At 41.6% G+C, this 68513-nt stretch overlaps 9 protein-coding genes across 14 annotated transcripts in view; 5 read left to right on the forward strand and 4 right to left on the reverse strand.

Moving 5' to 3' along the window:
• The first annotated feature begins 453 nt into the window (after nt 1–453).
• LOC127753756 (uncharacterized) lies at nt 454–4010 on the forward strand. The gene is made up of 7 exons (XM_052279180.1): nt 454–576; nt 1537–1654; nt 1970–2118; nt 2229–2336; nt 2450–2569; nt 3346–3519; nt 3619–4010. The coding sequence occupies exons 1-7, from the start codon at nt 487–489 to the stop codon at nt 3718–3720; spliced, it is 861 nt and encodes a 286-aa protein (XP_052135140.1). The 5' UTR covers nt 454–486; the 3' UTR covers nt 3721–4010.
• A 6580-nt stretch (nt 4011–10590) lies between these two features.
• Nucleotides 10591–15950, forward strand: LOC127754492 (ETO1-like protein 1). Its single transcript, XM_052280045.1, has 5 exons — nt 10591–11410; nt 11634–13343; nt 13627–13918; nt 14710–15019; nt 15388–15950. Exons 1-5 carry the CDS (start codon nt 11283–11285, stop codon nt 15606–15608), a joined length of 2661 nt encoding a protein of 886 aa, XP_052136005.1. The 5' UTR covers nt 10591–11282; the 3' UTR covers nt 15609–15950.
• Nucleotides 15951–20018: 4068 nt separating this feature from the next.
• LOC127755608 (uncharacterized) lies at nt 20019–33075 on the forward strand. The gene is made up of 20 exons (XM_052281293.1): nt 20019–20428; nt 21053–21302; nt 22084–22193; nt 22273–22407; nt 23378–23609; nt 24775–25145; nt 25974–26047; nt 26289–26442; nt 26817–27000; nt 27631–27856; nt 28275–28706; nt 28971–29028; nt 29159–29246; nt 29917–29988; nt 30763–30846; nt 30930–31073; nt 31634–31712; nt 32015–32097; nt 32191–32245; nt 32754–33075. The coding sequence occupies exons 1-20, from the start codon at nt 20068–20070 to the stop codon at nt 32811–32813; spliced, it is 3252 nt and encodes a 1083-aa protein (XP_052137253.1). The 5' UTR covers nt 20019–20067; the 3' UTR covers nt 32814–33075.
• A 125-nt stretch (nt 33076–33200) lies between these two features.
• LOC127755616 (putative calmodulin-like protein 6) lies at nt 33201–34609 on the reverse strand. The gene is made up of 4 exons (XM_052281307.1): nt 34386–34609; nt 33877–34034; nt 33678–33767; nt 33201–33601 (listed from the first exon to the last, which is right to left on the reverse strand). Exons 1-4 carry the CDS (start codon nt 34459–34461, stop codon nt 33467–33469), a joined length of 459 nt encoding a protein of 152 aa, XP_052137267.1. The 5' UTR covers nt 34462–34609; the 3' UTR covers nt 33201–33466.
• Nucleotides 34610–35151: 542 nt separating this feature from the next.
• LOC127755611 (uncharacterized) lies at nt 35152–38940 on the reverse strand. 2 transcript variants are annotated; one of them, XM_052281302.1, is made up of 4 exons: nt 38279–38940; nt 36565–37214; nt 36055–36251; nt 35152–35811 (listed from the first exon to the last, which is right to left on the reverse strand). In XM_052281302.1, exons 1-4 carry the CDS (start codon nt 38901–38903, stop codon nt 35418–35420), a joined length of 1866 nt encoding a protein of 621 aa, XP_052137262.1. In that variant the 5' UTR covers nt 38904–38940; the 3' UTR covers nt 35152–35417. The 2 variants fall into 2 exon arrangements, with proteins under 2 accessions (XP_052137262.1, XP_052137261.1); XM_052281301.1 differs by having other exon boundaries at nt 36565–37220.
• A 4100-nt stretch (nt 38941–43040) lies between these two features.
• LOC127755615 (uncharacterized) lies at nt 43041–46315 on the forward strand. Its single transcript, XM_052281306.1, has 2 exons — nt 43041–43432; nt 45683–46315. Exons 1-2 carry the CDS (start codon nt 43241–43243, stop codon nt 46043–46045), a joined length of 555 nt encoding a protein of 184 aa, XP_052137266.1. The 5' UTR covers nt 43041–43240; the 3' UTR covers nt 46046–46315.
• A 2143-nt stretch (nt 46316–48458) lies between these two features.
• Nucleotides 48459–55926, forward strand: LOC127755614 (beta-carotene isomerase D27, chloroplastic). Its single transcript, XM_052281305.1, has 7 exons — nt 48459–48872; nt 51053–51192; nt 51441–51533; nt 51895–51956; nt 52516–52622; nt 53958–54047; nt 54128–55926. Exons 1-7 carry the CDS (start codon nt 48578–48580, stop codon nt 54166–54168), a joined length of 828 nt encoding a protein of 275 aa, XP_052137265.1. The 5' UTR covers nt 48459–48577; the 3' UTR covers nt 54169–55926.
• Nucleotides 51284–59207, reverse strand: LOC127755610 (pentatricopeptide repeat-containing protein At4g33990-like). Of its 4 annotated transcripts, none has more exons than XM_052281299.1 (5): nt 56979–59207; nt 53934–54169; nt 52556–52638; nt 51779–51878; nt 51284–51657 (listed from the first exon to the last, which is right to left on the reverse strand). In XM_052281299.1, exon 1 carries the CDS (start codon nt 59049–59051, stop codon nt 57015–57017), a length of 2037 nt encoding a protein of 678 aa, XP_052137259.1. In that variant the 5' UTR covers nt 59052–59207; the 3' UTR covers nt 51284–51657; nt 51779–51878; nt 52556–52638; nt 53934–54169; nt 56979–57014. The 4 variants fall into 4 exon arrangements, with proteins under 4 accessions (XP_052137259.1, XP_052137257.1, XP_052137260.1 ...); XM_052281297.1 differs by having other exon boundaries at nt 52556–52656; XM_052281300.1 differs by lacking the exon at nt 51779–51878.
• Nucleotides 59208–66835: 7628 nt separating this feature from the next.
• The window catches only part of LOC127755609 (uncharacterized), a 2633-nt gene continuing 955 nt past the window's right edge, over nt 66836–68513 (reverse strand). The window contains exons 2-3 of one of the 2 annotated variants that reach the window (XM_052281296.1): nt 67909–68513; nt 66836–67833 (exon numbers count right to left, since the gene is read on the reverse strand). The exon at nt 67909–68513 is cut by the window's right edge and continues 589 nt beyond it. In XM_052281296.1, the coding sequence (XP_052137256.1) occupies nt 67036–67833; nt 67909–68513 (1403 nt within the window). In that variant the 3' untranslated portion in view covers nt 66836–67035. Of the gene's footprint in view, nt 67837–67908 lie in introns of both variants that reach the window. The other variant, XM_052281294.1, reaches the window with a different exon arrangement.

Raw genomic sequence — 68513 nt, forward strand, 5'->3', positions numbered from 1 at the left:
TAAGCGCCACGTCAATGCCACGTCAGATGAAGACCGAGTCAAACTAGCCACGTAGGCGCCACGTCAGCCAAAACCGCCATCTAAACCACCGAGGGACCTTGAGTGCACCGGCTTTGATAGTTGAGGGACCTCTTGTATCTGGTTTTCCGGTTGAAGGACGCAAATCGGATTCGTTGACAAGTTAAGGGACCTCAGATGAACTCATTCCTCTTCCTGTCCACACAAACCTGCCGCTTCCGACCCATTCCAAGAGGCTCATCCAGCCCACGCACGAGCTCTCTCCTCTCTGGGCCGACCCAAAACTGCCGCTTCCAGCCCACTCCAACCGGCCCATCCAGCCCACGGCCCCCGCGTGGCGCCGCCACTACCACGGCCGCATTGGAGGAGGAGAGGAGAAAAACATATTCAGCACATCGCCGCCTCGCCTCTCCGCCGCCGCCGCCGCCGCCGCCGTCGCCGCCGCCTGCCTCTCCTCGCCGCCGTCCGATGCGGGCCCTCCTGCGCGCCGCGTCGGTGCTCCGCCGTGCGGCGGCTCCGGCCCTCGGCGGCGGCCGCGCCGCGCCGCTTCCCCCCAAGGTTTCTACTCGGGGCTCCTCCTCCCCCCCTCCCTTACATCTCGTTCTCCTCCCTCGCCTCGGTTCCCGTCGCCCGTCCGGTCGTCGGTGCGGCGGCGGGTGTGATATAGCGCGTCCGAATACGACGCCTCCTCCGGCTGCTTCGTTTCTCGTCGGTCGCTGTGTTCGGGGTAGGGTTTAGGGGCTAGGAGGGATTTAGGAGATACTGCTCCCTTGTGGCCGCTGTGCCAATTACTTGGTTGTTTTCATGACGAGAATTTGTGGTTGGGTTTGATGCCGTGGAGTGCGGAATGATTGGGAGTGTAAGAAATGGGGGGCACTGGATCGCGGTGGGGTTTTGGAGCAGGTTTGCACGACCACTTAGATCCAAGTTATGTGCAGTTTGAGCTTGGGTGATTTGGTCAGGAGACATATCATGAACTAGCATTGCAGGATTCTAGGCTAGGCTAGCTAACATGTTAAAGTCTTGAAGAACTGTTACAATCTATCTTCCATAGTGTAGAAAATGTTCCAGCTACACATGAACTAGTATGAATAATTCTCCATTGTAGAAAAAGGTTTAAGTGGCAATAAAAGACTGTGTAAGACTGTTCCAGAGGTTGCGCATAATCCAACTAGTAGAACAAGAGTGGAGAATGGATATTGGTTGTTTTCACTTTTGGATTGAGATATTTTCATCTGCACTCGTATTCTGTCCTGTGTGAATTTCGATTCAGTTGGGACTTATTCCAGTTGCCTTCCACCTACATTCTTGGCTTGTCAAAATTCTAATCATTCAAATTTGTGTTATGCTTTGTGCTGTTGATGGCCAAATTTTGGTGTCTCCTTAGTCCATGGTTTTGAATGCTATTTGGGTTGAAAACTCGGCTTTTTGTGTTTTTTTGCTCAAATAATGCTCCTTAGGTATGTATCATGGAAGTTTGATCCTGCATTGTAATTCAGGCACTTGTTTTATTTGCAGAACTTGCCTGCTGTCTGTTTGAATGGGTATTCTACTCTTTTGGCTCCAGCAAATGAAGTGCTGATTCCACAAGAACTTCTATCCAGCAAGACTGTTTGGACTCCAGATCGTGAGCTTGGTATCTTTCTACTACTATATCCTTTTTGCATGTTTACGTTTTGCATGCTTCCTTCTTAAAATGCTATTTTCTCAAGATTTACCTGCTCATGTTTCTTTCTAGCTAGCATGAATTTGTTACATGATACTTTTGCATTGTTAAATTGACAAATCTGACTTTTATCTAATCGAACAGAATTGTACATAATTCAAAATTCGAAATTCGACTTCACTTTTAATAGTATGATTGTATTGCAATTGGCTGATGCCTGAGTGGAGGATATATGTTTCCTGAACTTGGCTGAGTTATAAAGTAATCTGAAATTCTGTATTGCAGGGCAGTATGAAGACCTAGTAGCCCGAGTAACAAACTTCCACAATGAGGATAAGGGCTTCATGGTTTTAGATGGTGATGTTTTTGATGTTCCAATCAGGAAGGATATTGTTCATAGAGTAGTAAGGTGGCAACTCGCTAAAAGACAGCAGGTGCAACCTGATATCTCATTTTCTTTGCTTGGCTCCAATTCTCGTCTCCCACACTATTGCGATTACTTTACGAGATTTTCTGAACTATTGTGGACCTTCCTGCTTCACAGGGAACACACTCAACTAAAACTATCAGTGAAGTGAGCGGCACAGGAAGAAAACCTTACAATCAAAAAGGAACTGGCAGAGCACGACATGGTACACTGCGCGGCCCTCAGGTTATGTTACTATTTCGAATATTGTCTGGCATAAAAGTTGTTTATGGCCTGTAGAGGTATCCACATCTGGTTTGGATTTCATTTTATCTAAAGTTAGACCAAAACTGAAACAGTTTCGTGGTGGTGCAACCATGCATGGGCCTAAACCACGAAGTCATGCGATTAAGTTGCAGAAGAAAGTACGGCGTCTGGGACTTAAGATAGCATTATCTGCTCGAACCGCTGAGGGAAAGGTAACTGCAGCTTTACTGAAATTACTGCATTCCTTCTTTGATGTTCTCAATTGTAGTTAGCGTCTGCCTCATGCCTACAAAACAATTGTGCTCTAGATGAATTGTTTGTATTGAATCTTCGCTCTGTATTATGTTCAAGGTATTTGCTAACTGCATGCATGACTGTCTGCTTTAGTTCACAAAATTTTTTGACATGACAGTTTGTCACCTGAAAGACTTCCTTCTCTTTTTTTTTATGTTTATGATGGAGTGTTCTGTGCGATCTCAGTTGTAGTTAGCTTCCCCCTCATGCCCACAAAACATTTGTGCTCTAAATGAATTGTTTGTACTGAATCCTAGTTCAGTATTATTGTCCAGAAATAATTTGCTGATAGTATGCAAGACTGGCTGCTTCAGTTCACAAAAATTGGTGGCACGGCATTTTGTCACCTGAAAGACTTCCTTTTTTTTTTGTTTGTAATGGAGTGTTTTTTGGGGGGAGTGGTGTTTGCCTGTGTGGGATCCTTTGCTGTGAAGTTTAGGAAGATGGTCTGATCACTTACATTTCTATCAATCCTCAGTTGCATCCTGTTCCTCTATGTTTATATTCAACCAATGTTATCTGCACGCCTTACTGAAGATAACTGTATTTATGGGATTACTCGCTCCTATAAGCTCTCCTGCATATAAGCTATCTTGACATTTTCTGGCCTTCTTACAAATGCCTATTTGACAAATATTTGGACTCATGAGTTCATTCTTCACCATTAAAGTTTGCTTCTGTCATTTTTTGGTAGCTCTTGGTCTTTGATGACCTCGAAGTTCCTAGCCACAAGACAAAAAACATTGTGCAGTACATTGGCCAGATGGAAGGCACAAAGAAGGTTTTGTTGGTAGATGGAGGTGACATTGATAAGAAGTTAAAGCTGGCTACCCAGAATCTTCACTATGTGAATGTTCTTCCATCCATTGTGAGTGTCTCTGAATCTCATCACTTGATTGGAGTAATGAAGATGGCATAGTTTTCCAGGCAGATTATTTCACTGATGCTTAAATATCATCAAATGCAGGGCCTAAATGTATACAGCATCCTTCAACATGACACTCTGGTAATGACGCGGAATGCTATCAATAGAATTGTTGAGCGTATGCACACCCCCATCAGCCGCTAGCATGTTGAGATTCGACGTGAACACCACTGTTTTGTAGCAGATGTACTTCGACCCCCTAAAGCTTCATGCATGCCAGTTTTCACTTTGCTGGTGTAAGGCATTAGCAACAACACAATTTTCCTTTTCCTTTTTGAAAATGATCTATTTGCTTCTGCTAGTGATTTCAGTGAACCATGTTGCGTCAGATCCAATACATCAAAGTAGGAAGTGAATTGGTCATCATGGTGTGCGCTCATGACTCCAGATTTCTAATAAAGACAGTTCTGATAAACTTGACATGTTATTCCTAAGATTTGCTATTCATTACGAATTTGTCTGTCAATCATCATTTTGCCCTAGTTCTTTTTTTTGTTCTGCAAGTATGCAGTTTCGCGTTTGATTGTGGAACACACTTTGGAGACATGAACAAAATGTAGAATCAACATATGCAAGCAAGCAACTTTCTGTACTTCAAATCATGGTCAAGCAATTCCATTGTTTATGTCTGTGTGTTAGGTGGCATATAAAACCTGGGTTTTAGTGTGCCATTTCTTAAGTTCATATTCCCTTTTGTTTTGTCCCAGTTCATAAAATGTAAGACATCAGAGTTTAAACTATATGTTGTGTCATTTACAAGTCACAAGTTGCCCCAGATAAGCTTTCGGATCTTGTCATGATTTAAATTCCGCATTGACAAAGCCATATTATATGGATGTAAGAAAGATATCAATAAAAACGATTAAACTCCACGGTGTTGTTGTACTTGCTTCATTAAATTTCATCACAAATTTTCAGCAGTTGAGGCTGCTCCACTCCAACATGGACGTGACAGCAGGAGTGAGTGAGCAAGAACAGCTTTGTACGGTAGCCTTTCCCATCACAGGTACGCAACGCAAGAATCCCTAATCATGTCGTGAGCTGCTTAATCACGCCATGCGTGTACGTGATCCTAGGGGATTAAGTGAATTGAAAGCAGGTTACCAAGGGCAATATACTCTAACCACACCCTCTGTCCATGCCCATCTCATTGGTGCCAATTGTAATTAACAGAGTGCTTAGGAGATATTAGGATGAGATAAACAAACATAATTATGTTAGCTAAGCTAAACCATGTTATTTTTTTGTGCCAACTGTAATGAAGAGAGAAACTTGGGAGGATTTATGTTAGCTTAGCTAAGCACATGTTTTTTAGGGTGCCAATTGTAATTAAGGGAGAATTTATGAGAGATTGGGATGAGATAAATTAACACTATTATGTTAGCTAATTAAGCTAAGCACATGCTTTTGTGAGGGTTAGGTTGGTCAAATGGTACGAGCGTGCTTGCTTTGGGGGACAAGAACATCCTTCGTGTACTCAGAAGGCACAAGACAAAGAAAGGGGTTTTTGTACGAAAAGGTGAAGCTTTTGTGCCTGCTTAAGGGAGTAAGTAGGAGGAGCACTTCACACCCGTGCCAATGCATGTACACTAACACTACAGTGTTAATTAATCCCCTTTCTAGGCAGGTGGTGATGATGATGCACATTGCACTACGTGTCCTTTTTTATTTGTCACGTACATTGATCTCTTTAAAAAAAAATTGTCGATTTCTCCTGGTGTGAATTGGAGACCTGCTACGGTGCTAGATAGGGCCTAGGGACAAGGTTGCTCAACATCTCCACCTCCACTCACCAAGGTTTATGATCTCGATTGATTTTTCTTTGCTAATTTCAAAGGAAAATTGGCACATTTAGAATGAGTTTTGATAATTTTTCCGTTGAGATGCATAGTTCGAGCCTTGAGACGATTGGAATCGTAAAAGTTGATAGAAATTAGTCGAGATTGTGAAGCCTGCTACTTACTTGGAATCAAATCATGGGGTTGATAATCTTTATGTAGCGGATGTAGGATTTATGATATTTTTTTTATTTTTCAATGAGCCATATTTTGTAAGATGAGTTTACGAAAATTCATTGGTGAGATCAGGCATGAAAGACTATTAGTTTAGCCATTTGTTAATATTCTCCTCTTTTTGGCTACGGGATTGGCTCAAATGTCCAAAAATCTCGTCAAACTAGACCACTCATGAAAAAACCTATAATGAGAAAATGATGGATGAAAGTATTAAAATTTGGCAGCAACAAAGGCATATGCCCTTTCAAATTATTATTCCCCGTTATTTTGTCAACTCTGTAAAATCCTCAAAATTTATCAATCAAATGACCCTATCTCTCACACAGAGACACGCTAGATGACGTCGTGAACCGATGGCACCGCGTAAAAAAAATATAGTTTAAGTTGTCATCATCCTAACATACCATGATTTAGGTCCATCTTTGATCACCTGATAACAACTTAGTAATATATTCAAACGCCAAAAATTCAATTAGGATCACATGATCTATAAAGATTAGTTGGTCAATCCATCAGAAGAAGTCAAAGCTGGAAGCAGCCCCCATCCATCCTTTTTTTTTCCTCCTCACGGTTCAGACTTGAGACACGCCACACCAGTCCTCTCGTAGACCAGGTCTACAGACAGAGCAGCACGGTTGCCAGCTGGCCCCGTGGGCCCCACCGGCCCATAGCCGTTGTTGGCTCGGGTTTGGTTAAGCGCGCGGCCGCCTCTCTCACCCAATTAACCCGCGTCCACCATGGGCCAGGTCCACGGTGCACCGCCGCGGCGGCCCACCCGCACGCGGCTCGGCCGACCACATCGATCCAGCGATGGCCGGGTCGGGTCGGGTCGGTTGGGCGTGCGACGCAACACGAGCCGTTATCCGCGCCCGGTTTCCCTCCTCACGGCTCCACCGCCACTCCTGCTGCTGCTGGGTTGTCTGCTGAATTGGGTACTTAGTAGTAGTAGTATTTTTCTTTATACATGGTTTATTTGGTGTTTGGTTTCTCGGCTAAAAATATTACCATGATTGAAAAGTACTAAGGGGATGTTGGTTGCTATCTTCAATGTACCACATGCCTATCTTAGTTATGCCATAATCTTTTTTTGCAATCATTTAGTTCATTACCACAAATATGGCTCGCCGCACTTTTCAGTCATATTGTCTCACGTGTCATTGACCTATTTTTTTTTTAACTAAGCTTGTCTAAGGTTTGGCTGAGGATTTATGAGCCACAACTAATTGCCTCAATTGTGGTTTGGCAGTGTTAGCTACTAGCCAAACAATCCTAAGTCTAATGTGGTTTTGGTGTGTAAAAGGATGAAGTTATTTAGGTTCGTTTTGGGTCCTCGAGACGCGGTACGTTACGTCTAATTTAGTACGATTACGATAAAAAAAAATAGACGTAGGTAATAAAATACGAGTAAAAGCTCGACGCGGTGAAATAAACATAGGGAAATAAAATAGGAGAATAAGCAAATGAACTCTTGGCTCAGGGGCAGCGCTTGGCAGTGGCCACGCTGGCACGCTACCTATCTGCATCGGACCGGGGGATTTTTCCCATATGGCCTCTAGGTTAAGTCCCAAATGGATAGGGTACCCATGCGCGTGCGCTTTCAGTGGTATGTCATGTTCCCCGTGCACTGGAAGCTTTAGGTTCTCCAAGTCTCTAGCTTAAAGTATTTGTTGGACACGCACACGTGTGCGTGCATGTGAAGTTGCATGGGTGGTGTGATGTGTGTACGTCCTTTGTATCCTCTCAAAAGAAATATGAGAAGAAAGTCTTTGTGTAAAACTAACTCAGCAATGGAATTAAATTTGTTAGATGGTTGTTATGCCTATATGCCATGATATGAGAATAGTCTAAACTGAGACTTAGGTCATGTTTGGTGGGCTTGGATTTTGAAAAAAAAAAACTTTCAATTTCTAATTTATTTTCTGTATTTTATAACTATGGATTTTTAGAATCTGAGTGATATTCTATATTGTTTGGACGAGTGGAAAATTATGAAAAAAATGAATCTGTCAAAAACTCTTCCAAACAAACAGCTAATTTGATAGGATTTTTTCTATATAAAGTAATACTTAGTATTACATCATTTTTAGTATTTTATACAGTACCTACGTATTCTTAGTGTTACACCTTTTGTAAATTAACTTAATGATTCATGGCTAGCATGGGTTTATAAATTAATGTTTCTCTAAATGAAACGAGGGGGACAATGCCGTACATTTTAAGGGGGAGGAAAGAGATAGAAATTCACCAGGGTTTTAAAAGAGAATTTTGTTAGGGTGGCGTTTTGCTTGTGAAAAAAAGGGTCATTTTCTCGAAATCCAAACAAAATCAATGTCAACAATGTATCATTGTAACATCCGACGGCAACGTATCAGTTACTCATTCTCATTGTATAGTCCTGTAACATGGAATTGCAATTTCCTTCTCTTTTTTTTTGTTGTTTTCTACTTTTTCTACCTAGAAGTGTACTAAAAGTAGATAGATGTATAGTGACGTATGCGGCTGGTCTCCAGCTGCATTCAGGTCCTTTAATTCTGACTTTGTGAGGCAGGTTGGTGGGACCAAGTTTGACTTCCCCCAAAAAAAGAGATGATTAGAGCAAATGCAGTAAAGATCATCAAAGAGTAAAGTTAAAAAGTTAAGGCGAATGTGCCTCACTTAACAAAGCTGTTACCACCAAGAGAAACTTAACAAAGCTGTTAATTAATTAATTACTCCTACCCCTGGTACGTAATTGCCATTAACTTAATGTAGCATTACCTTCCTGATTTTTTTTCTACCATTTCTATGGATAAGTTTTCAGCATAATTTAACACATAAAATTTTAATTGCATGGACATGGAAGAATCGTATAAGTAAATTAATAACCATGACGAAATGAATTTATTTGCATGGACATATATAGAAGAATCTTGCAAATAAACAAACAAGTCGGATGAAATGGCACAGCGAGTGTGACCTGTTGCATGTTGGCAACCATGCAACGTACGCGCAACTCCTAGTTTATTGCTTGGGGAAAGAAGATTAGTGCACATGCATGATGATGCAATAGAACACCAAGAAAAATAAATATGGCCAAGACATAAGACAGGTTTAGACCAGGGGAGCAAGGCACAGATTACTTAATTAATCGGCGTTGGCAATACTTAAATCATTTGGATAGCTAGATTCTTGGATTTTGCCTAGCTTAGCTAGTGCATGAATATTAGAAAATCAGGACAGCTTGAACAACCGATTTAGGGAAAAGAAAACACCAAGGTCTATTTTGTATAGGATCCTTGAGGTTGAAACCATTTATACAATGAAAAATCTGTATGGATAAACATGACCACAATTTGCCATAGATTTAGGCTTAGTTTAAAATAGTCTAAACAGATGAATGGATGATAGATTATTTAATTTTTATGATATTCAATAGTACAAACAGATAAAATAAACAAAGCTGAAAATTTGTTTTAAAAATATTCTAAGCAATTTATATATATATAAAGCTTTTGAAAAAAGAAATCAGACCATTTAGGGGAGCTTAAAAAGCGTGCCCGTAAAGAGGGGAAAAAAATAAGCCTTAGTCTTTGTCCATCGTTAAAATCTACAGTACATGACATCCAGCTTATTTTATCACTGTTTCAAAATAAAAAGGAGAGCTTATTTTAATTTATCACACAAAGATATGACCAAACATAGCTTCTCTTCTAAAGGAAGATAGTTACAACCAGTGGAATTTCACCACTTTAGGGAATTATACTGCAAACACAAACTGTTAATAATAGAAAAAAATAACACCATAGTTTATTTTCTTGTCACTATCTGAGTGATGATTGATATTGATTGTATATAAAACCAAACAAGGCTGTAAATATGGGTAAATCAAGCCGTTGGGAGCATTGATATACCCCCGGGGAAGACGATGATCCGATCGAGAGTAGCTGAGCCGACTCTCTCTCTCACTCTCGTCTCTTGGCAGATCAGATCAAGATCACCATTTAATTCCTACATACTCACCGTGACCAAATACGTACGTTGACCATAAATGGCCATCCATCCACAATCCATCCATCTGCATATGCTTCTCTCCCAACCCCAAACCGCGTCTTCTTCTACCTCCCGCTAAGTACACGCACAGTACCACACATTAGTAGTCGTAGTCCTCCTCCTCGTCACCGCCGCCGCTTCTCCTCCTCCTCTTCCTCCTCGTCACCATCGCCATATTCCGACCAATGCCATTGCCGCTGTCGCACGAATATAACGTATCCAAAAAGACACACAGCAGCGACGATGTCCTGTATGTGTAGTCGAGCACGTCCGGACGATGTACAAAATTTTAAATTTAAAGCTTAAGTTTAAAACTTAAATTTAAACCCGTGAAATTTTATTTCTTTTCATCGTAATTTATTTCTTGATATTGACTTTAAACTCGTTAAAAATATATATTTAAATATTTTTTAAAAATATATTATTTCTTCTTTAATAAGTGTTATGGAAATATATATCTAAATATGTTTTTAAAAATATTATTTTTTTGTTAATAAGCATTAAATAAATATATACTCCCTCCGTTCTATTTTAAGTGCAACCATGATTTTTTATGCACAACTTTGATCGTCCGACTTATTTAATGTTTTTCTAAAAAAGATTAAAAACATAAGTCATGTATAAAGTACTATTTATGTTTTATCATCTCATAACAATAAAAAAATATAAATTATAAAAAAAATTAAATAAGACGGACGATCAAAGTTGAGCACGAAAAATTATGGTTGTATTTAAAATGGGATGGATGGAGTATTTAAAGATTTTTAAAGAGAAAATCAGTGGTAGCCAAAAAACCATGGGAGCCACAGCGCTGACGCGCAGCACAGTGGCCAGGTGGACACGATGGGGTTAGGCTTGTCCTCGATGGATGGCCGACTTAACCCCCGCAATTAACGCGGATTAATCTCGCCGCGACCACAACAACTTCCTCTCTGTTTCACTACCCACCCCCCCTCTCTCTCTCTCTCTCTCTCTCTCTCTGTCTCTACACGCTTTGCAATTTTGCATCGTGCCATCGTCCTGTCTCTCTCTCTTCCTCGAGAAAGAAAGGAGGAGAGGGGATAAAGCGCACAAAGAGCAGCCGCTTTGTGCCAATCTCTCTCTCTCTCTCTCTCTCATCTTCTCCTCCCCAAAAAGAAGAGATCACCAATTCTGTGGCTGCTTGTTTCAGCTGCTTAGGATTCCCAAGAATTCCATTCCAAAGCAGCAGCTGCTCCTCCTCCTTGAATCTTGGGATTCAGTGCACGCCTCCCTGCTTCTTCCTTCCTCCTCCTGCCTTGCAAATCTTGGAGCTTTTCTTTTTTTTTTCCGCTCTTCTCTTGTAGGAGTAGGAGAGTAGGAGGGGTTGGAGTGGAGGAGATTGGATTTGGTGGTGGTGTTTTGTGCGGCGGTTGGGGGTAGAGGAAAGGGGAGTTTGTGGGGGGAGTGGTTAGTTCTTGGCTTCTTCTTCTTCTTCAGCGAGAGCTACTACAGCTACAGCTCGTGCTCGTGCGCCATTAAAGTCCTCGCCTTTGCGTCTCCCCCCTCTTTCTACCAGCCCACCTCCTCCTCTTCTTCTTTGGATTAGGGCTTCGAAGGCGGCTGCTTTCTCTGCGGAGGGGGTTGAATTCTTGCGATTCTTGGAGGGGGGATTTGTCCTGAGTGATTTGGTATGTGGGCAGCATGAGGAAGCTCTTCTTCTCCGAGTTGACCTCCTGCAAGGAGACCAAGCTCCACTCCGCGCCCCACTCATGGCTTCCCCTCGAGAAAGGGAAGCTCTCCAAGTTCGCCGGCCACTCCACCTCCTCCATGTAAGTTCTCTCTCTCTCTTGCTGTTACATGATGCGTTTGGCTTGTTCTGAATCCTGCTACTTTAGTTAGTTACCTGGTCTTTGTTAGTAGTACTTTGTGTAGAGAGAGATTCACAAAATTCAGATTTTACTGGTATAGTTCTGAAGAGCTTTGCTGGCTGGTTGGTTGGTTGGTTGTGATGTTCATCAATTTGATTCTTGGTGGGTTGTGGTTGTGGTGCAGAGAATCGCTGATGAAAATGCCGGAGCCGGCAGTTCTTCCCCACTTCAAGCCTGCGGATTATGTGGACATATTGGCCCAGATTCATGAGGAGCTGGAGTCTTGCCCTCCTGATGAGAAGTCGTGCCTGTACCTGCTCCAGTTCCAGGTTTTCCGCGGCCTCGGCGAGGCGAAGCTGTCGCGGAGGAGCCTCCAGTCCGCGTGGGAGAAGGCGAGCACGATACACGAGAAGCTGATATTCGGGGCATGGCTCAAGTATGAGAAGAAAGGGGAGGAGCCGATATCCGACCTCCTCAGCTCGTGCGGCAAGTGCTCTCAGGAGTTCAAGCTGCTGGATTTCGTGTCGCAGATCTCCACCGGGTCGCATGAGATAAGCTATGATGATGAGTCGGATGTGTTTTGGGGCTCTCCGGTGGTACATTTCCGGATAAGAGATGATATGATTGCATGCGATCGGCGAAAGCTTGCTGCTTTGTCGACTCCGCTGTATGCAATGCTTAACGGTGGCTTTCGGGAATCACATCTTGAGGTTATTGATATGTCTCGGAATGGCATCTCCTCGATTGGTATGCGAGCAATCAGTAAATTCAGCTTGACAGGAAGGTTACCGTATTTATCAGCAGATGCTATTTTGGAAATGCTTGATTTTGCTAATAAGTTTTGCTGCAATGGCCTCAAGGATGCTTGTGAGCGAAAGCTTGCTTCTTTCATTTGCTCGAGGCAGGATGCTATAGACTTCATGGAGTGTGCTCTTGAGCTGGGTTGTTCCATCCTTGCTGCTGCATGCTTGCAGGTGCTCCTGAATGAGCTTCCAGAGTGCTTGAATGATGAACAAGTGGTTAGGATATTCTCCTGTGCAAGTAAGCAGCAGCGATCCACAATGGCTGGAAATGCTTCTTTCTCCCTATATTGCCTTCTTAGTGAAGTCTCCATGAGCATCAACGCGACATCGGATGTCACAGTGACCTTCTTGGAAAAATTGGTGGATTCAGCATCAGATTCTAGACAGAAGCAGTTGGCCTTGCATCAGCTGGCGTGCACAAGACTTCTAAGGAAAGATTATGCTGAAGCCGAGCGCCTGTTCAATGCTGCCTTTACCGCTGGACATCTCTATTCAGTAGTGGGTTTGGCTAGACTGGCCTCTATGAGGGGTAATAAGCATTTTTCTCTCAAGTTGCTTGATTCTGTCATGTCATCTCGCTGGCCACTTGGATGGATGTACCAAGAGAGAGCACTATATTTGGAGGGTGATAACAAGTTGGAAAATCTTAACAAGGCCACTGAGTTGGATCCTACCCTTACATACCCCTACATGTTTCGAGCTGCATCTTTGATGAAAAGACAAAGCGTTGAAGCTGCCCTTATGGAGATTAACCGGATCCTGGGATTTAAGCTTGTTCTGGAATGCTTAGAGCTAAGGTTCTGTTGCTATCTTGCACTTGAGGACCATAGAGCTGCTTTATGTGATGTCCAGGCAATCCTCACTCTTGCTCCAGATTATCGTATGATTGGTGGTCGGGTGTCTGCAAAGCAGCTGCGTATGCTTGTGATGGAGAATGTTGAGCAGTGGACAACTGCTGACTGTTGGATGCAGCTTTATGATCGTTGGTCATCTGTGGATGATATAGGATCCCTCTCGGTCATATATCAAATGCTGGAGTCAGATGCTGCTAAAGGAGTTCTCTACTTTAGGCAATCTTTGCTTCTTCTCAGGTAACTTAATTAACTTATTTTATTGCACAGAATAAGAGTTAGCATGATTAAAAAATGATACAGCACATCAATGATTAGCATTGTAGATGTATAGCACATGGTTTGCATTGCCTGGCATGTCTTACACCTTCTAGTGTGTGGATTCATTTGGAATGCCAAACTACCAGATGGTTGATCAGCATAGTTGCACATGCCTCCTGACCAACTTACATCATGGTCTAATTCTTGTGCTAGAATCTCAGGGATGTTGTGATTAATACTATTTTAACCTTTTTTTTTTCAGATTAAATTGTCCTGAGGCTGCAATGCGCAGTTTGCAGCTAGCTCGTGAACATGCTGCAAGCCAACATGAACAGCTTGTTTATGAGGGATGGATATTGTATGATACCGGCCACTGTGAGGAGGGACTACAGAAAGCAGAAGCATCCATCGCAATACAAAGATCATTTGAAGCATTCTTTCTGAAAGCTTATGCTTTGGCTGATTCGAGTCTTGACCCTTCAACTTCAGCAACAGTTGTATCACTTCTTGAAGATGCATTACGCTGCCCCTCTGATAGACTACGGAAGGGTCAGGTATGGCTTTATGACTTCATTTTCTTCCACATCCTTTCATCAATTCTACTTAGCTAAACAGACCATGCATGATAACAAGTTGCTGTCCTGTTTCTGCTGTGACATAATGCAAATTCTGAGATCATATTTCTCATAACAAAAATAGGAATACTTTATACCCTTGTAGCACATTCTGAAGTAGTCAAACAAAGGTTTCAACTTGGGTTCTTGGTACATGAAGTGTAATTTTACCTTGTTGAGTTATCTTTTAATACCTTCGTACTTGAGGCATAATGGCATAATATGCATTTGTTCATTTTCCAAATTCGTTGGTTGTTATTTAGATCAGGTGTTGTTGCTCCACCTATGTTAGGAAGTTAAGATGTCCTATTCATTATTGAATTATTAATGCAAATGGCGCTCTCACTATTAAAATTGGCTGTCCTGGTGCTCATAACATGCCAACCATCAATTCTTCTCATAGGTGCACTGCAAGCGTGATTTGATTTCCTATCAAGTATCTAACATGTTTCTAAGTTATGAGTTATGACATCTGATACCATTGATGCTACTGATAATTGCCAACCATATGGATGAGTGGACTGACTTAAATGAAACTTTGCTCTCTTTTTTTTCATCAGTTTAGCTAAATGGACCGACCAGCCACAATCAGTACTTTTTTCTATCAGCTTAAGCTGACAGTGTACATTTTATTTCTGTAACATTGGTTGACCCAATCTGCAGCATTGTATTTGATTTGAGATGTTCGCGAATGGTACATCTTATTCATCGTAATGTGTGACATCTTGTAGGCTCTGAACAACCTTGGGAGTGTTTATGTGGATTGCGGGAAGCTTGACCTGGCAGCTGAATGCTACATCAATGCCCTAAAGATTGGTCATACCAGAGCTCATCAAGGCCTTGCCAGGGTCCATTTCCTCAGAAACAGCAGAACTGGTGCATATGAGGAAATGACCAAGCTAATAGAGAAGGCCAGGAGCAACGCATCAGCTTATGAGAAGAGGTCGGAGTACTGTGATCGTGAGCTAACAAAATCAGACCTGCAGATGGTGACCAAACTAGACCCTCTGCGTGTATACCCCTACAGATACCGTGCTGCTGGTAAGCACCACTTCCTGCCTAGCAAATCTTGTTTGTTTATATAGGTATGACTGAGACAAGATTTGTCATGATAGCAAACCACCAGTTTCAAAGCAGGTTGAAACTTGGATATAAAATCGTGGTCACAGTAGTTTAATTTGTTAGTAGATGTAGCTCATCGGTGTCCAACTCCCAGAGGTTTGTGCTATTATAACTAACCAACTACTCCTTTTCCTATCATAAGCTGGTAAGAAGTCAATGTTGTTTGGCAATATTCTATGCTCAACTTGATCAGTTGGTGTAACAACCACATATTTCACTCAGTTCAAAAATTAGCTCATCTGTTTGATATTCTCATGCATCTTTTTTCGCTGATCTGGAATCCTCAGTGCTGATGGACAACCACAAAGAGAAGGAGGCCATCGCGGAGCTGACAAAGGCAATCGCCTTCAAGGCGGACCTGAACCTGCTCCACCTGCGAGCCGCCTTCCATGAGCACGTCGGCGACATCTCGAGTGCACTCCGGGACTGCCGTGCAGCGCTCTCCGTGGATCCTAACCACCAGGAGATGCTCGAGCTTCATCACCGGGTGAACAGCCAAGAACCCTGAGCCCCCCATTGTTGTACATACAGGAGCTCTACATAGCCAACCATACCCCAAGTGTATGTTTTGTACCATACACAGCAGATCAATGTAAGGATAGTAGCCAATTTAGGCCTTCCACCCCCAAAACCAACCCAATTCCTTGTGTCCTTAATTAGAATATGTTGCTCATCATAGTGTCCTTTTTTTAGTAAATTATTATATTTTTGTGATTAAGCCCCCTCCTAATTGTACCCTCCATGTGCCCTCCCCCAACCCCATGTTCCCAACAAGTTTTGACTATCTCATGTGTAAATGAAAAATGGAAGAAAAAGAATGGAGAAGGTTTGTGTCGGCGTCTGCGCAAAACTGTCAAAGTTGATGCTAATCACTGATTGCACATGTGCTTTGTTTCTCTTCTGATTATAAACAAAATGAACTGATGAAACTATCAGAAACAATGCCATGTGGATTAGAAGAACTTGGAATTGTTTCTTTGCTTAATTTGTTTATTAACAGCAGTCATCATCAGTCTGAAGAATTTGTGGCATCCATTGATCAGTCAAGTCAGTGCTGCCATGATTGGAGCACTTTGCTTGACAGTGGATGGATGGTCCATGAATGGTGAAACTGGGAGAGAAGAATTCATGGGATTCCAATCTTTTTTTCTCCTTACAAGTCATCATCAGCAGTATCAGTTGAATTGACCGGATGATTATCATCTTCTGGTGATGCGTCATGGGTGATCAATGGCGTACGCATGATGGTCCATGGCCGTCAGAATGAGATCAGATGGCTGTGAGACAGAGTGTGAGAGATTCAGAATCACGCGTACCTAGGATTCCTTCAATCTGCTGCTGCACTGGAGTGAAGGTACATGCAGGCTATAGACAAAAATGGACGGTCCGGATGGATATCTGTGGACGAACTGATGAGTGCCAAAAATCTCTGACATGGTCCATGGCTTGGATTTATGAAGGCACAGAGTTTTTTTTTTTTTGTCTTTTGAATTTTTAACACTTCAGAATATATATATATATATATATATATATATATATATATATATATATATATATATATATATATATAGTTTTTTAGTAATCAAAAGGGCAATGTTAAAAAAAGGATTTAAAAAGCCACATTTTTTCGCCTATAATTGATTATAAGCCGTAACACTTATTAGAGAGGAAAATGTGGGTAAAATTTTTATATTTGTGTTTTAGCAATTTAAAAGCCAATGATGAAAAAAAAATCAAAATCAACTCTAAAATTATGGTTTAAAAATTCAAATTTTGGATGTGGCTGAGAAGCCAAAGAGCAAACGATGGAGCTTCTATGAATCACTACGATTTCTACTAATTATATTGATGTGAAGTTAGACGAGGTAATGCTTTTTATATAGTACTAGTACGATACAAGGTCAAAAAGATAAAATGAAATGAAAGGATGGTGTGATGCAAGATTTCATATCAGACACTTGTATTTGGCTTCATGCAAATCTTTTTCTTGGTCTGCCTAACAATTTCAACAACAAAGCTGGATTTCATCACCTATAAAAACAACATGTTACAACTTACAACACAAGATCTCCATGATATCACATCTAAAGTTGTGTTTAGGTAAATGATAGGTGTAACCATCCAGGCAGACATGACAAAGTTAGGCCTTTTTCCATTAAATTTCATTTCTAGCTTGGCATATCCATCTGAAAATGTCAAGAAAACGTCAAAGGATGCTCACCTCATGGGTAGTGGCTGTCTGCCTCAAACTTTTTTCTGATGGAATTTCAGCTGCAAGCTTCTGTGTCAGACTCAGAGCCACATGCTAAGAGAAAATGAATCTGAACTCGTTGAATTGAATCGTTTATTAATGGGCTTGTGGTGGCTATCAGATGAGCTCATAGAACACATGATGAGGCTGGATAGAGAGGATAAGAGATTGTGATGATAAGCTCTCCTACGCGTCTCAAACACTACTGATTTATTGAAAGTTATCCACTACTGGGAGAGCCTTGTTTACATGATCATTATTAGGGTTTTAATTTGTGTGCTTGATGTCAAAAGTTTTGCTTGTTTTGTATATTGACCAAATTACCAGAAAAAAGTGCCAAATTGGCCAATTCCTGGTGTATCGATGTGGATACTTGGGTTTAAATTGGCTTGAAAGCAACTAACGCGTATTGTGGTTAAATAACAAAATTGAGCTGTAATTATGAAGTTATTGACAAGTGCGTTAACTATATCTTGCACACGAACAAAAAGACTATATTTTACGCACGGACAAACTTACGTAAACCAACTTCAATTCGATCTAAAAACGTTTGAATTTGTTGTATCAATGAACGATCTATCGCTCTGCCTTGCTAATTTCATTCATAGCGTAATGGGCCTAAATTTCCCAGGCCCATGATAGTCCAACCTGATCCATATTGGAAAAAGTACACCGAAGGTCCCTCAACTTGTCATCGAATTACAAAATCGTCCCCCAACCGTAAAACCAAATATATAACATCCCTTAACTTACAAAACCGTTTGTTTTACACCCTTCAGTGGTTTTGACCCCGGTTTTATCCTACATAGCGGGTGAGTCAAAGTGGGACCCACGTGGGCCCTACATGCCAGGACGCCACGTCTTCAGCTCTCTTTTTCCCCTCCTCTCCCTTCCTCTCTCTCACTCCTCTCCCTCTGGGCAGGTCGGCCGGCGGTGGGGAGGAGGTCGGACGGCCGGCCGGCGATGCGGCGGCAGCGACACGGGAGAAGGGGAGGGAGGCGGCGGCGGGAGCACGGGAGAGATCAAACGTCGACGAATAACGTCGTCGTCGCGAGGAAGGAGGAGGCGGGGGGAAGCGGGCGGTGGTGGAGGAGCTTTGGCATCGCGTTGACCGCGGGCACGACGAGATGCGTCGGCGGCGGTCGGAGGTCACCGCGGCGAGGGAGGAGAGAGGAGCGGTGGAGAAGCGGGAGAAGGGAGGGAGGCGGCGGCGGAAGCACGGGGGAGATCGAGCACGACAGCGGGCGGAGTGGCACTATGTGAAGCCGGCTCAGGTCTGCCATCGCGTCGACGAACGGCGCCATCATCGCGAGGAAGGAGGAGGCGGGGGGGAAGTGGGCGACGGTGGAGGAGCTCCGGCATCGCGTTGAGCTCCGGCGTCGCGTTGACCACGGGCGCGATGAGCTGCGTCGGTGGCGGTCGGAGGTCGCCGTGGCGAGGGAGGAGCTGTGCGTGTCTTCCTCCTCCTCAAACCTATCGCCATCGTTGTCGTCGTCGTCCGCCACCGCCTCGCCCCGCTGGCTTTGCGCGCCACCAACCTGCCCCGCTCCGTGCAGCCGGCTTCGCGTGCCACCTTCTCGCCAGCCTTCTCTGCCCGCTGCCGTCTCACCAGCTTCGCGTGGTGCCGCTCCGCCTCGCCGTCGCCCCACTCCGCTTGCCGCAGTGCTCGATCTCCCTCGTGCCCTCGTCGCCGCCTCCCTCCCATTCTCTCCGTGTCGCCGCCGCCGCATCGCCGACCGGCCGTCGGACCTCCTCGTCCCGGTGACCTCCTCCCCACTGCCGGCCGCCCTGCCCAGAGGGAGATGAGTGAGAGAAAGAGGAAGGGAGAGGAGGGGAAAGACGGAGCTGATGACATGGCGTCCTAACATGTGAGGCCCACGTTGACTTACCCGTTACGTAGGACAAAACCGGGTGCAAAACCACCGAAGGATGTAAAACGAACTGTTTTGTAAGTTAAGGAATGTTATATATCTGGTTTTGTGTTTAGGGGACGATTTTATAATTCGATGACAAGTTGAGGGACCTTCGGTGTACTTTTTCCATCCATATTACGTACGGCCACATTAAGCCCATTCATGTCCCAACATTATGGGCCGCAGGTACACCCGAATCCCGTCAGGGCTTACTTCAATTGAGAAAATCCAAGATATTTCATTGACAAGCCACTAATTCCAATATAAATACTTTTTGATGAGTGTGAATTTCATGAAATATCATTGTACAAACGACTTTGCCCTAGAATTACTATAATTGCTAGGGTTTCGCTCATCCCACCCTATTAAATATGATGTTCGTTCTATAGCACTTAATGAGGGCGATCATACTTACGGATATAGTCCTTAGTATGATATGAAACAAAAACTCGCAATCATCGATGGAACTTTTTGGACTTGGGCGTTCGTGAATAATAACATTTCTTGGATTTTCACTAATTAATATGGGCTGCACGTTCCCGTTTCAGCCCAACCTATACATGGGCCGCACGAACCTTGGAATCCCGTTCCAGCCCAACGTATATGGGCTGCAGGTACCCCGCAATCCCGTTCCGGCCCAACATTTGTGGGCCGCATGGAGAGGTCGCGGCCCCGTTCAGGCCCAAAAATGTAACGACGCTTCGTCTCATAGAGGCTGGAGGGTGGGGCCCACCACGAGCTCGGGACACGCAAAGCCTCGCCTACCATTTCCCCCAACTCCGGCGAGCGGCGGCGACTCCCCGATGCGGCTGGCTTGCTCCGGCCGCCGCCGCCGCCTACTCCGAGCCGCGCTCCTCCTCCTCCTCCTCGTCCTCGTCGCGCCGCCGCGGAGGTGCGCGGGGGAGTCGGCGACCTGCCTCGCCGTGTACCGCGAGGGCGGGGCGCCCGCGGTGTTCCAGTCCGCGCACTGCCCGCGCTGGACGCTCCTCGCACCCTCCGCCGGCAGCGGCGGAGAAGGGGATGGGGACCGGAGGTCGTCGTCCTCCTCCTCCCCGCCGCCGCCGCCGCACCCGAGGGGGTGCCACGTGGCGGTTGACAGAGGCAGGCGGCGGTCCCAGGAGGACCGCGCCGTCTGCGCGCTCGGCATCCGCATCCCCTTCATAGGTATGTACTACTACAAGCTTAGATATCCAAATTCTCCCTTCCGTGTCATGGTAGAGTAGAGTATGAGATGGGCAAACTGAGTATGAAAACCAGCTTAGGATTTTGAGAGATTCTATGAGATTGAATCAGAACTTCGAGATTGTGCAAGGAGCCTAGTGCAAAATCAGGTCTTCTACGGTATATGCTTTGTCCTGTGAAATGCTAATTGGCTCCTCTTTGGAGAGAGTGGTTTCTTAACAAATCGTAAAATCCAACTGGGACTGTGGGAAGCTGGGTTTTACTTACACTAGAGGGATCATGATTTGTTAATGTGTTGGAGGTTTTTGTAGAAAGGTACCATATTCATACAATTTGCTTGGTCCGACCGAGGTATCGATGGAAAATATCTTTTGCGTGCCGTAAAGGCTACATGCTGAAGGTTGCTCAATGCTGAAGATGGTTGTATCATGTATAGAGATCAGGAGATCACAGGCTACTATTATTCGGTCAATCGAAATATCAAATATCTTACATATAGACCTCTTTTTAGAGGTGTTTTGTTTGTTCCCAATTTTGTGTTTAATGCTTTAAGATGCACTCTTTTCATTTGTAATTTGATCTGATCTATCCTGCCAAAAAACACAGAGCATATGAGGATTAAAGAGGTGGACGTCGGAGTGGTTGCAGTATTTGATGGTCATAATGGGGCTGAGGCTAGTGAGATGGCTTCTAAGCTTTTGCTGGAGTATTTCTTGCTCCATGTTTATTTTCTTCTTGATGGTATATACTCCATCATGTTCAGAAAATCTACTGGAAAGCTGACATATAAAGAAGTTACTATTCTTAATAATGTCATTAATCTGTACAAGGAGGACCAGTCCAGTCATAGCAAGGGGTATGTTGTTCTTCTATCTATGTTTTGTTTATGTTGGATAACAAGCATGATGATGTGAATACGCACTTCAACATTATTTCTTTTGTTTCTGAGTCCTTGATGTAAAACAGTATGCGCTTTACTTCCACAATATTAGCACATCCAACCCCAGTGCCAAATACTGCCGATACAGTTGTACAAGTTTAGAACTCTAACATAACATCTAAAATTTTTATTTCTTTCCCATGATCTTTAACCTATGTAATACCTCCAGTAATGCTAGTACATGCCTAGTATTGCCACACATGCAATTTTGATGTCTGTATAACATACTCTGCTCTAAGTATGACATCTGCCGTAGTACAATTTTGATGGTGGAAAATTCATTTATCACCTGTGAACCTTTTTCACTTGGTTCACTTACTAGCTAATCAGGGTTTAAGAAGGGAATTTCAGTTAGCGTTAAGCGACCAATATTTTATATCCTGGTCCTGAATTCCTGTTTGTTTCCCTAGATTCTTTCCTTTATGGAACAAAGAGAGTAACATGTTGCTTACTTGCTACAATAGTATTTTCCATGTCTAATTCTGCCGTTTGTATGACAAGGTTTTACATCATTTAACATGTTGGAGCAGGCAGGCTTAAATTATTATGATATATCAACTAGCAAATTTTGTAGTAACAAAAAAATGAGATTTTTTGTTTTCTTGATCTTAAACTACTAAATTTTTGAATGGCATTTAGAAGGATGCAAACCTTGTTTTCAGGGTAATTTAAGTTGTTCTGTACTGAAAAAATGCAGGTCATGTTGGGCTTTACCTGCTATTCTAGATCGATCATTCCACATGGAAGTTCTGAAGGAATCATTATTGAGAGCAGTTCATGATGTTGATTTGACATTCTCCAAGGAAGGTGTTATTTTGACCTACAAATTGAATTGCATCACATGTTTTCTTTATAACTGAAAATGAACCTTTTGTTGTTCAGGAAGCTTTACGGAATAATTTTGAGTCTGGTTCAACAGCGGCTGTGATCTTGATAGTCGATGGCCAAATCATAGCTGCAAATGTGGGAGACTCAAAGGCTTTTTTGTGCTCAGAAAGTCATGACTCGTACCATCAAAAGAGTCAGTCTTCTTTCTTCCATTATTTAAATGAATTAGCACAATCAGGTGTTTTTGCCTATGCTCTGAGTTGTAATACATATGTTTCCTTTGCTCCTATCAGCACGACCTTGTGATTATTCAAGTTTCGCTTCTTTACCGCATCCTTCTGTGCTATGATGCACTAAGGTGGCATCATTTCATGTCATTACCTTACCTGGATGCACAGCAGCCTTAATTCTTTGATTTGCTGCTCTGTTCATTCAGTAGTACTTTATTCGTGTTTATATCATCTTTGTGGAATTATTTCTGCCAAGTCACTGAATAACAATCTGGGTAGGCTGCAATCACCAAGATAAATATGGGTGCATGTATGAATTGAAGTTCTGGAAAGATCTATGCTCAAATTATTTCATCATTTCAACAGGGAGTGCACAAATCATATTTCTTTATGTGAAACCTTGTTCGCAATGGGATAAACCCTTGGCAGATGAAGGATTGGCAATATAACTTGAAGGAGATTAGATTTCAGAAGCCAGGGGAACATATACGGGTCGTGGTCAGAGAGATTGAGGGATTGATTATAGAAAATTAGGGAGATAGACATATTTTTCTTGCTTGATAAAGAGTGAATTACAGTACAGCGATATGGGATTCCTTCTATGGACTGAAAACTCTATTACCACCAGTTAACAGACCAAAGACTTCCTGTACTCTGTCTCAAATACCAACTTCTTCTTGGACAAACTCTTAGCCCGTCCATGTTAATGCAGCCACTTGGACATGAACAGGGTCCTTGCGATTGTTTCTGTGCATATTCATCTCTGTTTTTTTGAGGGGAAATATATTCATCTCTGTTGCTTCCTGTGCTGCTACTGTTGGCCCTTGTGGCCTTGTTTTCTTGTTTGTTTGCATATTCATCTCTGCACCCTTGTATGCTTGTGTCTCTTGCACTGTGGAGTAGTATTGATAAGAAAAACTTCTGTTGTATCAGGAAAACGGAGAAGAAAGAGAAACTCCAACAATCATGATGACTTTGCATTAGCAAATTATGATGGACCGTTCTATAATGTAAAGGAGTTGACCAAGGATCATCATCCTGATAGAGAAGATGAGAGAAGCCGTGTGGAGGCTGCTGGTGGTTATGTTCTTGAGTGGGCTGGTGTGCATCGTGTTAATGGTGAGCTAGCACTATCAAGAGCTATTGGTGATGTGCCCTACAAACGGTTAGTGCACATTCTGTAATTTCTACCTATGTCTTTCATTTACCGGTTTCAGAAATTTGTTTGTTGTGCTCACATAAACTAAGCTATACCTAAAAATGACCATGCTTACCTCATTCAAAAAGCCTCCATTATGTTTCTATTATGCTTGAGATGGTGTGTGTTACTCTATACATGGCATAAATGACCTGTAAATAGAAATGGATAATTAAAAGAGGAGAGAGTATAGTAGGAAAAACGGGTAAAAGGTTATCTCGAAGTCATATAATGGCATTGTTTGGAAGAAATTCCGATCGTTAGAATGACATGAGTTTAGGAACTGAATATTAGGGTTTGCATCGTGACATTTTGACAGATAAACCTATTTCCCTTTTAGTAAACATTGGTCATAGATCGGCTGGATGTTGTGACTTGCTGCCCAATAGTTATAAATTATTTATGATACCACTAATGGAGTATTCAATGCCTTGCAATAGGACTTATGGATCTAGTTCTTCAGTAACCACCTTTAAGTCTAACAATGTCATTTTAAGAAACTAAAACAAAACTGTTACACCACCTGCCCAATTGGTGGTGGTCTCACATTGGAGATTTGGAGTATGCCGTGGTGGAATATAGTGCTTGCTGGGTTCAAATGTAGCATTTCTGGTTCTTTTGGGGAGGTGAGGACGGAGGCCCAAGCAAATTGCTACGTGTGTTCAGGCATATCCTAAGAAGTGAATTTTGGGCCTAGACTGTTCAAAGAAATCCGAATAGATACTTCATGGCAGTAGAATTGCATGCTACTGGGATGAATATGGAAGCCATGATGAGGAATCCCTAGCCCTTGCAAATCCACTTAGCATCGCCCTCACTGGATGAATATGTAAGCCATGGTGAGGAATCGTTAAAAAGCCAGATGAGGACCAACCATTCCATACCTCACAGTATTGTACAGAAATCAGAAATCAAATAAGTAAACAATAACTAATCATTGATTTTCTCTAATTAAGAACTGTCTAGCACACCAGATTCTCAATACATACAGATTACACTCATTAGCAATGCGAACAATATTTATGCTTGTAACTTTTGTCCTGTGATATTGCAATATATGAATTATTCTTCTGTCAATTGATATAAAAATTGCTTGGATAGGTTGAATTGACCAGTCTTATTGTTTTTGTAGGTATGGTGTAATACCGACACCTGAACTGACAGAGTGGCAATCTCTGTCAGCAAATGATACCTTTCTTATTGCCTCCTCTGATGGTGTATTTGAGAAAATGACTATGCAGGATGTTTGTGATCTGATGTTGCGTGTGAAACTTGGTGTTAACCAAGAATTAGGATCCTTTGCAGTAACGCAACAGAATTTGGCAGATTATGTAGTTGATCTTGCTTTAGAGAAAGGGACAACAGACAATGTAGCAGCTGTGATTGTTCCATTGGGATCTCATTATAGCTCTAAAGTTACATTGGAAGATTGGTATATGCTTGAAGAAAATTCCAAGACATCTATTTCACCATTACAGACCATTCCATACCAACAGAAGTCTGGTAGGTTAAATGTACAATAACTTTTTTTAATCACATTCACTTGGCAATTTGTAATCACGACCACTCGGGCAATTCGTACATTTTGTTTTATTTAGAAGATTGAGCTTTTTATTAGTTTTGAGCAATAGCAAATTACTCCAATAATTTGCTATTGTATTATATTATCTATTTGCTTCAAGTATGTCTTTAAATTTGAAGCTCATCGAAATTTACATGGTAGTCCATTTCCTACTGTTAATATATTGGACACCTATAGACATACCAAATCTTCACAGAAGAGCAAACTACACACTTTGTTTGATGATGCTATCCTCTTATTTTAACATCCTGCTGCCAAATTTTGTTACATTCGAGAGATTCTATGTTATGTAAATATTAGGGAACCGAATTTGACCTGTTAAATTGAATGCTATTTAGTTCATACTCCCTCCTTCCCAAATGATCATCATATAATGAAATCCAAAATTTCTCAAATTGATCATCATATAACAGCATGGACACGGATTTCATCGAAATACAATTAATGCGGCATGGGAGAATGCGTGCATGCTAGGATGCAATTGGCATGGTGTTTTAATCGATGCGTGCATTGTGGGAGAATGTGTGCATGATGTATTGATTGATGCGATTTAAATTATCCTTGGTCTTGGTGCATAAACATATATGATGATAATTTTGGGATGGACGGAGTATATCTTATCACTTGGCTGACCCATTCAACTTTCTTGCTATACTTAGTACACTCAACGTTTACTTCAAGTTCTCCTGCAAAGTCCTTAATTGGCTAGTCCTTAGTTTTGTTGATATGTATATTCATGTGGCTAGCAGATGATGGTGTTAGTTCAGCTCTTATTGGCATGGATTATTACAAGCGTTCATCAGCAAAGTTCCATCGATTCTTGGTAAGTGAGAATCTTGTTATGCCACTGCCTGTCCTGAAAAATATACCAACAGAAACAGATGGATTGTGTCATCTGGTAATTTGTTTCAGTTGGCATATAACATGTTCTGTATGAAGAAGTCATCGAGAAGAAATTCCTTTTAGAATTCTTACTTTCCTCTATTAAGTTACCATGTTCATTACTTGTTAGAGTTAACAATAAATCAATGTTGCGAATGTTTCTTTGCTTCATCTGAAATTAGGTTGAAGCAAAAATGAAGAGACTGGGCTGTTTCTACTTATCTGAGAGTCTTGATGAAGATATGGACTATATATTTAGAGTACCAGAAGCCTATCAGCGTGAAGGAGTCAATGACTTCGATCACTCGCCAGTTGAAACTGTCTTATTTTCTGATGGTAAATTTTCTGTTAGCATCTTCATGGGTAGGATCTTTTCAATAATATGTGTCATTGTTTCTTTTCTTCAGGGGTTAGCTTGTTGGTAGGTGTAATCCTGTTTCAGTGACTTACCATCCTGTCTTAAACTTTTTGTACTCTTTCAAAATTCGATAGTATATATTAACCTCTGATTGAAATGGGGGAGAAAAGGATCATTCACATTTCTATGCATGAATCTTATACATTAGGTTGTTTACCCATGATTTTGAGTTCCATTGTCATATTAGTACTTGAGAGAGCTGTGGATTTCTGATTTAATGCTTAGTGGTCGTTAGTGTTCCCTATCATGCTCATGCCATCAATTTTTGTCTTCTTTTTACATATGGATACAGGAAATCTTGATAAATACAAGGACAGACATTTTTGTTGGTACCTTGGTCATCAAGATGGTGAAATGGGACGGTGTCATAGTCCTGAAGCTTTTGCAAATTTCTTTGGATTGCTTGACTCTGTTTCACATAATGGAAGCAAACCGCATAGTTCACATTCATTTGGCTACAAGATATCTGATTTTAGGTACCATTCATATCTCAAGTAGCTTTGTACCTTCAGATCATCTGTAGATCCGCCTGTAGATTTTATGCTTAATTCATTTCAAAACAGATCTCGCACCAACTTAAGTTGATAACATGCCAACCAAACTTCACACTGATTGAATACCTACCTTATTGGTAACACGCCAATCAAACTTTCACCCCTCGAAGTTATCTGTTCATTTTTTTCTTGTGTCAATTTTCCCTTAAAAACAATTCTAGCCTAATGATGCCTTCTCAGAACAAAAAATGGTACTGTAGCCCTTTATCCAGATAAAGGAGCAGAGCTCAAAACTTTACCTTGGTTTCTTTTCATTAAAGATCTATTTTCGAGTAAAATGAAGAATAAGCACAACCTAAATTAAAAGGCCATTTATGAAGATGACTTCATATGGCAAACTTTTATTAGTCTGGTTAGGTACAAAGACCGTGAAAAGTTGAGGTGAGCCATGATTTGATTCATTTGGTCCTCTGAAATCATTTTTCTTAAAATGTGTGTAAGTATTCTCTACGTCAAAACTCGAGTAGTATATATTGCATTCGCTAAAGGAATACTTATGTATGCACATGTATGCACATATTTGACTGTTTTGCTATTGTTGACCATATTCAGGTACAAGCTGAAGAAAAGATTTGACCGTGGGTCATATGGTGAAGTCTGGTTGGCATTTCATTGGAACTGCTCTGAGGATGTAGACGTACATAAAGATCATTCACACTTTAACACTATACTTAAACCAGATTCATACAATTGCACAAGCTCAAACACAACTTTGCCTGATGAAAACCATGTTTCAGACACAATAGATGGTGATTTATTCATATTAAAGCGCATAATGGTAAGTCAAATATCTTTTCCTGATGAATTGCCTGCCATCGTGTAGCAAACTTTGTATTTTTATCCTGGCACCAAGTAATTAGTATTAGAGGTAAAACTGTTTGTTCTACCAGATGAATTTATGATTCTATGAACTAGTAAACTACCATGGGCTGTGGGTTCACATTGTGGCAGATGGTAGCTATCACTAATCTCCTGAACTTGCATCAGACATAGTTGCTATGGTTAGTTCTCCATCATGTATCAACAATCTCCAGTTTGTCTACTACAATGATTAGATGGTTCTAAACTTCTAATGTAATTTAAAATTTTAAATGCATGTTATTTTAAACATCTAAAAGTAACTTGAGTTTTCTAAGCAACACATAAGTGTTATTTCCCTATCTTTGTCTTGATTATTTCAATCTTGGAAACTGCAGGTGGAGAGAGGACGTGCTGCTTACTTGAGTGGATTGCGGGAAAAATATTTTGGGGAACTATTTTCAAATGCTTCAAGAACTCTTGAAGCTTTGTCAAGGGCAGAGTCATCCACAGCCTTTTCGGTGGACAGACAACTTAATCCTCATATCTTTGCAGAAAATAACATGTCATTTACTGAAGAACCACTAAAGCACATTGCTAGGTTTATAGAATCTTTTGAATCAGAATTGAAGGAACTATGGCTTGTGTACCGTAATGAAGGCCGCTCATTATCGAAGCTGATATATACAGCTGAAGAAACAAAGTTAGTTACTGGTAACAATAATGAGAGGGTCAGGCATATTCAAGTTCTTCAACCATCAAATTGGTGGTATTGGTTAAGGACGACGAAAGCTGGGCAAAAGCAAATGCAAAATCTCTTATGGCAGCTGGTATGTTTACACCATTCTTTATAGTCCTGTAAATTAAACACCATGCCTCCATAGACCATTCTAGATGCTTCTCAAGTACATCAAAGTTGTCGCTTTATTTTATTGTTAGCCTGTGTATACTAATTTCTCCCTCACCTCTCTGTGTGTGGCTCTTGTCAAATTTTAAAAAAAAAGAAACAAATAATCTGTGAGATGGCTAACCTGTTAATTATATTACATGGTTAAACATACTAACATCTGTTTTTTTTATCTTTCTTCTTTTAGCTGATGGGTCTGAAAGCTTGTCATGATCGTAATATCACTCACAGGGATATTAAACCTGGTACAAAAGCTATAGACTTCTATTCTCTAGTTATATTCATACTAGTTAAATCATTTCTTGTCTTCATTTGTTCCAGAAATAACTTTTGTCAACTAGGCATGCTGACATAATTCATTGTATGCCATGCAAGAGAACATGATAATCTGCTTTGAGGATCTGGAGACAGGAAAGTGTTTGAGAGAGATTCCGTCGGAAGCAAAACACAACAAACTGAACATGTAAGGAATTATATTTTTCCTTTATTGAGATGTTGCAAAAACTTTATCTATTTGTTGTTTATTTTACTTGGAGGTTTCATGATTCTAAATGGTTCGATTAGCAAAATTTTATTATGGTTATATAGTTGGCCTCAGTGGCAGAGGCGCATATGCAGGTGTGGGATTGATTGATCCCACAGACTGTTTGCAGGGTGCCTTATAATATATCGAAATGAACCTAGGTGTTTGACGTATTATCTGCAGTACAATAGTTTTAGGAAATTGACTTCACATGTACTTTATCTAGGTTTGCTGTTGGCTGAATGGCTCTTTGACCAACTATTTAGAGAAATTTCACACATGCATCTGGCTAAAATTTTATCAGTCTCAGCATAATTCTTTTCCTTAGGATCTCCATTATTCAATGCATTTAGTAAAGAACATTTCCTAGAAATTCTTTATTTTGTCTTTATTATCATTTATTAACCAAAATGATGGATAGAGCTGATACATAAAAGGGAAATTGGATTACACATCAGTACATGACTTGCTACACTTGAGTGGCATGCTCTTGTTAGTGAATTTGTGACCTACAGAAGCATGTTTGGCATGCTGTAGTCGTGTTTACCCACCTAATAATGTTAGAATGATGTTGCATTGCACGTCTCAAAATGTTTCGTTGTGTATGCAGGCGTCTTATTGACTTTGGCAGTGCCATTGATGATTTCACATTGAAGCATCTTTATGATTCAGGGCCTACTCGGTGTGTGATCATATTCCTTCCTTTCTTCCTTTTACCATTTGGTTAGAGCATACATTTCGGGTATTTTGTGCTCGAATTATTGAATATAGAATCTGTCTTATTTCCTGCATTTTGAATTTGATGCCTCTTTAGTCTTCAGTTTTCCTCCTAGAGGACCAATTACTAATTAGGGTGAACTGCTGTGTCTCTAAAAGTTCTTTTAGTACCAAATTCATTTTTAAGATTTAGTAGTACTCTGTGCTGGATTCTTAGCTACTTGCACTGTTGCACAGCAATGTTAGTTCAAAACTGAAGCATGTGAATTGTAGAATATTCCAGATATTTAAACTTAAATACAATTTTTGGTTCACTATTTTAAAAACTTTGCACAAAGCCATTTCTTTCATTGTAAAATTAGGTTCTTAACCAACTTCAACGGTTTCCCTCCCTGGTGGGCATGTTTAATGGTGGAGAGAAAACATCTTTCTTAATCAACTTCAATGGTTTCCCTCTCTGATTGACATGTTTGATGGTGGAAAGAAAACATTGTTTTAAGAGGGTTCTACCCCCTGCTTGATGAAGGATTTAAACCCAGCTTAAGTAATGGATGCAATGTGGGGCTTTCAATTTACTTACTGTCTGACAAAGTGACAATCTATGGGTTGCATGTAAAAGTCTACTCTGCATTGTTCAATATGCTGTTCTGAAACAAGATATTTGGTGCATGACTCTAGTTTCATTTATTCTGATTGAAACTCCAATCGATTTTAATACTATATCAGAACTCAACTCCAGGTCTGAGCAGACTTTCGAGTACACTCCTCCAGAGGCACTTCTTAATTCAAGTTGGTTTCAGGGATCAAAAAGTGCCAGACTTAAGTATGTTCATGTTCCTACTTGCTTTACTTTCACTAAGAACCAGCTGCATTGAATCTCTCATCTTGTTATTTACAATTTTACAGGTACGATATGTGGAGTGTTGGTGTTGTCATGCTGGAGTTGATAGTAGGTTCTCCACATGTTTTCCAGATAAGTGACCGTACACGTGCTCTAATGGATCATCGCCTTGAAGGGTGGAGTGAGCAAACAAAGGAACTTGCATACAAGTGAGACATTGTTTCGATATTTCTGTGTGAAAATTGTGAAGGATGTTTTCTATTTCTGGATCAGTGAAAACTGTTGGGGCTGCATTTTGATTATTTCATCAGGCTTAAGAACATCAAAGTTGTTTCACGTAAATGAAAGAGTATAAGCTCCATGTCAGATTGTCAGCCACATGGTTCTCAGGATATCCCAAAATATTCAGAAAATTACCAGACCCTTCTTTTTAGCCAATCAAGAATTCATGACCTTTTCTGAAGTGCATGATTAACAGTACAATCCATTATTGCTAGAAATTCGATCCACCCTACTGCAAGCTACATAATTTTGGTTTTCTAACTATCTGTAGGCAATTTACCTAAATGACCTTTCTATTGATATGATGTAGTAGGTAGTAGCATGATTTAATTTGTGTGGTTTGTTTCCCTGCCAAACCTTTGAAGATGCTCTATTTATTGGAATTACGAATTTAAGTTTTTCCAAATTAATTTTTCACATGGGAAGATATAGTCCTGAAGAGTACTTATTTGACTAACTATTTCTTCTGTTCCTGTTGTAATGTTAGGTTGAGGTCCTACATGGAATTGTGCATTTTAGTCCCAGGAATTTCCTCGCAACATCAGGGCAGTGGTGACTCCGAACATGTCAGTATCTCAACTCCACTTTATGTTCACTTGTAATGATTTTTTACAATATATATGTTCATATTCTTCCAAAATGTGATTTAACTGGCTATTTCCTTTATTTACACATTGTTCATTATGGACCAAAAATCTGTATTTTCTTAAAATTTAAAAAAAATGAAATGTAAGAAATGCACATAACTATACATCCTTGCTTTGAGGCTTGAAAGGAAACTCATTGGATATGCCGTTGTTATTTCTTTAATGTAGAATAAGCTTCCAGGGGATTGTTGCCAACAATGATTTCTTTCTCTTTGTTTTAGGGTCAGTTTCGGCCGGCTTCTTGGAAATGCTCTGAAGAATCATTTGCGCATCAAGTGAAGATCAGAGATCCTCTTAAAATGGGGTGGGTATTGTCGTTTGTTGTCCACATCTTCTACAGTCCAGATTATTTTCATCTTTGTATCTAATATTTTTATGCTTTGCTGTTGCACTCCAGATTTCCTAATATATGGGCATTGCGACTAGCACGCCAGTTACTAATATGGCATCCTGTAAGTATCTTGAACCCCAATCTGTAAAGAAAAATGGTATGCTTGCACCCTGTATATTTTTGAAAGAATTCATAAGAACAAGTGTGGCAGAATAATATCTTACATTATACAAGCACACAAGAGTGGAGATACAACTGTGGAAACCACCACGGTTCTGAAACATTTCTGTCCGGAAAGTTCAACTCTTCCTATGCATCTCTAGATAAAACTATGACCTGAAACATTGTACATAAAGATACTAAACTGTGGACATAATGCATTGTATTTATTAGGCTTATCCTTGAAATATGAAGATGAAAATGGAACAAGGGACAACCATTTCGCAGAATACACGGATGAGAACTATACACAAGCTACTGTTCTGTTATTTGCATCCTGCTAAACTTGAAAATAATTACGTTAGTGCCACAATCTGGACAGCCTATACCCCGCACTTCTATTTTTATCATCACTTATTCATTGATGTTGTGGTTCCATCTCTTAACATATACTTACCCTTGTTTTGTAGGAGGACCGCCTAAGTGTTGATGAAGTATTAGCTCATCCTTACTTTCAGGAGCCACCATAACCGACACACGATAAAGATCTAACTTACTCTTGACCTTTAACAAGTCCTCCAAATTTTACTTCTGAGTGTACATTTCCTTGGTGAGTTCGATCGAAGGAATTGTGAATCATTTGTAGATGCCAACCCGATTGTCTCACCAGCTGTTGTAAATACCACATGAAAAATAGTTGTACGCAGCAATATAGGTAGATGCAGGCTATGTAAGGAACAGAATCAGATGTACAGATTATATGCTCAACCGAAATGAAGAAGAATGTTACAACTTTCAGCTGTGTTGAATTGTGTGCTTAGTCTCTTTGAAAGAACAAAGATCGTATACATAATTTTTTCTAATATAATTATGCAATACAAAATTCTTCCTTGTTCAATCATGGCTTGCAACACCAGATTGTTACATGAGGTTTGAATATTTCTGTGATATTCCATCTGTTCATGATATGATGAAAGTGTCATCAGTCACAGCATAATAGCTGCACCAAATCTGAAGAAACATGGCATGATTGTAACCAATTTTCCCAATTCAACAAACAAATAGTACACACTACATGAGAAATCAGGCATACCACAACTTTGCCTCTCACACTCCCATGAAATCAAATGGCATCCAAAATGATTCCAGATACAATTTCTGGCTGAAGAGAATCAAAAATCGTTTACGTGCTCATCATGACTCGCTTGAACTCTTCGTAGTCAACTTGCCCGTCGTTGTTGCTATCAGCTGCCTTCATCATATCATCAATCTCATCTTCTGTCATCTCCTCTCCAAGACTAGCCATCACCATGCTTAACTATGGACATGAATCGACCAATTTCTTAGCTACAAATTCCAATTCGCAAGCTGATAAAATTGCGCAAAAACCATACCTCATTGCGTGATATGAATCCATTATCATCCTTGTCGAAAATCCTGAAAGCCTTCCTCAGTTCTTCCTCCTCATCACCCTTGCCATTCTCCTAAATTTGCAATGAAAAGAACAACATTTTTTCACTTAGCTATTTATATGCAAGATCATGAAAATATACTTGTAAGTCATCCTTCATGTTAATTTCAGTTGCATTTTACATATAGTTTCTTCTTCATTATGGCGATGAACTCGTCAAACTCGATCGTGCCATTGCCATCCTCATCGACGGCCACGATCATGTCTTGCAGATCCTCCTGGCTTGGCGCCATTCCCAGGCGTGTGAGCACGGTGGCCAGCTCCTCCCTACTTATGCAACCTAATATCAGACATACAACCGTTTCAGGTTACAGATTTTTCAGTGCAGATCATTTCATCATTCTTCAGAGTCAGACTAAGTGGAAAAAGAACAAAATGATATCCAAAAATATATGTACAATTAACTGCAGATCAAGTATTCAAGCCCATGCATTCACAATATGAAGTAAGAAAAACTTTGCAATCAACTCATGATTTCCAAACCCAGACATAACATAAACTGGTTGTGCTGCTACATTCAGAGGCAATCAGCTGCAGAGTCCATGGAATTCAGTGTTGTCACGGAGAGACCTGAATTTTTAGGATGAAAACGCATTGCAATGCAAAATTAGAGGAAACATGAAAAACATACCGTCATTGTTCTTGTCGAACAGCGAGAAGGCGTCGCGGAAATCGGAGATCTGCTGCTCGTTGAGATGGCTCTCCATGAACTTTCGAATTCAAGGCTTGAATTCGATCGATGGTATGTGTGAAACTTTCTTGTCGTAGATGTGTAGGAGATATATAGTAGCTGGAGATGTTTCTTGCTTGTTTTGCCTTTTGATGGCATGAAGTGTGAGGCATGGAGGAGCTTGAAGAATTCTCGTCAGAGAAGAGGGATCAGGGGTGAGAGAATATGTGCATATTCGTTTTGTACTAAATTGGGGTTTAATTATATCTCAACCTTCATTAGTCAAACCTAGTTTATTTCACTTCTGTTTTCTTTTAGGCTCATTTGCTACAGATCACCAGATTGCAAAGTCATGTTTGCCAATTTTTTGCCATGAAGAGCAGAATGTCAACGGGCGTCGGATGTCGACTGGTTTATAGGTTCGGCTAATTGCAATTCCATTGCACAATAACCTATCTGACAGTGGCATAAGCTTCTCTTTGTTTGGCCCATTATCTTTGTGGATTCTGGTCATCTCATTTTTTAATTTTGAAGAACATGGAAGCACTTCTCCAGAATTATATTTTTGTATGAAGAAACGTGACTGTGTCACCTGCACTGACGATGTCCTACGCGCTTGCGTGGTAGGATGGCACATGTAAAACAGTTAATCAGTTGCATTTCAGGAGCAAATTTGGCATTAGGTTCAGTGGCTGTTAGGATTTGAAATAAAATTTGAATTGAAATCCCAGTAAAATTCCTTTCTATTCAAACAATCTCAAAGGGGAGCAATTCCTGAAACTAAAAGAAGGAACCTTTCTATTGCATAGTAGCATATGAACTTTTGATAACATAGCTCGGTACAGGTATTGGCATAAAACCGGACAAGAACTGAAATCAGCCATTCAATCTTATTTTACAAGCATGGGCTCTTCAGCAAGATCAAAAATGAAAGATGGCCATGTAGCCAACTATTTTTTATGATAGCAATTGAGTAGATTCTATTCTAAATATCTAATCATTTTCAGGCTTAGTGTTTTTTGAAGTCTGCCTCTTCACAGACCGGAGCTGCACCGAGTTGTTGAAGCAGTGCTCGAAGCCGAAGTGCGGAAATCGCTCATACCAGGTGTCCTGCGGGACGTGTGTGTCCCAGTGCTCACCGCTGCTGCTCCTGCCATACTTGTGCACCCAACCGGTGCCGTTGTGATGCTCGCCCCAGGTGCGATTCCACTGGTCCCCATACTTGCCTGCCCACCAGGTTTCCCCTTGCTTAACACCATGGCCATTCGGGTCGAAATGCTCATCCCACTTGTCGCCCCACTTTGACCACCCATCACCCTCTGATCGTTCAGCCCATTTGTCAGTGTATTTTGCACTACCTCCGCAGCCATCATACTTCTCGCCCCACCTGTAGAGGACGAACCAGAAATGTATTGAGTTGATTGATGTGTCTGTCTAGGTTGCCATTTTTACAACAGTACTAGCACAAATGGTGTATGCGGCAAACAATCTGATTGCTGAAATATTTGCTCTTTTCATTTATTTTAACAAGAAAATTTGGTTCTTGAATGCGATATGACTAGGGATAAAAACAAGGTAAGAGCTAGGACAGAGAGCATTCTGAAAGAAGTTATTGAGAAGTTCTACTTACCTTTCATGCCAAACATGAGCGTGACCAACATCTAGCGGTGTGTTTGGATCCAAGCTGCACCATTTATCAGCCCACTTCTCAGCTTTACCGGTTGAATCATAATGCTCCCACCATTGCTCTTGCCATTGCTCCCCTTTACCATTCTGTCCCCACTTATCTGCAGTCTTCTCCATGTGCATAACACCACAGGTGAAATCCTGCAAATATTAAAAAAATGCAGTACTCAGTTATATTCTAACGAGTAATGGGGCAATCTTTCAGTACGAATAGGCCAAATATTACATCTGAAGTTTAGTAAATCAGTATTGTCGGAACAGAAATACTTCAGTAAATCAACACATGACAGTGAGACACATCTCTCTACACACAACTACATCACTCAGGCCAGATAATCTTATTTCGATTGAAACAATAGCCATAAGTTAATGCTGATGATGTAACATTGTAACCCGTAGGTTTCATGAACAAGGAACAAATGGTTGTATTATACCAAATGAGACAGCAATTTACCTGCCACATAGACTCTTTCCAGTATTCCCGCCAAACATTCCCTGTAGCATCACGGCCAGACTTCTCAGAACCTAGCTCTTTGTGATCAAACCGGTCTGAAGCCTCCCAATACTTGTCTTCCCATTCAACAGCTCCATCAGCACTAACTCCCCTAATTACAGTCCACTTGCAAGTTACACCATCAGGCCTTTGTTCTACACCTGTCTCCTTCCACCACAATGAACCATCTGGACGTACCCCATGTGATGACTTCTCGTCGCTTGCACTAAGAGCTCTAGCTGCCTCAGCTGCGTTTTTCGAAAACTGATCTTCGAATGTCTCCTCTGCATCAGCAGTAATACTGGGCTCGGATTCCACATTTTCAGGCTCAGCAAACGACTGGAAGGGAGGAAGAGATCGGTCTTCCTTCTTCTTGAAGAAAGAGGTCTCGAACGGGAGCGATAAAATATCTTCTGACAGTTCCTTTTCCATCAGCAGATCAGGCTGACCGGCGAAGGAGTCTAATTTCTCAGATGGTTTTAACCCAGTGTCGATTTCTCCTAGTTTAGTGCTATTTTCCACAGGTGGTAACCACGACCAGAAGTCCGGGCCTGGAGTACCGAGCTTGGAACTTGACTTCTTGAAAGGAGATGAATCACCAGAGTCCGGCACTGAAACTGATTGCTAATGTCAGATTGCAGATTAAGAACAGCATGGTTTTACAATACCTTAATAACTAAAATACTGCAGTTAATTGTGTATCCCGCATAAGAATACATGTATGTCTGAAAAAAAAAAGGATGCACATGCAACTTGCAACAAATAGAAGTACTGATTTTTTTTACTACTCTCTCCGGTTCCATATTAATTGACGCTTTGGACAAGGTTGATGTCAAACTTTTATAACTTAGACTATCAATAACTTTAAAAATATTTAGTTTAAAGGAACTAGAACAACATATATAGATTTGTCTTTTAAAGTACTATAATAAAAGTAAACATGCATTTATTTATTATATATATTATAATAGAAAAATAAGGTCAAAGATGTATCTTGTAGACCGTATCATTGTCAAAAATGTCAATTAAAATGAAACCGGAGGGAGTATATGCTTAATGCTTACCAGGCCTTATTTTGGTACATTTACACTACTTTTAGCTACATTTATTGGACAGCGAGAGCAAGTCATTGGTGGAATCAGCATCGCACTAAATGACACTGACAATAAATTAATGTTTGATACCCAGATTAATTGAAGAAAATATGCATGAATAACAAAACAGGATACCAATACAGCAGGCACCTGTGTATCTTCACAGCTAAAATTTCTATTGCCAATCGTGAGACAAAAACGACAGTGCGCTGTGCGCACAATCAAAATTTTCCATAAATATCTAACAATCACCTTGACAAGTTCCCTAAATCCATTCACCTATCAATCCAATCAAACACATTTTTTTTTTGTTGACATAAATCAAACATTTTTATCATACACAAAAAAATATTAAAAATAGATTCCCAGTTTTTCAACTATTCCTCAGGAAGGGATTTATGGTTGGATTATTTGTTTGTTTCATACATTTGTCAGATTAAAAAGGAATTGTCCTTTTTAGCTCAATTATCATGTTAGCCACGGTAAAAAAGGTAGTAAAAAAAATCGAAAAGATGATGCGTTCACAAGAAAGAGTACTTGTGATCTTTAAGCAAACCTCACGTGCACCAATCAGCCCATACCTTTCGCCGCCTCGGTCGCCGTCGCCGTCACCGGCGGCGGCGGCGGCGGGGATGCCCGATCCGACTCCCCCGGAGCCGTACGGGAACCCAGGCCACTCTCTGATCCGGCCTGGATCGCGGTCGCCGCCGGCTTCTGCTGCTGTTCCCGCTCCTGCGGCGGCGTGGAAGGCGGGGACGGGGGAGGCGGGGGCGGCGGGTCCTTGAGCACGGCGCGCGCCGCCGCCAGCGCCGCGGCGGCGCGGTCGATGACCTGCCGCCGCTGGACGCGGTCCCGCTCCTCGCGCGGCACCCGCAGCATCTCCTCGAACCGCGCCGTCCTCCTCTCCACGTCCCCCGCAGCCGCCGCAGCCTTCCCCCCTCCCTCCTCCTCCTTCACGGCGGCGGCGGCGGCGGCGGCGGCGGAGGAGGATTGCTGGAGGCGGTGCGCGGTCTCCGCCGAGCGGCGCTCCCTCTCCACCGCCTTCTTCCACATGTCGAGGTACGACGACCCGCCATCCCCCCCGCGGGCGGTGGCGCGGACGCGGGTTGAGACGGCGGGGCGGCCGCGGAGGAGGAGGTGGCGGCGGTGGAGGGGGATGGGAGGAGCGGTGGGGGCGAGGAAGGTGGCGTGGGTGGGCGACGCCATTTTTGTGGGTTTCGAGGTGAGAGGCGAGTGTTGGGGAGTGGAGAGGTAGAAGAAGAAGAAGAGTGTGGAGGAGATGGAAAGCGTGGGGGGTGTGGGGCCCACAGTGGGTGCTGACGTGGAGGCGCGCGAGTGGAACGTGGGGGAGCTCGTGCGGTTGACACCTGGCGTTTCCGGTCGAGTGATTCTAGACCGTTGGTTTCCGTACGTGGGCCCGGGTGGGCTGTAGTCTGGGCTGGGCTGATCCTTCGATTGCGCACGGTCCGCATGATGGGCTTGCATATGATCCTTTCCGGCTTTATTGCTTACTAGCTCTTTCTTCTTCTTCTTCTTCTTCTAACGATAGTAAAAAACAAGATTGAGAAAATTTCAGAAAGCTACAACTATTTTATCAAAACTATCAGTTTGCTATAAGTTTAACTTTATCATTTCAAAGAACTGCAACAATAGTATACAATATTATCAAAAAGTTGCAACTTTTGGCAATCCTAGAAAATTGAGCCCTCCTGTCGTATATACATTTGTAATATACACACTGTTTATAGTTGGGCCCACGTGTCATATGAACATATAGAATAAAGTTGTAGTTTTATGATAAAATCATTTGCTATTTGTTGCAGTTTTGTAAAATACAAAGCTAAAATTGTAGCAAAGTGAAACTTTTGTTGAAATATTTGCAGTTTTCTAAAATTTACTCAATAAAAACTCTGTGTAGTTTATTCTTAAAGTCAAGCTTAAAAAATTTAAAATCACTTTAGAGTACAGTCCAAAGTTAAAACAAGCAGGCTGATGTCAATCACATACCCAAACAGACTTGATTTGACAAATGGCAAAGCCAGGATCTAGAGATTGGGAGTACCATCTACGCGACGTGAAAACTCACTTACGACTTGATAAACAGTTATGTGTAGTGTGGGTGCGTGGTCAGCAACTCGGCATCATGCATGTCACAACGATTACCTACAAGAGATAATGAGAACCTATAGATCATGATTCGCCTTAGCACCTTGGCAGCTCGGTCTCGCCCAACCACGTCTTGTTTGCACTAATATGCACAATTGCACATAAATTTGATATTGGCTGTTGCCACTTTAATAATTATTGAATTATACAATAATTTATCGTTGACCCTAATATATGCATAAAATGATTATTGTGCTTTTGGACGTACCAAACCATATTGTGGTTTGGCAGAGAAAACACCCTTAAAACTGTCACCGAAGCGACCTGTGACCGTCGATCCACGATCCGACGGCTATGGAAAGGGGACGAACGACACAAATCCTCCCAGAATTCGATATTTAGAGATATGATGAATAATTGGTGAGTGTAAATTAATTTCGTCAGGTTCTGTAATTGGTGGTTTTCAGTTGTTCATGATCAGCAAATAGGCATATTTGTCTGAGTCACACTAGCAAATACCAGCTGGAATCGATGAATTATAATTCAAAGTTTTCTTACCTTTATTCTGAGATGATTTTTTTCATGTTACGACACTTTCTCCTCGGTTTGATTGTGATACTAACCGAGGAAAAAGGTATCGTAACAGGAAAAAAAAATCATCTCAGACTAAAGGGAAGAAAACTTTGAATTATAATATATATGCATGCTTTCTTTCAAAAATGAAAAACAAATTAATTAACATACATGGGATGAAATACATGAATGTGACTAGTCTCTACACACATAAAACACGGCGCAGCTAGCTCCGAGTAGCTGATGGATGATGAGGATGAGCACATATACACGTACGACGCAGCAATCGAAGCTGGCTGAATTTTATTATCTGAAAAACAGAAGATAACAACAAATCTCGAATACACCAATACATACGTCTATGTACGTGATAATACTAACCAAACAAACGAAATACACAAATACAACTTACAAGCCTTTTTTTATTTAAGAGACCGTTTGGGAGGCTTTCATTTCCCGGCCGGACCTTCTACCATGACAGGCCGGGATTTTGGGCTTCCAAAACTTATAGGCCCTGAAAGCTTAAACAGGGGGAATAACCATCTTGTCCTCGTCGTCGTTGTGAGCGATGTAGCGCAAGCTATATGGAAAGAGGAAGGCGTAGGCGAGCTCGACGGCGATGAGGGCCATGACCCAACCGGCCAGAGCACCCCACGGTGGCAGCGGCACGATGGAGCCAAACAGGTACAACAGCATGGTTGAGAGTGATATGTACAACAATACAGTTAATACCTTGAGGCGAAAACGGAGGCTGTTGGATGCGTTGCGGCTGCGGCAGCGGCGGAGGAGAAAGCGGCAGAGGTAGATGACAATCATGTCGATGCCGGCTACGGCTGCGAGTTCCTTGAGATGCAACATTTGCCATTGGCCGTTTGGCAAAAATGAGCGCGCGGCTTTTGTAGGCGTGCAGGCGGAAGGCGCGCGACCATGACCGGAGGTTTTGTTTTACTATCGATGTATCTTCTCGATGTAACCACTTCTCGTTTTCCAACTCTCTTTTCTTCTTCTCTTCTCCCGTCCGTTTCAATGTGTTTTACTATCGATGTATCTTCTCGATGTAACCACTTCTCGTTTTCCAACTCTCTTTTCTTCTTCTCTTCTCCTGTCCGTTTCAATGTGTTTTACTATCGATGTAACCACTTCTCGTCCAAGTCTTGTTTGACGCAAATGCAGAGAGTTGCTCCGTTTGATGTTTATGCATATAAACGAGATGAATTTATCCGTTTTCTTTCGCTTATACTAGTTAGGGAATGGCGGACGAGACAAACATAGGATTAACCGGCTATTATACTGTAGTAGGAAAGCATATGTTTATATACTTATCACAACTTACCTAAATTCTCCATATGGGACTAATCCTACTAACAACATGCAATGGGCCACTCGATTAGACCTCTATCGAGGCTTTGCAATTTCGTTTTGTATACTTACGTACGCCAGGAGGAAATTTTGAGTAAAACTTTTATTAAATTTGAACAATTTTTGACTGAATTTAACAAATTTTGAATAAATTAAAAAAAGGAGGAATTTTTGGATGAAATAGTTTCGTGCCGGGGGTTCAAAATTCATGAAGAAATTAATTTCAAACCAAAAATTCAAACACTGATTCATATCTCTACTAACAAGACGAGATATTATTACTTTTATGTTGCAATAATATGGAGATGAGTAATATTTGTTCCATTTACTACTAGTTACATTATCAACCGCAGCTAAAATTTAAATTTGATCATTATTTTTTTACTATCTATTAAACATTTGACATTAAACACCTATCAAAATCTTGCAATTTTTGGACCGTTGAATCGCTTTAAGATTTATGCGGATACCTAAGCCCTAACCCCTCTCTCTTGTTCTTTCTTTCCTCAAGCGCTACACGCCCGATCGAGCCTGCTTGATGCCTCTCGACTCCACTGCTTCCACCACCACATGGCCTCACGCGGCTGGCTAGAAGGCGTCAATGGTGTTGTTTTCTTGCCTTGCTCTGATTCCTTGGTTTCTTGATGGCTTTCTTTCGTCCAGTCTTCTATTCCCATCTCTCTCCAGTCTCTTACCTCTTCCCTCTTTTCCCATCTCTATCTAGGGAGGCGGTTGGCGTCGACACTCGAGGTAGGAGAAGGTAGCTCTGCGAAGTTTACCAGCGCAACCAGACCGTATTGCACACATAAGTTGGTGGTGATGCACGTCAAGTACACAACTCCTCGCTGCTATAGCCCCTACCACCCCTCTGACACCAGTCGCCTCCCTAGAAAGAGATGGGGAAAGAGGGGATAGGTGGAGATTGGGGAGAGAGATGGGAACAGAGGATTGGAAGAAGAAAACCTAGCATGTGGGCCTGATTAACACATAGGCTCAGTTACATATGGACCCCCTTATATTTTTTTTTTCCTAACTAAGATGTCATATCAGCGAAAACATCTACTGCTATTGGACCTAATTCGAATGGTTTTCCAAATATGAAAGGTGAAGATTCCTGGTACTGTGGTTTGGAGATATCGATTAAACCCGACGTAAAGATGAAGGGACGCGAAGTGGACTTATTCCCTTTTAGTTTAGTGATGGCTCACTCGCCATGTCTCTACTTCCACAGCCCAAGCCCACAGGAGGCCCAGCCCAAATCCCCCTCGGCCGGCCATGAGAGAGGAAAGCTTCGCACGAATATCCACACCCCAATTCCCTTCTCCCTTTCCTCCTCCAAATCCGACCTCCTCTTGTTCTTCCTCCTCCACCCCCATCGCCGATCCGATCCCCCAAACTCGCAGTCCACTTCCTCCCGCGGAGATCCATCCACCACCAGCCGCCAGCCGCCGCGGCGCGAGAATCAGATTCGGTGTTTTCTTGGTTGTTTGAGGAGGAGGGGGGAGATGGGGGCTTGGATGTCGCGGGTGTGGTTCTTGATGTTCCCGGCGAAGGAGTACAAGATCGTCGTCGTGGGGCTCGACAACGCCGGCAAGACCACCACGCTCTACAAGCTCCACCTCGGGGAGGCCGTCACCGCCGCACCCACCATCGGCAGCAACGTCGAGGAGGTCGTCTTCAAGAACATCCGATTCGAGGTCTCATCTCTCCTCCCCTCCCCTCCCCCTCTCTTTGCTTTCTTCTCCTCTCTTGCCAAGTTCAGGCCCACGCCTGATCTAACTAATGACAGGGTAGCTGTCGCCGATCTGCTGCTTTGCTGCTCGGTGGTGGTGGTGGTGGTTGCGGCACAATCATGTAGTAGTAGTCGGTAATCATGGTCAAAACGTAGTTTTTGTTGGTAGGAAAGAATTAGGCTCAAGAAGAGGTAGAGAGAGGATGAAGAAAAAGATTCTTTGTTGATGTAATCTGTAGTTTTTTTTTTGAGAGACGTTGGGTGCCTCGGATCAAGATATGTTTCAACATTTGTTGCTCAATTCCCACCTTTCGAGTTCCTGAGGAGATTCGGTGAGGTAAAGAGTAGATGAGAGTTCTTCTATTATAGTGTCTATCCGATAATTTTGGTTTCTCCATCTAATCTAGTAGTAGTCCATCAAGACAAACTGTAACAATACCCTGTAAAAAAAAATTGTTCATCACTTCATCTTTACTTTTAGATCTAATCATGTTGAGTGTTATCACTTATCAATGAGCAAAAATTCATCCTTTTACCTTTAATATAGAATGTAGAAATCGGCTCAACATAATCTCTGCACTAGCCCAACTGCCCAAGCAGCAGCACGCCAGCATGTCTTTCTGGAATTGGGCATTGCTCAGCCAATAAACCTGCTTTTTTTGGATAATGGGGCCAATAACCCTTTTGGACCAATAGGAAAATTAGGCTTGTCATATATGCTTTGAGATATGAACATCATGGTCAAAACATGATTTTTTTTTTATGATAAGAAGAATTAAGCTCAAGAGGTAGAGGGAAAGGAAGAAAAATGATTCAGTCTTAATAATCCGTAGTTTCTTTTAATAAACTTGATTAGCCTGGCCCCAAGATAGCTTTTGCCGCTCAATCCACCTCTGAATTTGTTCAGGACAGCCAGTGAGGTACATAGCAGATGAGAATTGTGTGTTGTTGTAAGGCATATCTGGTAGCCGTGGTTTGCTTCATCTAGTCTAGTGGTATTCCATCAACATAAACTGTAATTCCTTTTTGCCGTTTCATCATTGCTCTTTTTCTGGTATTGTTAAGGACTGGATTCACCCTGTAAAAACCATTTTCATCTCTAGTTTTAGACTTAATCATGTTGGGTGTTATGAATGAGCAGAAGTTCATCCTTTTACCTTTCATAGGATATAGAGATTGGCTCAACATAGTACTCTACACTACCCAAGTAGCAGCATGTCATTTCTCTAGGACAACAGGCCAATAACCCTGTTGGACCAATAAAAGAATTGGGCTTGTCATATACACTCTGAGAAATGTAACATGGTATTACTAGGAGTGAAGCCATTGTGGATTCCAAACTTACACTGGGACAAACCATCTTTCCTGTCCTATAAGAAAGAGCTAAGCACTATCAAGGCAAAGTAACAAACAATTCAAAAAAAATCGATATGCGTCATTGTCAATAAAATGTTGCCTGGTACTTTCTTGTAATAATTGTTGTAAGGAATGGCATGCTGCATTCACATTTTTTTCTGGGTTCAGTCTTTATTGTCACCTTTATTGTGTGCTACAACCATGAATTTTCATAGAGTAGTATTACTGGCTCCAGGTTGGTATAATCAGATAGATCAAAGGTATACCTTTCTTTAAAGAAAAGGAGAGACCTCTGTATGTAATTAATCGATGGTGTAGTTTAGTAACCAGTTGAGTGTACCAACACAGGAAGCTATCAAAATGTATCCCTTGCTTTAAGAGTTTGCATGCTATTGTTGATACTATTCAGCTTTGTAAGTTTGTATGTACATTTTTGTTCTTCCATAGTCTAGTTTCTATCACAAATTCACCGTACATGTTGCTGTATTTGTACAGCAAAGCCACACTATAACTCTTCTTTTGCCTGCACATCATACCGATACAAACGGTATGATGTTTGCATTTTTCATGTTTTCTTGATAAGGCTTATAATACCTCACATGCTACTGTAGGCTTTCTCAAAAGAAAAGGTAACTGCTTAGTGTTTTCAGACTTTCAGTTACACCCAAATATCCAATACTTATCAGAATTCCCAGAGATGAAATTCACTTTTTTCCTGGAACAATCTTCTGTGGCTTGCTTAAATCCTGATTCTATATATCTAATATCATGTTACTTATCGACAATTATTTTTTTTCATGCCACATTATTTTTGCCATGCCAGTGTTATTGATACTGAAATTATTCCTTATTGAACCAGGTGTGGGATTTAGGAGGACAAGAGACTCTACGGACTTCGTGGGCAACATACTACAGAGGAACCCATGCTGTTATCGTTGTAATTGACAGCACAGACCGTGCTCGGATCAACATAATCAAGGATGAGCTCTTCCGGCTGCTTCAGCATGGGGACCTCGAGGGCGCAGTCGTCCTCGTGTTCGCGAACAAGCAGGATCTCAAGGACGCCATGTCGCCAGCTGAGATCACCGACGCTCTCTCCCTCCACAGCATAAAGAACCACGACTGGCACATACAGGCCTCATGCGCGATCACCGGTGAGGGCCTCTACGATGGTCTCGGCTGGATAGCTCAGAAAGTCGCCGGCAAGGCCACAACAAGCTGACCCATATCGCCTGTATTTCCATGGATTTGTTGGAGCTGGCAGGTTGTGTTTGTTTGCTGCTGCTGCTGCTGCTGCTACCACTTCAGTGTTCATTTGTGTCTCACATGTCTGAAAAAAAAACCATGTCTGTATTCCCTACCAATCTGAAATATAAAAGATCAAATTTGTGCGCAATCAACTACAAGTTGCTCCATTTTTTTTCTCATATTCTCTGATGATATACACACATCATTTTCTCATGCGCAATTCTCGAAATTCAGAGTTTTGATATTTCTGCGTGTACTCCTTGAAAGTTTTCTTATGCGCAATTCTCGAAATTCAGAGTTTTGATATTTCTGCATACTCCTCAAAAACTTTATATAAAGTGAGCTGCATTTCTTTTAGTGCGGCGACATGTCACCTCCAGGTGGTACTGTGGTGTACTAACTTGTTCTTCTGTCCTGGCCACTTTGGGTTTGCAGGGTGCAGAATTGCAAAATGCTGGCCGAGCAAGCAAGCAATGCTGATCCTCTTACTTATTTTCCTCTAACTCTTACTTACTTTTCTCTGACTTTGAGTTACAGCAAGCAAGCACTGATCCTCTTACTTATTTCCTTCTAACTCTTACTTACTTTCCTCTGACTTTGAGTTACTAACATGTGGGCTCGTTGGACAGAGGATTAGAGAACTCATACTTATTTTCCTCTGACTTTGAGTTACTGACACGTGGGCTCGTCGGATAGAGGATTAGAGGGTCCACATTTCAGTGACTCGCGTCAAAGGGGGAGTATTTCAATCCGTTGCTGCACGCATTGTTTTTGTTTGCCGTACAAACAGATGCAGCTGCCGACGGTTGCCTCTGATAAGATGCCACTATCAGAATTGATGATGGCAATAGCATATTTGTGTAATGCTCCTAGATTGTCCCAACTTTTTCGCAAACTATTCTATTGTGTTTTTTTCCTATTACCCGAAAGACGCGCATACAACACTTGCTTGAAAAGATGGAGGTTAATGGTAAATCTCTAATAAAAACTCATTTTTATGCGTAAGATTGTAGGCACTAAAATTTAAACCAGAGTGAAACCATACATTGCTTTTCCAAACTTTTTTTTTCAAGACATTGAACTTTTCCAAACTGTTTTGTTTTCGGCTAATTGTGTTGAGTTTTTCTTTTTTGCTTTGGATTGGAAGACACGTCTAAGATAATTTAAGCGGCTAGCGGCGACGGCTTATAAGAAAAAAAAAAAAAGCTCCTCGAAGCATCCACATAATCTAATCTGTCGGTTACTGCAGATCGGACGGTCAAAAACGGCCTAATGAAACGCTGTGCCTGTGCACGTCCGAGGTGATCTGTTACCTTCTCACCAGGAAATTACTGTTTGATGATAGCTTCGTTTGCACCTATGTCCAAATGATAGTGTTTCACATTGTTTAAAACATTGGAAGTGTTTCTATTGAACACTCCATCGGTTCACAACTGTAGTAAGACATTTGACAAATGAATGACTCTAATAAAGACTAAGAACATTGGTAATGTGAAAGTCGATACCATATTCAAAAAAAAAAAAATGCATGCCATGCCATGCCATGAGAACTTTCTGTTTTTCAGACATTTTCATAGAGATTGTGGTGGCAAAATTTAAATACCAGAGAGAACGAACCTATTTATGGAACAGAGTTTAATTAATTAATTAAGGTTAGTTTTTCAGAGGGAAAAAAATGAAACTCATTAATAAATTTTGCCACGGAAACTTCAACAATACTATAATTTTATAGTTCTCTCATTTCACAGTCGCCAAAAATTAGTGGTAGTCCAAATTAAATCTCAATAGATAGATAGTACAATTTGATTTATAATAAAAACTAAACTATGGTATTATATCCAGATGGTTCAAACAAAAAGTTGGTATACTGTACGAGTGTACGTTCGACTTAATCAAACTAGGAAATAAACTATGATTTTATAACTTCGAGATACACAGACTTGGATCGAATTAGCTAAGAGTACTTGAGACTTGAGAGTGAACAAAGCTTTGTCTTACTAGTGGGATTATAGTTAGTTACGCGATTATCTTGGACGACACTGATTAATTAATTACTGGCATTCCAAGTTGACATAAGATTATTGAACAAAAACTCACTCTTCGTGTACAGAATGTTAAAATATCTAACCATGCTGCTTGGGTCTTTTCGCCAGCTAACCAATTAAAAGAAGGAAGCATCAACAAAAACCAAAGCCCATTAGAGATGGACAGCTCCTTGTCCATATATATTCCAATTAGCCATCAACATATAATTAACTATGAACACCTTAATAAAAACATAATTATTAGACACTTTGATTCCTTATTCCCACCACAACCAAGATGCCCTCTCCATGCCATTTGGTCTCTTCTCTCTCCCTCCTTGCAAATTGCATGACCCTCTTTCTCTCTCCACTTCTCTCTATAAACTTCCTCTCTCCCATAACTTCTTTCCATTTTCAACCTACAAATACACTAATCTCTCTCTAGCTAGTCTTCACCTACAAATCTCTCTCTCTCTCTCTTCATGGAGCTTGTGCTGCTTCTTCCTCATGGCGGCGGCGTACGGCCGGCGGCAGTGGCAACGGCAACGGCGAAGCGAAGCTACGTGATGAGGAGGTGTTGCTCGACGGTGAGGGCGATCATGGCGAGGCCGCAAGAGGCGGCGGCGCCGGCGAAGAAGACGGAGACGGCGGCGATGATGACGACGGTGCAGACGGAGACGGCGGCGCCGTTGCCGGCGCCGGCGACGGTGTACCGGGACAGCTGGTTCGACAAGCTCGCCATTGGTTACCTGTCCAGGAACCTTCAAGAAGCTTCTGGTTCGTGCCTATAATCTACTGCATATATATATATCTGATGTATTGTGTGCATGTACATGCAATCTTTCGGATGAATTAATGAATGATATATCAACCATGCATGCATATATGTGTGTATTTATGCTGTTTTTTCCATGGTTGATTTGAACCATATATGGTGAATAAACCAATGTTCTTGAGCTATATTTTATAAAATTGAATTATATGTGTATTCTTCGATCATTCTTTTCTTCTTATCGTTTGGTTATCAGTACTCTTCTCGTCCATGTCGAACATAAATTCTTTGATTTTTTTTTATTGTTCTGTTTGTTCTTCTTTTCGTCGTTCATTAGTTATACATGTTGCTTTGGCCAGTGGGTGTACTCGCAGTGTTGCATGCTTTCTGTCATATTATAATTGAATTAGCTCTTGATTTTTACATGCAAAAGAATAATTTATTTATTGAGTTTCTGATGATCACGTAAGCCTATGCATGTGAGACGTGATGTGTTCTCCGGCATAATTAAGCATCGACGTACCATACGCACGTACCCCCTCCGAGTACGGCCGTATTTGATAATTTGATGATTAGAGCACCCGCAATGGTAAAGTAAGGTGTTATCTATAAAACATGAACATCTCAGCAATAGACTAGATTAATATTAAACCATCCCAATAGTATGTCTACATGGATATCTATAGCTCTCTAATACATTGCATCGTTTTTCTCTATAGACTATCTTCAGGTTAGTAGATAGCTTTGCTTTCTCTCTCTTCATTTAATCTCTTCCAAGTAGGAAAATATGCTGACATAGATCTCTTATAGAGAGTCTATAGATAACCATTGCGGGTGCCCTTATATTATTACTGTACCAGACAAATTACCTAGTGCTTAATTATTGACATATACGCAACATCGATCAAAATTTTCAGTGCAACAAAAAGGATACCAGAAGCTTCTTAATTAGGTGAATGGTCACATTGAGTAGTAGTAATACACAGTTATAACACATATTATTTGACGAATAAATTAAACGGAAGTGCATGAATCAGCAGCATATAAGCAAGCAACTACGAGAGGTCAACCGTTGATCCGTGAAAATGTGAGGTTCACATTCTAGGAATCTTTTAGTGCTTGAATCCAATCCTTTCGTTTGTTTTCCCGTGGACTTTTTACTTTGATCGAATAAACTTATTTGAATAATGGGAAGGTCAAACACCACATGTACGTATGTGCCCGCGGTTCCTCTTCTAGAAATTCAGCCACTTACTATAATCGATGCTGGTTTTGATTTTTTTTAAAAAAATACATTTCTTTTTGGAACAATTTATGGGGTTCTCTTCGATCGTCCCGACTCCGTTTTCATATGATTGCTAAGATAAGAAAATTTCCTCGTAGAACTATTCTTAAGAATCAAAATTTAAAATTCAAAATCGCTGCCCAAGCATACGACAATTGAGAGTCCATAGAAGCACAAGCTACAAGCCTAGTACAACCAATATAAATTTCTACTCTCATTTCATATCATAAGTCACTTTAACTTCTTTTTAAAGTGAAACTTATTTAGGTCTGATCAAGTTTATAAAATATTAGCAACATTTATAAAACTAAATTAGTTTTTGTTAAATTTAACATTAATTATATTTTGATAATATATTTGTTTTACGTCAAAAATAATACTATATTTTTCTATATACTTATCAAACCTTAAAATATTTGATTAAAAAAAGTTAAAACGACTTATAATATGAAATGTAGAGAGTCTATTAGTACCCCAAAAAATAAAAACGTATAAAATTAAGTGGTTGTAAAGCCCCTTTATCCCTACTATATACCCGTTCATCAACTGAAAATAATGCGCACGCACCATAATTATATTTGCTGGACTGTTTAGACTTCATTAACACTGTAGCATCCAATATATGTTTATTATCACCTGAGCCACCGTCACCTCCTTGGCTCTCTTACATGATTAGCAAAGTCATTCGTATAGACAAACCAGAAAACCCCCTTTTCTAGTATGGGTAATTAAGCGTATAAGAGAAACTTGAAAGCATACAAGAAACAGATGTGCACTAGTCCTGAGTTTTTTTGGTGTTCGTTCAGGTGCAAATTAACTGCAATTCTGCAAAGGTTGATTCCCTGAAAGGAACTTGTAGCACTTGCTGACTGACACGAACATGCATGCAATGTAATGCAGGGCTAAAGAATGAAAAGGATGGCTATGAGAGCCTGATAGATGCCGCCCTGGCCATCTCAAGAATCTTCAGTCTGGATAAACAAAGCGAGATTGTGACCCAAGCTCTTGAAAGAGCACTTCCAAGCTACATCCTCACAATGGTAAGTACCATAATCCATGACAATTGACAAGCATGTATAAATTGTTGAAATTTAAAAAACCTAATCTTTTTTATTTGAACAGGAAGTAAAATTTAGAACTTCTTATCTCTTTCTTTTTGGAGGAAAATACAGAACTTTCTGTTACATATATATGCACACTAAGTTCTTTGAAAAGGGAGGAAACTTTAAATGTTTTCTTTTTTATTATTATTTCTTATCTCAACTTTGATTGAGAATTCTATCGGCAGATCAAGGTGATGATGCCACCTTCAAGATTTTCCAGGGAGTACTTTGCTGCATTTACCACGATATTTTTTCCTTGGCTGGTTGGGCCGTGTGAGGTATATATTATATACACTGTTCTTCCCTTTGTTACTTCAGTTCAGAAAGGAGTAGCTGCCTGTTACCTGATTAGTGCATCTTCACAAGAATGAATTCATGATTGTGCTTCTGCTGAAGGTAGCCCTGCATAATGAATTAATACGAAGCCACACATTAATTTGAGAAATATTGCTACAGAAGATCTTAAAATGCTGTTGAATGTAGGTTGCGACATATAATAATCTCTTTGTTTTCAGGACATTACATTGTTTAAAGTAGTTGTACGAAGCATTTGTGGTGCAAATATCATATAAAGTATGGAATAAATGCCCTTGTATGGATAACTTGTCTTCTGAGTGATCATTCTGTCATTGAACAAAGGTTATGGAATCTGAAGTTGAAGGAAGGAAAGAGAAAAACGTGGTATATATCCCCAAATGCAGGTAATTCAATCATCATCAAGAAATTGTTTCACAAGTTTGACTAGGAGGAACATTTGTAAAGAAAATTTCTTCAACTGCTGGGTATCACGTAACATATCGGTCAAATGGTTTCCTACTCCCAGCTCTTCATAGCCAGACTACAAAAATCTTCAGGTCTGAAAGTAGTAACCATTTGCAATTAACAGCATATGACTCTGCAGCCATCAATTAGTTTTGAATGAATTGTTGCAGTATGTCAACTCTTACTCAAGTTAATCCACTCATGAAAAACAAATTGAAGAACTATGGCTGGGACACAAGTTGTATTGTCAACGTTGTAATTGTGGCAACTGACAATCCTACTCACACTCCACAAGCTGCTTATTACCAATTCTACCCACGTTAGACAAACTATCATGATTAACACTGGGTTAAGAAAAATATAGAATTTGAAGTGCAGATATATCAATAAATACTGAAGAACCACCTTAAAAATACATAAATGCTGAAGAACAGGATTTCTACTGGTGTTTCTGTTTTTCTTTTCTTTTTTTTTAATCTCCAATCTTATTTGTGGCAGATTTCTGGAAAGTACAAATTGTGTTGGTATGTGCACAAACCTTTGCAAGATTCCATGCCAGAAGTTCATCCAAGATTCACTTGGCATGAAGGTCTACATGTCTCCCAGTAAGCTTCCTCTGCTCTGATTCATCAGGGAAGCCTGAATATCAGTGGGTAAACACAACAACTTAAATATAATTTGGTAGAATAAGGTAAAAATAATCAAACTCCATTCCTTTGCATAAAGTTGGCAAGAAACTAATAATGGATTGTCATATCAACATTATCTCAAAGTTGAAAATTTGGGTTGAAACCTGGTGTGCCTCTAACTTCTCAGGACATTGACCTAATTTTACTATAGCGGATCATTATACGGACTGCCGCTAAAACATAAGTGAACTCAAAATATCAACTTTCGACTTTAAGCAGAATTAGTGAAGTAAAGTTGAATCAATGTGATAGGTCCATAGACCACCAACGGTTTAGAGCTATGAGAAATACAGAACTTAATTTGACATATTAATTTCATGCCACCTCTACCTACCGACAATCTGAGGACTGTGCCCTTTTTGGGTATGGGAACCACTGGCCACCATTCAGGAAACAGAAAGGGCTGAAGTGGGGCCAACATGTTTGCAGGTTACTACCTCCGTTTTTTTAATTTATGACGTCAATGACTTTTTAGATATATATGATCATTCGTCTTATTCAAAAAAAATATGCAATTATCATTTATTTTATTGTGACTTAATTTATCATCAAATATTCTTTAAGCATGACTTAATTTTTTTTATATTTGCACAATAATTTTGAATAAGATGAATGGTCAAATGTTTGTCAAAAAGTCAACAACTTCATAAATTAAAAAACGGAGGGAGTACAAAGCAATGATAAGCAAGTTGTACAGAAGAAGAAAGTGCTAGCCCCTACTTGTCATTCTTAGTGGGAAACGGCAAATTGCATGGACAAGTTGTGGAACAGTAGTGTGAAATCCAGCAATCCACAATGTAGTGCTGTGAAAATACAGTACAAGCACCTTCACATGGCACGAGCCAGCATGTCTCGATAATCAGAGCAATATGGTTCAATTTCACTTATGAGAAGCACTAGTTTTGAATGTTAGTCTTCTATGGTGATACACTGAATATTTCAACATCAATCATTTTTTCTAGGTCAAAAGATACTGATATTTTATGACATCACTCCACAGAATCAGATATCAACCTCTGTTGGAATTTGCAAGGCTCTCTCTCCTTTTTATCCTGTCAAGTGGTTAGATCTAGGAGTAGGCAATGAATGTTATTTACTGCCAGTGCTACTAAATAGTTCTATACAGCTTATTTCCAATTAAGCAAGCAGGCTTTTTCCAATACTAGGTCAATAAAAACGAGAATAAAGCAGAGTCCCTAAAGATAGAAATGTAACAGAATTACTTACATCAACTATATATTTATTCTTCAGATTTTGAAGACATGAGCTGTGAGATGATATTTGGACAGCAACCTCCTGAAGATGACCCTGCATTGAAGCAGCCATGCTTCCGGACAAAATGTAAGGAATTCCGCACTGAGGCACCTTCACGGATTCAATCAACACTCATCTATATTCATACTTTTTACTTGTATATGCAGGCGTCGCAAAGCAGAATCATGGTGTGAATTGCTCCATCTGATCTGAAAGAAATTATCAGTAGATAGATTTCAAATCAGTAAAATGCCTTAAGCTCCATTTCCTTTATTCCTTTGGAAAAAAATTAGCACCATCATTGTTTTTGCCCACGAGACCAGCATGTTTGGAACATACACTCTTCATTGTAATCCAAAAAGTAATCTAAGAGGAAATGAAAGGCCCAACAGTAACCATTTTAAGGTACATCTACTCCATATGTTGTTAAAAGAGGAATTAAAGAGCATTGAAAGCGGGGCATGGAATTGCCGATTTCAAAAAGTTTTAATGTTAATCAGATAAATTAAATCAATGCACCCCTTGCAGAGACATATTCTATTACTATAATTGTAGAAAATTTCAGTTAATCACAAAAAGATGTGAGTGGAAACCAAGTACTATTTTATGGACGAAAACTATAATGCACGGATTCCTCTAAAAGAATTTATTTTAAAACGCTAACTGATATAACTCTCGATCCACTATCAGTTATTAGGGGAAGTATTTTATTTGTCACTAAGTATTTTGAGGAAAATAGAATTCTATATATGTATATGGTTGTCTATGCACTGTCTCATCCACCCAATGTGCTAAAAGATTTGAGCAGGGACATTGAAATTATTAGAGATGGCAATTTTTAAAGTTTGCATGACTATCGAGGCATATGGAACATATAGGACAGTGCCTAACTCATAAATATATGTCAGAAAACCATTCTCCACACTACATCAGGATATTAGTATGAAATGGGGAAACTGAACATATCTACATGTACTTCTCATCAGCTTGCATTTTGTACAAAAAAAAAATGCCAAAACCAAGATTGCAATGCCAGACCTGCGGGATTTTTAATTTGGAAAAGAAAATGATTCAGCACCTCCAGAGAGGTCCATGGTTCTAGCAAATACCAAAAGAAAGTAGCTATCTCACATATTGATTCTGGAGACATTGGTACACCAATTATGACAGACTTGACCAAAAGTGTATAAAGTAACACAACTTTAACATATTGTAGAAAAAAAATAGTTGGGATCTACCACACTGATGAAACCACTTTTTGAGACCTAGAGCACTTACAGGATAAATTCACATAAAGAATTCAAATGTCACAACAAAATCATGACAGGGATAACCATTGCTACTGACAAGGGGATCGTGCGCCACATTACTGTTCTTTGTCTCCTGATGCATGATCTGTTTTCGTAGCTCTACTGGCTTTAGTTTATTCTCCACAAGATTTCCGCATTATTGTTCTTTGTCTCCTGATGCATGATCTGTTTTCATAACTCTATTGGGTATTGGCTTTAGTTGTTCTCCAAAAGATTCAGATAAGGTCCTGACTGAATCCTATCTTACTATAAAGTTATCCCCCACTAACTCCTTAAGCTTGACATGCAAAGATGCCACATCATCATCCACTAACTAGATGCCACATCATCATTCACTAACAATCATCACATTTAAACATCATGCAAACATGCTATATCTTTATAGTTTTCATAATTTAAGAGCTTTTCAAATACAAACATGTTAAATTATCATTCAACATAATTCACATAATGTTTCAATGTATATCTTTATTATGTTTTAAGATATCCTATATACTTATATAGTTCATCCTCACTTAGTTAGTGCTTAAATGATTAATCTATGGTTCAAATTATCTTTCTCCTTTTTCCTCTAATTAAGTCATATCACATCAATTATTTTTAGCCTTTAGATGATTAATCTACGGTCCAAACTATCTCCCTACTTTTATTCTTCCATAAAGTCATACCAGCTTACTTTTTACGTTTGAATCACCATTCTACATACTATTTAAATTTAAATTATCATAAACATTAATTTACTTAATCTGATGTTATCTAGCTATCTTACACGTTATTTTTTATTGTTATCATACTAAATTCCCACAACAATGCGCGGGGTTTCACCTAGTGTGCTACATAACTATAGTCTCCATTAGGATTGCTGGTTCAGTATAACAAATGGTGCACGCAGAATTCAACAACCATTGAGAAGGCCAGCTTTTATCGCTAGTTCCTGAAATTCTAGAAATAGTCCTGTATTCCAAATGGGGCTAAAAGTAAGGAAATTCTAGGTTGTTAACAAAGACAATAGCCTAACCCCAAGTAAGTTGGAGGTTAGAGATGAAACCCAAGCCAAGCCACATCCCACATGAATGTCATTACAAGTGCAAATCTAATGAAGCTCCAGGTTGTCCCAGTTTTATATTGTACAAGATAATCTGCACAAATCATGATATTTGATTGTAAAAAGGAAAACCTAATACTTCAAAGTCAGTTCAAGAATGATGCAAATATGTGCAGTACTTTTTGCAAACTAGCTTATTGAAAGAACGATTTAACAAATAAGAAACAGGAGAAACACAACATTCCTAACTGTTCACTTTTGCATGATATTCAACTAGGAGCCTTGTGGGGTGGTGGTGCCATTTTGCAAGTGATACACTTAGTATGGCACCTAGCTAATTTCCAACCTTATATACAATAATCAGGTCAAGGCCTCACTAGGCTTCAAAAATGTTAGAACCTCTGCAGAAATATCTTACTATATATTGATACTTTAAAAAATTGCAATCTTGAAAAGAAACTGTGAACACAAATGTATGGTATTGGTACCAACAAGACCAACTTGAAAGCCCCCAACTTTTCCCACATGAATTCTTTTTTTGCAACATTACAGATTTCTCAAAGAAACAAAAGTAAATAACAGAAATGCAAAACATCTAAGAGAATAATATCAAACCATGCATAAAATTGAGAAATAAGGTGGCTTAATCATATTTAATTATACCTTCTACATGTATTGCAATTTGCAAGCTTTAGACAGTTAGACACCTTCCATCCAGCTGCAGCCTGGTCTTATGTCCAATCCTCTTGTCATCGATACTCTTAGGAGATTGTCAGCGTCATCCCTTCTCCCAAGCAAGACATAAATATCAGCAAGCATCTTAGAGTTGGCCCTATTTTCTGGATCAAGAGATAAGAGATGTTTGGCTGCTGCTTCTCCGATCACCGAATCTCCACATGAACGGGAAGCGCTTAGCAGCGTCCCCCACAATATTGTATTGTTAATGTGTTCAGAATTATTATATTTAATAAGGTGGTATGCATCAGTCAAACGTCCTGCACGGCAGAGCATATCAACAACACAAGAAATATGCTCAATTTCTGGTTTTAGGCCACACTTCTCTTGCATGTACTTGATCAGTTCCATTCCTTCCTCAACAAGACCTGTGTTTTTACATGCAGATAGTACAGCAAGAAAAGTGTAGTGGTTTGGTTCTGTTTCTGTTTTCTTCATCACCTCATAAAGTTTAACAACTTCATTACCATGTCCATTCCACGCATATACCTGCATCATAGACGTCCAAGAGATTACATCCTTGACCACAATCCTGCTAAAGACTTCAATTGAATGCCTAAGGCTCCCGCATCGACCATACATGCTAATAAGTGAGTTAGCAATTGCCCTTTCATTCAGGAAACCTCTTCTGACAATCTGAGCGTGTGCTTCCATCCCTGTTTTCAGTGATGGAATTGATGAGATCATAGGTAGGATCTCCAAGTATGTAATAGCATCCGGATCAATGCCTATCTTCTGCATTTCTACTACAAATCCAACTGCCTTTTCCACTAGTCCAAGCTCTCCACACCCTTTGATCATAGCATTCCATGCAAATACATCATCTCTAACTTCTGCAACCCCATATAGAAGACTGACTGATGAATCTAACATTCCACACTTTGCATACATGTATATTAACGCTGTTACCACAGATGGATCTCTCTTGAATTCAAAACCATTGCAGCACACATAGTTCTCTTCAACCCATTTTCCTTCTCTCCACTCCCCCAACTCAGCGCAGGCCATAATCACATTGAGCAAAATAGACCTAGTGACCAAAACTGTCGAATTTGACACCATCCAATAGAATAGCTTAAGAGCAGAATCCGGTCTTCCATTCCGAACAAGCCCACCAATCATTGCACTCCAAGTGACAGAATCTTTCACCGCCATCTGACAAAACAACATCACAGCCTCTCTCAAACAGCCAAACTCGACATACAGATCAAGGAGAGCATTGGAAACAAAGAGATTAAGCTGGAAGCCAAGCTTGATTACAATTGCGTGCATCATACCACGGCCCTCCCAGGAACCAAAACCTGCATAACCAGAAACTAGGGTCACCAGTGTCGCCTCAGTCGGGAGCACAACATCCACAGACCTCATCCTCATAAACAGCTCGACGACCTCGCGGAGATGTCCTCCACGTGCATAGCCAGCAATCACCGCATTCCACGCCACAGCATCTCGTCGCGGCATTCCATCGAACACCTTACGAGCAGCGCCCATATCCCCGGCTTCAGCATACATCCCAATCAGCGCCGTCGCGACGAGGAGGTCGGACGCGAACCCTTTCGCAGCGGCCTCCGCCCCGATACGCCGGCCGACCTCGAACTCCGACGCCCGCGCGCACGCCGCCACGGCGAGGTGGTACGTGTGGCGGTCTGGCAGGCACGCCGCCGCCGCCATCTCCCCGAAGACCCCCACCGCCATCCGCGGGAGGCCGCCCGCGAGGTACCCGCGGAGCATGGCATTGTAGAGGAGCGCCTTCTGCGGCGCCGCCGCCGCCGTCGCCGCGCCGTCGAACACCTTGCGGGCGGCGCTGGCGTCCCCGAGGCGGAAGTAGCGGAAGACGAGGAGGGACGCGACGTAGCCGTTGGAGGCGAGCCCGGACACGACGGCGAGCGCGTGGGGCCTGCGATGGTCGGCGGCGGCGTGGTGGCGGGCGAGGTCGCGGCCGGAGATGGCGGCGGCTAGGGCTTCCTTGAGCGCCTGGTACCGGTATCCCGCGGCGCACATCCACGTCGGCTCCGCTACTCCTCCTGCTCCTCGTCCTCCTCGCCGGAGTTCCCCGGCAGCTCGCCGGCGAGCGGAGCGGCCGTCGTGGGGGTTCTCGCGGCGAGGGCGGCGCGGAGGTGGGAGGAAAGGGACGATACTAGGCCGACGAAGAGAAGTGGGCCGTGGGCGCGTTGGCCCATCGGAAAAGCATTCAAGGCAGGAAGGCCTTACGTCATCATGGCCCAGCAACGTAGAAAATGAAGCAAAATTGGGAACTCGAGAATATATATAAGGTGGGGGTGAAAAATAAAGAGCATATACAAAGAACTTTAGGTTTTCATGTTTATGTAGATTTTGTTTCTTATATTGTTAATGATGTACACCAAAGTGTAAACTTTAATCTTTCTTAGAACATTCTTTGCTTCTATGGAGGAAAAAGGATTGACATACAAGTACTTCTGGTGTGATCGAAAGATTAGAAAGATCGACACATTGAAAAGTAGATTATCCTTCTTTTACATTATTTACTTCATCTGTAATAAAATATAGTGTCTTCAAGGTTCAATTAGGTACATTACTACGATACAACATATCTGATCCAATACTATATCACTATATTTTAAACGGACAAAATAATATTTTTCTTATTGCGTCCAGCCTTGCAGGCTCCGGCAAAGACATTAGAGGCTTGTTTGGGGAGGTTTTAGCAGCTGCAGCTTCTCCTAGAATCTCCAGTTGCCAGAAGCTTCCCCAAACTGTCCAGCTTTTTACCTAGATTATGAGAATCTATAGTTGTAGAATCTGGAAAATAAACTAGAAGCCAGAACTCCAGATTCTCACCAGCTAGCTTCTCAGCAGCTGCTTCTTAGACTCATAAACTCCCCAAACAGACTCTAGCTGATCGTTGATGAGCTGAAAGCAAAACTCTCTCAGCTCTGTAGCCTGTACTCCCTGTATCACTGCTCCAACTCCTCTTTTGTCATAGATGCTCCATTTACATTTACGCGCGAGGTTCCAAACATATAGGGGCGCTAGCGCTAGCTATCTAGTAGTAGTACGTACTGCAACGAAGAACGATTGATGTTTGGTGGTCACGTACGCTAAAAAAGCCAAAAGAATCGTCGTCACTGGTAGCAATAGTGCACATCGATCGATCCCTCATCATTTCCATGGCCGTCCACGCCATTATATTTGATCATCATTCGTTCACACAATAGTACAAGCGCACACACACTCCTTCCATAAAAAAAAAAACTCAATCCTGAGTTTAAATCTAGACATAGTGTATGTCTATATTCAAACTTAGAATTGGTATTTTTAAGAACGGAAGGAGTAGGCTGTTAAAACGTAGCAGTACTTTCCCCATTCTAAAATAAACTTAATTCAAATCGAGTGTCTAGATTCATTGTATTATGAGAGATCATATTCCTGTGTAGATTGAATTTTTTTTTATAAGGGAGTACATGGCTAGACGATGAACACTGCCTGTATTTCCTGACTACAACTGAGCTACATGTATGCCTATCTACAGTTTTGGGCAGTATCCAACATCTCATGGCGAACAGGAATTGTTCCTCAATTGATGATATTGCTTCAGCCCCAGCATTTAAGGGCTCTCTGTTAGAACGAAGGAAGAGTGAATGAGTTCTAGAGGAGTTGAATTGAATCCTCGAGTAAAATTCATATGAAGTCATTTGGAGCAGAGGATATGATGCCTCGAAATTCCTTTGGAAATCTGATGGAGTTAATGAGTTGATTTTTGGCATTTTGGAGGAAAACAAATATAAGGCTTTACCTCCAGTGCACCATTCGAACAACTAGTTAGGACATTCGTGCGTTTCTAGTTCCAACAGGAATTTGTAAGGTGAGATGTCATGAATTCATGATCTTGTGTTTTTTCTGTTCCCGCATTTTCAAAATATTTGCCCTCAAAGGTACGCTAAGGGCTCTATTGGAACACATCAATTTAGGAAAAAAAAAAGGGTTTATTTCTTTTAAAATTCCCACGAGATCCTCCAATTTCAGAGGAAGCCTAAGATTTAATAATACGGAGGAAAATATGAACGTTTCGCGCAATAGCTTAAACTACTCATCCTTAAAAAATGACGACAAATTAATTCTTCACAAGACAACCTTCAACGGTCGTGGTGGCCTTAGATTATAAGAAGTAAGCTAGTAATTGGTGCTTGGTGAGTATAAGTATTGTTTTTATATATATCCTACATATATCGAGCCTCAAAATTTAAGGAGAAAAATCAGTGTGTTTTTAAGGTATTTTTTAGGTAGCTGCAACTGTAAGATGCCCTATTAGTCACAAACCAGTGACCACCACCCAAGACGATAACTACACGTGCCTGGGGTTTGCAATATCACGTGATTACCTACAGTTATCGCAGTGATCATGTACGATAAATTTATAAGTTTTTAAAACCTCACAGTTCTTTACGGTTTTACCGGTAACCGTGATACTGCCGAGATAGCGGTAACCTTACCAAATGGTAAAAGAATACCCAGCACATATGCCTCCCCTGTGAGAAAAGATCTTGAGCTAGAAAGCTTCTTTCTAAGGTAGCTATCTTCCTCTGTTTTCTGGTATATCCCAGGTGATTTTGAAATTATTCAGCTACTGTACTGCAATACATGTTCATCATATCGTTCCTCCTCTCATCAATACCGTGCCGTTGATCGCCCTAGCACAAATTTTGTTCCGGATCTATAGTACCGGACCCAGCTTAATTCAATTCCCTGCCCAGTGGCCACCAGTAAATTAGCTCCAACGTTCTGTTGTGTCCCGCTGTAATGTTGTTCGTCCCAGGTGATTTCGATGTGATTTCTGCTGTAATGTCCATCCTCTTATCAGCGCCGTGTTGTTCATCGCCTTAATGCAAAATTTGTTCTCATCTGTAGTATTGGACCCAGCTTCAATCCCCTGCTCATGATCAGTAAATACGAAATACAGAGTAGGTCCAACGTTTTGTATTCCCCTTGGTAACAGTTGCTCCTTCCGTCCGCTGCCAAAATTTAAATATATTAAAAACTTAATTTCTTTAGTCGATTTTGGAGTATTATCTACCGAAATGCTAAATGGCATTCGACATAAATTTAAGGATAAAATCTTACAAATTTTAGACCATTGAATCCGCGCTAGGCCGCCAGGGCTTCTTGTTCTCCAACGTTGGTGAGATGTCTCTCTTCTCCGGTAGCGGTGACGCCCCCAACTCTTGTAGGGGACATACGGTTTATGGTTTGGAGTTGGGGTAGGAGGGGAATGCGGGAGGGGGAAGAGAGGGTTCCCAGGGCTCAGAGGGATGGCCATGGGCTTGCCGGCGTACATAATTTAATATTATGTTACCATTTTAATATATAACGATGCTAGCCGTGTAATCTGTAAGGTCCACCATGTTAGTTAATATAAAAGTTATATTCATAAACTACCATTTTCCCTATACATACGGCGTTTTACGGCTTATTACTTATGGCTGTAGACCAAATAATCAAATTGTTGTTATATTTATTTAGAGTATTGTTATAAGTACGATCCAATTATACAACTCATGTATAATAACTAGATATAGTCAACAATAGGTTAATCAAAGGAGAGCATGCATGTTCATATATACTGCAGCCGTTTACAACCGGTTAATAGCTAGGATGTTGAATCGTATGGATAGCATGCAATTTTCTTTTCATTTATTATACTTCCTCGTTTTCTAAATGTTTGATGCCGTTGACTTTTCTAAACATGTTTAACTGTTCGTCTTATTAAAAACTTTTGTGAAATGTATAAAACTATATGTATACATAAAAGTATATTTAACAATAAATCAAATAATAGGAAAAGAATTAATAATTGTTTAAAGTATATTTTTGACGAACGGTCAAACATTTTAAGGATGGAGGGAGTAGGTTGGAGGGAGGACGACGACGACACGCACCACCAATCCGCAATACGGCGCGGTCGATCGGGCGGCGTAGGGCCACCCTGGTGTCGCGTTGCCGTTGCTGCAGCTAGCGCGCGGCGGATGGTCCATCCACGGGAGGCATGCCTGCCTTGCCCTGCAATGCTGCGCGCGCGCGGCCCCGGCTGTCCACCGGCGAGGGGGCCAGCATGCAGCGCTCCTCCTCCGCTCGCTCTCGCCGGCCTGGACCGCGCCCCCTCGATCGCCAGCCACCGTCGCCATCGATCGTATCTATATATTCAGCACTAGCGTCCGTCGCGGGAGCGAGCGAGCAGATCGAGGCACGGCAGACGACGGTGAGCCCCGCGGCGGCGGTGGCTGGCATGGCATGTGATGTGAGGCCGGCCGGCGTCACGGCGCGATCTGATACGGGGAATAATAATGCATCGATGGCGTGAGAGGAGGAGGAGTGGCAGTCTGTTGCGTTGCATTGCATGTTTGCATGGTTGGATTGGGATATCAGACGGACAGGCGGTGGGGTGGTTTTTACTCCCTCTGTCCCAAAATAAGTGCAGTCATAGTTTTTCGTGTCCAACTTTGATTGTTCGTCTTATTTGAAATTTTTTCAAAAAAATACTACAAACATAACTCACAAGTAAAGTACTATTCATGTATTATCATCTCATAGCAACAAAAATGCTAATTATAAAAACATTTCAAATAAGACAGACGATCAAAGTTGGGCGCGGAAACTTATAACTGCACTTATTTTGGGACGGAGTTAGTACTATGCATATTGCTTGGTGGAGTATCAGCTCTGGCTCTGCTGCTGCTGCTGCTGCTTGCCCCTACATATACCCCACTCAGCCATCGCATAATATAAAGGATTTTGGGTTTTTGCTCGTAACGTTTGATCACTCGTCTTATTCAATTTTTTTGAAATTATTATTTATTTTATTTGTGACTTACTTTATTATCTACAGTACTTTAAGCACAACTTTTCATTTTTTATATTTACAAAAGAAAATTAAATAAGACGAGTGGTCAAACGTTACATGTAAAAACTGAAAATCCCTTATATTATGGGACGGAGGAGTATATACGGATAACTACTACTACTAGTATACGGTTGTGTTGGATTCTGGTTTTTACTGGTAAAAATGACTCATTTTACCACATTCGAGTGTGCCTCCCAGCCCCAGAGTACAGGAGCTAGTATATAGCGTCGTTCGTTGTCCGTACGAGGAGACAAGTGTAGGTGTACATCTTTGAATGTCACGTGTGTTGGACTACATACGAAACGCGTTAGCCTCTGCTTTCGACCTACTTCTAACAAAATTACGCCACTACCTCCCGTCTTAGAATGTTGCTACTTGATATAAGACGTTGCATCATCTAATACCACTGTCTTCGTCTCAGAATATGTTAAGAATATGTTAATCTAGTACGAAAATATGGCATACTGATAGTACTGTGAATTTGGATAGACATAGCATTTGTTACTACATTAACTTATTCTGAGACGAAGGGAGTGCGAATTTAGCAGCCACACCCATTGCTACTAACCACCGGCCTGCCTCGCGGCCTCGCCCTGCCAAGCTCGCTGGCACGCCACCGACATTTCTATGCTTTGGATAGAAATGGTTAGTTTGTGAATGGGGATCGTTGAATCGAGTGTGGCATGCAGCTACGACAGCGGAGCTGTGGGTGTCGCTATTTGGTTCAAGGGTATAATAACCATTGGCATTTTCTCAGTAGATTCGTTCATTTTTTTCACTCTCTTATTCTGGGCCCACTAAATGCCCATCCAAAATAGGGGCAAACTTCGGCCTCATTTCAAAAAGGCAGGGACGGAATGACAAAAGGTTAAAAAAGCGAGAGCAAAATTACAATTACATATAAAAATAGGGATTAAAACTCATTTACCATTTTCAGTTCAGAGCAATTACACTTATGTTCGTTTTTTTTTGGGCATCCATGATCCATCCCATATGTTGGCTGTTGGCACACACGTGACAACAACTCCACATGAGCGTGCCGTTTCCTGCTTCACATGCTGCCGGCAGCACTAAATGCTGTGATGTCCGTTACTATTGAAGAGTTATAGCACGAAAAAATTCATTAGCTTGTGATTATTTGAATTTTAGTTGTTATAAACTTGAAAAATAGATTTTTCTAATATTTGGAACAACTTCCATGTACATTTTTTTTATAAAATACTACTTTGTCTAAAAAAGACAAAACTCTAGCTACAAATTTAAACACACATGTATTCAGATTCTTATCTAGGATTGGAATTTTTTTTTCTCCTCCGTTCCACATCACAAAATAGCAATTCCTGAATCCCAAGAAGAAGAAAGTAGTGGAGAGTAAAAATGACCAAAATACCTCTTATTATTAAAAAAAATAAGTAATAGTGATAGGTAGGTAAAGGGTATTTAAAGGATAAAACTTCTCGTTTTAAGTGCTGAGAGGTAAAAGTTGATTTTTTTAAGATAAAATTTAAATTCTAGAATTTGATTTTTTTTTTTAGGACGGAGGGAGTATGTGCTAACGGAATTAAGGTTAGATAAATAATCATGACAGAATGGTCCTGCTCCCAAACACATCACAAATAACCGAACCTTAATTTCCACTTTCCCGCCCAAAGACCCAAACCGTCCCAAAACGTACGGCGACACAGACAGGCAACGCATTCAAGTACGAGAGGCCACCGTATCGGACCACGTACATATACGTAGTACTCCGTACTTATTACGTACGTATACACGTACGAAGCCGTCGTCTTCTTCCCGGGAACCAAACCGATTTCTTTCTTGCCTCCTTGACCACACTCTAGCTAAGCTAATTAAGCTATCCTCCATGGAAGCCAAATTAAGAACTTGTTTAGTTGGGAAAAATTTTTAGGTTTAGTTAGGCCCTGTTTCTTTCAGCTTAGTATTATTATAATCTAAATTATTGAGTCAGATTACAATAAGCTATATTGTTATAATATGTAGTAGAATAAGCGGTTAGTTGTTTATTTCCTAGATTATTAGAGAATAGATTATTGGGTTTGCAAGTCTAAAGAGAGAGTGGGGTCATGGTTGGTAATTTTTCACCCAATAAACTAAAAAAAGCTCACCTAAATGAGCTTATCAGATTATAATAAGCTGGGCTCCAGATTATAATAAATTACTTCAATAAGTTGTCTGTTTCTTTCAGCTTACTCCTAATAATCTGGATTATAATAATCCCAAGCTGAAAGAAACAGGGCCTTAGTCACATCGGATATACGGACATACATTTGAAATATAAACGTAGTCTAATAACAAAACAAATTACAGATTTCGTCAAAAAACTGCGGGACGAATTTATTAAGCCTAATTAATTCGTCATTAGTAAATGTTTACTGTAGCACTACATTAATTGTTAAATCACGGCGCAATTAGGCTTAAAAGTTTCGTTTCTCAATTTACACATAATCTGTGTAATTAATTTTTTTTATCTATATTTAATACACCATTTATTTATACAAACATTCAATGTGATAGAGTGAAAAGTTTATGCGTGGAAACTAAACAGAGCCCTATAGCTAATTAAGCTGAGCTGAGCTGAGCTGAGCTATCCTCCATGGCAGCCAAATTAAGATAGGAGGAAAGCTTGAGCTGAGCCAAGATCTCTTCGATCTTCCATGGAAGGCTACGAGAGTACCATCTCCATCTCTGCGAAGCTGTACCATCCCAAATAATGGCTCATTCAAGTGACTGTACGAACTCGAGTCAAGAGGAATCCAGATGTGCATGACGCCATTGTCTGCATTCAAGATCTCCATTTGCCAATTTGCCAGCCATTGTGGCTGTGTTTTGGTCTACTGCTTCTCCTGCCTCCCCCCACTGTTCCCACATGGCCACATGCACAAACATGTAATCTCAAAATCATCATCCAGTTTAATAAGATTACACTTAATTAACAGTAATAATAGTAACTAAATAGTGGCAGTAAGTCGCAGTAATTTTACATGACACTGGACAAACCAAGCAGTACAAACTAGAAAGAGAGATTAATATGATGCGAGATTATTCGATTAATTTTGGCTCCTACGTTGAGTTTTTTCTCTTTTTTTTTTAGAAGACCAGTTTCCGACGTGGCAGGCGGAGGCCGACGTCGGCGAGCTCGCGGATGGTGTCGGCGACGAGGTCCTTGAACACCAGCCGCTCGATCTGCAGCACGGCGTCGGCCACCTCCGCGCCGGGCAGCAGCTGCGACGACGACGGTGGCCACCGGTGGTGGTCGGCGGCGAGGTCGCGGACGACGCCGCCGCGGATCAGCTCGTTCAGGTCGAGGTCGGCGTCCGGCGCCGCCACGGGCTCGCGCGCGCGCCTCACCTCGGCCCAGACGTGGTCCACCAGCTCGCCGCCGCGGAGCCACGACACCGGGTCCCACGCGCAGGCGGCTCGCCGGCGGTCGAGCGCCTCCACCGCCGCGGCGCAGAGGAGCATCCGGTGATGGTGGCACGTGTCGTCGTCGCCGCCGGTGGTGGTCTTCGCCGCCGCGGCGTACACGGCGGATGGGTCCCGCGTCGTCCGGTCGAACACCTTGACGACCTCCGCCACGTAGGCGTAGTCCGGGTCGACGTCCGGGCCCACCGTCCACGTGTCCCACTGGTCGTCGTCGTCGTCTTGGTCGGACGCGGACGCCGTCGCGGCGTGCGGGGCCGGGACGGCGGCGCCGAAGAAGATGGCGCGCTTCGACCCCGACGACGACGGCGAGTCCTCGTCGGCGAGGAACGCCGCCGCGTCGAGCACGGACACCGGGCTCGGCTGCTGGTCGTCGCCGGCGGTGAACGCCTGGATGCTGCTCAGCAGCTTGCCGCAGCGCTCGAGAAGGCCGCGGTCGGTGCGGAGCTCGTCGGGGCGCGCGCGCTGCTGCATTGCGAAGCTTTCGTTAGACGAGAGAAATTCCGAAATGGTGGCCGCCATTGGAGGTGGAGGGCTCACCTCGAAGTCCCAGCGGGAGGAGGCGCTGAGTGAGCCGCTGCTGGTGCCGTCGGAGAAGGTGGTGGACGCGTCGTCGTCGGGAGACAGCGCCGCGCTGCCGTGACCGCCGCGGCGGGCAATGCGGGAGCGGTCGCCGGTGCTCGGCTTCCTGAGCGGCGGCTGGTACCTCGGCGACTGCGCCGGCGAGACGCGTCGCTGCGGGGACTGAGGGCCGCGTCGAGCGGGGGAAGCCGGGCTCCGTGCGGGCGACGCGGCGCGGTCCGGTGAGCGCGGGCGCCGGGCATTGTCGGCGTCGACGCGGACTCGGCGGGTGGGCGACGTCCGCGACGCCGGCGGCTGTGGCGGCCGCGACGAGGGCCGCATGACGACGATAGGAGGCGGCGGCGGCTGGGTGCGCAGCGACGAGACCGGCGGCGGCGGGGTGTGGCGGAGGAGGCCCTTGAGCTGGAGCGCCTCCAAGATTTGCTTGAGCGTCTCCAGATCCCTGGCCGGCTCGGCGATCCCGCGCTTGCGGAGGCGCCGCTCGATCTCGCCGTAGAGCGCGATCTCGCCGTGCCCCGCCGCGGCCGAGTCGACGACGCGCTTCGCGGGCTCCGGGAACACGT

The sequence above is a fragment of the Oryza glaberrima genome, chromosome 11, assembly GCF_000147395.1.
Source record: "Oryza glaberrima chromosome 11, OglaRS2, whole genome shotgun sequence".
In the NCBI taxonomy this organism is placed as follows: Eukaryota; Viridiplantae; Streptophyta; class Magnoliopsida; order Poales; family Poaceae; genus Oryza; species Oryza glaberrima.

What these genes read in the sequence shown, in the direction of transcription:
- LOC127753756 (XM_052279180.1), top strand. Translation starts at nt 487, where the DNA reads ATGCGGGCCCTCCTGCGCGCCGCGTCGGTGCTCCGCCGTGCGGCGGCT. An exon ending in GTACACTGCGCGGCCCTCAG is followed by an intron (nt 2,337 to 2,449) that starts GTTATGTTACTA and finishes AAACTGAAACAG; the next exon opens with TTTCGTGGTGGTGCAACCAT. An exon ending in CTCGAACCGCTGAGGGAAAG is followed by an intron (nt 2,570 to 3,345) that starts GTAACTGCAGCT and finishes ATTTTTTGGTAG; the next exon opens with CTCTTGGTCTTTGATGACCT.
- LOC127754492 (XM_052280045.1), top strand. Translation starts at nt 11,283, where the DNA reads ATGAGGAAGCTCTTCTTCTCCGAGTTGACCTCCTGCAAGGAGACCAAG. An exon ending in CAATCTTTGCTTCTTCTCAG is followed by an intron (nt 13,344 to 13,626) that starts GTAACTTAATTA and finishes TTTTTTTTTCAG; the next exon opens with ATTAAATTGTCCTGAGGCTG. An exon ending in ATAGACTACGGAAGGGTCAG is followed by an intron (nt 13,919 to 14,709) that starts GTATGGCTTTAT and finishes GACATCTTGTAG; the next exon opens with GCTCTGAACAACCTTGGGAG.
- LOC127755608 (XM_052281293.1), top strand. Translation starts at nt 20,068, where the DNA reads ATGCGGCTGGCTTGCTCCGGCCGCCGCCGCCGCCTACTCCGAGCCGCG. An exon ending in CAAAGTTCCATCGATTCTTG is followed by an intron (nt 26,048 to 26,288) that starts GTAAGTGAGAAT and finishes ATCTGAAATTAG; the next exon opens with GTTGAAGCAAAAATGAAGAG. An exon ending in TCAAAAAGTGCCAGACTTAA is followed by an intron (nt 30,847 to 30,929) that starts GTATGTTCATGT and finishes ACAATTTTACAG; the next exon opens with GTACGATATGTGGAGTGTTG.
- LOC127755616 (XM_052281307.1), bottom strand. Translation starts at nt 34,461, where the DNA reads ATGGAGAGCCATCTCAACGAGCAGCAGATCTCCGATTTCCGCGACGCC. An exon ending in GTTCGACAAGAACAATGACG is followed by an intron (nt 34,035 to 34,385) that starts GTATGTTTTTCA and finishes GTCTGATATTAG; the next exon opens with GTTGCATAAGTAGGGAGGAG. An exon ending in GATTCATATCACGCAATGAG is followed by an intron (nt 33,602 to 33,677) that starts GTATGGTTTTTG and finishes TCATGTCCATAG; the next exon opens with TTAAGCATGGTGATGGCTAG.
- LOC127755611 (XM_052281301.1), bottom strand. Translation starts at nt 38,903, where the DNA reads ATGGCGTCGCCCACCCACGCCACCTTCCTCGCCCCCACCGCTCCTCCC. An exon ending in GGCGACCGAGGCGGCGAAAG is followed by an intron (nt 37,221 to 38,278) that starts GTATGGGCTGAT and finishes ATTAGCAATCAG; the next exon opens with TTTCAGTGCCGGACTCTGGT. An exon ending in GCTCATGTTTGGCATGAAAG is followed by an intron (nt 35,812 to 36,054) that starts GTAAGTAGAACT and finishes CGTCCTCTACAG; the next exon opens with GTGGGGCGAGAAGTATGATG.
- LOC127755615 (XM_052281306.1), top strand. Translation starts at nt 43,241, where the DNA reads ATGGGGGCTTGGATGTCGCGGGTGTGGTTCTTGATGTTCCCGGCGAAG. An exon ending in TCAAGAACATCCGATTCGAG is followed by an intron (nt 43,433 to 45,682) that starts GTCTCATCTCTC and finishes TTATTGAACCAG; the next exon opens with GTGTGGGATTTAGGAGGACA.
- LOC127755614 (XM_052281305.1), top strand. Translation starts at nt 48,578, where the DNA reads ATGGAGCTTGTGCTGCTTCTTCCTCATGGCGGCGGCGTACGGCCGGCG. An exon ending in CAAGCTACATCCTCACAATG is followed by an intron (nt 51,193 to 51,440) that starts GTAAGTACCATA and finishes TTCTATCGGCAG; the next exon opens with ATCAAGGTGATGATGCCACC. An exon ending in GAAGGTCTACATGTCTCCCA is followed by an intron (nt 52,623 to 53,957) that starts GTAAGCTTCCTC and finishes TTTATTCTTCAG; the next exon opens with ATTTTGAAGACATGAGCTGT.
- LOC127755610 (XM_052281300.1), bottom strand. Translation starts at nt 59,051, where the DNA reads ATGTGCGCCGCGGGATACCGGTACCAGGCGCTCAAGGAAGCCCTAGCC.